The sequence below is a fragment of the Lactuca virosa genome, chromosome 6 (assembly GCF_052849685.1).
Source record: "Lactuca virosa cultivar CGN04683 chromosome 6, Lactuca_virosa_CGN04683_v6, whole genome shotgun sequence".
Lineage (NCBI taxonomy): Eukaryota > Viridiplantae > Streptophyta > Magnoliopsida > Asterales > Asteraceae > Lactuca > Lactuca virosa.
The window spans coordinates 147,330,877-147,402,965 of NC_136431.1; the positions used below are offsets into that span (position 1 = coordinate 147,330,877).

General features: G+C 36.6%; 1 protein-coding gene across 1 annotated transcript; it reads right to left on the reverse strand.

The window, feature by feature from the left end:
• Positions 1 to 20,412: 20,412 nt before the first annotated feature.
• Positions 20,413 to 22,593, reverse strand: LOC145122644 (uncharacterized). The gene is made up of 2 exons (XM_079058207.1): positions 22,133 to 22,593; positions 20,413 to 21,004 (listed from the first exon to the last, which is right to left on the reverse strand). Exons 1-2 carry the CDS (start codon positions 22,385 to 22,387, stop codon positions 20,765 to 20,767), a joined length of 495 nt encoding a protein of 164 aa, XP_078914333.1. The 5' UTR covers positions 22,388 to 22,593; the 3' UTR covers positions 20,413 to 20,764.
• Positions 22,594 to 72,089: the final 49,496 nt, after the last annotated feature.

Genomic DNA, 72,089 nt, shown 5'->3' on the forward strand with positions numbered 1-72,089 from the left:
GGTTATTCGATGAACCAGAGAAAGCGGCACACTCAGAGGCGAAAGCAGCAGATAACAAAATTGATAATCTCAAAAAGATTATAGATGAAGCTACCAAAGGAATGGAAAGTGAACCTCTTAAAACTACAGATGGTCAATCCTCAACTGACTCTCCAATTAACGGCCCAATATTCAAGGGGGAGAGTTCATCAGCACCAAAGACAACTGGAGTATCTTTCGAGGGGGAGAATCCAATTTCATCCCCGATTCGTATAGGTCCAGGTGTAGGGGACAACTCTGCCACAAACCCACTCAATAGCAGTTCAATCGAGGGGGAGAATCCATCACCAACAGAGGATGCAAATTCTGATACTGCGACAGGTTTCACTTCGCCAGTCGAGGGGGAGAAAGAGAATACAACTGACGAAGGCGAGGGTGATCAATCAGAATTGGAAGAGGAGGTGGATGCCGAATTGGATCCTGCATATGACCCAAATTATCCTCCATTGGTCAAATGGACCAAGGACCATCCCAAAGCTCAAATTTTTGGAAAATCATCTGAAAAAGTGCTCACTCGTTCACAGTTGAAAGCGAAACAAACTGCATTATTCTCTAAAGTTGAATTTTGTATGTTTAATTCATTCATCTCCAAGGTTGAGCCAAAAACAATTAATGTTGCACTTGATCATTCTGATTGGGTTCAAGCAATGCAAGATCAGCTCCATGAGTTTGAATGCAACCGAGTTTGGAGGCTGATTCCTACACCAAAGGATGCTTCAGTGGTTGGCTTAAAATGGGTCTTCAGAAATAAATTGGATAAAGAGGGTAATGTCATTCGCAACAAGGCTCGGTTGGTGGTTAAAGGTTATTGTCAAGAGGAAGGGATAGATTATGAGGAAACCTTTGCTCCAGTAGCTAGGTTGGAATCAGTAAGAATCTTCCTTGCATATGCTGCTCACAAAAACTTCGAAGTTTTCCAGATGGATGTCAAATGCGCTTTCTTGAATGGAGAATTAGAAGAAACAGTGTATGTTGAACAACCTCCCGGGTTCTTAAATGAGAAATTTCCTGATCATTGCTATGTACTGGATAAAGCGGTATATGGCTTGAAGCAATCACCAAGGGCCTGGTATGAAACTTTAACTCGCTTTCTGAAAATGTCGAAATTTAAGCAAGGTTCGGTTGACCCAACCTTCTTTCGAAAGAAAGAAGGCGAACATCTAATGATTGTTCAAATCTATGTCGATGACATCATCTTCGGCTCTACGAATCCCAGTTTAACAGCTGAATTCAGAAAGTTGATGGAGACTAAATTTGAAATGAGCGCAATGGGTCCGATTAATTTTTTCCTTGGTTTGAATATTAGACAGGGACCAGAAGGTATCTTTATCAACCAGGAGGCGTATACAAAGACCTTACTAACAAAATTTGGCATGACAGAAGACTCTAAAGTGAAGGTTCCTATGGCATTTGGCACTAAGTTAACACCATCTCTGGAAAAACCTGTTGTTGACGTAACACTATATTGTCAAAATGATAGGGTCCCTTATGTATCTAACAGCTAGTAGACCGGACATTATGTTTTCTATTTGTTATTGTGCCAGGTTTCAAGCTAATCCAAGAGAATCTTACATGGTGGCAGTGAAGAATATATTTCGTTACCTGAAGCGAACCTCATCTCTCGGTCTCTGGTATCCTGCAAGATCTGGATTCTTCATTCAAGCCTTTTCTGATGTTGATCTTGGAGGATATGGTCTAGACCGAAAGAGCACTACAGGTGGATGCCAATTTCTTGATGGAAAACTTGTTAGTTGGCAGTCCAAAAAGCAAACCTGCGTGTCACTTTCAACAGCCGAAGCTGAGTATATAGCTGTTGCATCTTGTACTTCTCAAGTCATATGGATTCAAAGTCAACTGAGAGATTACAGGCTAAATATGAAGAAGATTCCTCTCTATCGTGACTCAGAAAGTGCAATAAGGATTTGTCATAATCCTGTGCAACACTCAAAGACTAAGCACATTGCACTTAGATATCATTTCATCAAGGATCATGTAGAAGATGGGAACATGGAAGTGCATTTTGTTCGATCCTCTGATCAACTGGCTGACATATTCACTAAGGCCTTACCTGAAGCAAGTTTCAATAAAATTTTACAAGGCCTGGGAATGATGGAAGCAGAGTCGGTACCGAATCCTCAAATCTTACACTAAAATTAGACAAGCGAAATGGAGCGACCGCTCGGTCTATTTCGGCTCCAAAATTTTCGGGAACCGAAATGAACCGAACGCTCGGTCTATTTCGGCTCTGGAATTTTAAGGAACCGAAATGAACCGAACGCTCGGTATATTTCGGCTCCATAATTTTCGGGAACCGAAATGAACCGAACGCTCGGTCTATTTCGCTTCATTCAATAAAGATAAGGTTTCGGTTGTATATTCTGTGTTTTCTCTAAATCTCTATTCTTTTAACAGTTTTATTTTTATTTTTTTTGAAAACTTCAAAACTCCAAACATATTTTCTCTTTCTGTTTTTTATTTTTTTTTAGAAAACTTCAAAACTCCGAAAATATTTTATCTTTCTGTTTTTTTTTATTATTATTTTTCAGAAATCTTCAAATCTCAAAAATATTTTTTGTTTGTTTTGTTTGTGTGGTGTGTTTGTTTGCTCTTTCTTTTTATTAGATCATAAGTGAACCAGTCCGACAGAATTTGACGCTAAGGCAGGTACAATCATTTCCATAAGAACTAGTTAAGGGTCCCTAGAAGCATGCTGCTGCATGTTGACCAAAGCCTCTTTGACTAAGAGCAAAGCCTTAATGAATCGATCTCTACCTATCGTTTCTTCCTAATCAGGCTATTAAAATTAACTTAGTCTAGAGCTACCTTACTCTTCTCATATGAGTTAAGAGTTTTTCTGCATTGTCCCACCTATATAGCAGAAGGTACCTTCGGTTCTTTAAACCACCTTCCTTATATTCTCCATCTACTTTCGGTTCATCACTGCAACCCTTGAGACTCTCGGTCCTTACCACTGAGGTTTATGGTTGCACAAAATCTGTGTTTATGATCTTAGATGCGTATACCACGTGCTGAGTGAAACCCAAAATTCAACACCTATAATGAATTGACGGTGAATTCTTACATTCAAGATCTTACTGATTACCGATTGAAATCTTATTTTTATTTTTGAGTGATCTTTTATGAATTCGTCTAACACCAAGGCTTTTCTTCCCATAAAGATCTAGTTTATTTTTGTTTTTAAGATCTCTATATCTTCTTTAGTCATCATAAAATATCCTACCTACTTGTTCAACAGACCACATCGGTCTCACAAGTACTTCTTCCAACGTTCGGTCTTATGTTAAGACTCGAAGTTCGGTTGAAGATAAGCTACCCAAAGCCTAACAATTAAAAGAAGCCTTTCAATGTTTCTCTATAAACACTTGATCGTATTTTTCGGGAAACCACACAAGCACTTCAAGTCTCTCTTGACTTTGAAGGAAGCAATTCTTGCCCGGAATCCCATGCTTTCTGTCTTATAATGAGAAATCACTCACATCCAATACACATTTACTTTATTTCTTTATCTTTTGTCACTCTATTGCACGAAAATTTTATTTTCCAACTTTCTAGTTGTTGTTGGTTCGAGTTTTGTTTATCTTTTGGCTAAACAGGGGTTATCCTGAATTTTGGAACGACGCAGAATTTCAAACGACGATTGAAGATAAGAATTTGGGAGCGTGAATTTGAACGGTCTCTACACCCACGCGTGCTGACGTATTCCTGGGAGTAACCACACTGTCACATCGCACTTTTTCAAGCGACGTTTTAGTGATCACGTCATTATCGTCATGATTTTTCTCTCTCTTGGCAACGGTATATAAAGGGGTTCTCCTTTTGTTGGTCTTTTACCAGCAACAAATTCTCTCAAATTACAAGGCAAGTTCAAACTGTTCATCTTCCTTCTTCGATCAACAATGGCGGCTTCTTCATCAGTTCACGATCAGACTGCTTCGTCCACATTGCTTTCGATAAAGCCAAATCAAAATATGATCATCGAACTCAATCCGTTTTTGTATGATTCATATATGCTGCACGTAGTTGAATGTTTGAAGTATTCACCGTTGGTTCTAGCCCAAACGCAGGTGGAATCCGTTCCGATGTCGCTCTTATCGCAGGTCTACTCTACTGTCATGTATGACAAGAACAAAGAACACATCTACTTTCAAATACATAATAAAAAGGCTTCTATTTCAAAGGGGAGATTTTGTTCGTTGATGCATCTTGCCGTGGATTCCTCTGTCATCTCGCCAGACTTTATCACGACTACTCAATTAGTTTCGATGCTTTACGAGATGGGGTATACGGATGTGCTCACCACAGTTACAAAGGTTAAGAAGTCTTGTTTACCATCACAGTGTGTGACAACCGTCAAAATTCGAGTCGGTTCTAGATTTGACTAAACTTAGTTGCACGTACAGGCACGACACATACTAGACTTAGTAACTAGAAGCTAAGTTATAACCTACTAGGAACTTGGAAACAATTAGAAACAATGGATAATGTACTTAGATTTCATATTGATATGTGAATTCTATAACTACTTAACTGTAGAGACTATCCATATTCGGGTCACTCTTTGACTCGAACACCTTTTCATGAATCATATACACACATTATGCACTTGACCTAGTGGTAAAAATTAGGTCGGAGTCTCGTGGAACTTAAGTCAAAGTTGAAACTATGACGTATACTTGGTTCTTCAAGTTCACTTGAATCTCGGAACCACTACATATAAATGCCAATAAACCGACAAAAAGGAATTAAAAACATTATTTATAACTATAAAAGAGTTATAAGACTCAAAAATAATTTGATGCCTCCAAAATTCAATCTACCTTGATATCTAAAGTTTAGCAAAATCCGAAAAACCCTAAAAACCCTAAAAGCCCAAAAAACTCATATTTATAAACTTTAACCTTAAAAATCCTATAAAAACAATTATGAACCTTATAATATTATCTTATCATAATAATTATTATGAAATACAATCATTGAAAAATAAAGATTTAGTTATTAACATTTACCCTTGATTTATAAGTCAAAAATCAAGAGTTTTATGCAAAAAAAATTAGAGAGAAGGTAGAGAGAGTTTTCTAGAGAGAGAAAGAAGAGAGATGTGTGTATGTTGGAGAATGAGAGTGTGAGAGAGAGAGATATGGGGAGGGAGAGAACGAATTTTAGGGGAGGAGAGGCTCCCTCTCTCTTGTTTCTTTTATAAAAATTCAAATCTTTTATAAAAATATCCAACTTTTTATAAAATGTGCACCTTAACCTAGTTTTTATGCATAAAACTCTTGATTTTTGACTTATAAATCAAGGGTAAATGTTAATAACTAAATCTTTATTTTTCAATGATTGTATTTCATAATAATTATTATGATAAGATAATATTATAAGGTTCATAATTGTTTTTATAGGATTTTTAAGGTTAAAGTTTATAAATATGAGTTTTTAGGGCTTTTAGGGTTTTTAGGGTTTTTCGGATTTTGCTAAACTTTAGATATCAAGGTAGATTGAATTTTGGAGGCATCAAATTAATTTTGAGTCTTATAACTCTTTTATAGCTATAAATAATGTTTTTAATTCCTTTTTGTCGGTTTATTGGCATTTATATGTAGTGGTTCCGAGATTCAAGTGAACTTGAAGAACCAAGTAGACTAGTCATAGTTTCAACTTTGACTTAAGTTCCACGAGACTCCGACCTAATTTTTACCACTAGGTCAAGTGCATAATGTGTGTATATGATTCATGAAAAGGTGTTCGAGTCAAAGAGTGACCCGAATATGGATAGCCTCTACAGTTAAGTAGTTGTAGAATTCACATATCAATATGAAATCTAAGTACATTATCCATTGTTTCTAATTGTTTCCAAGTTCCTAGTAGGTTATAACTTAGCTTCTAGTTACTAAGTCTAGTATGTGTCGTGCCTGTACGTGCAACTAAGTTTAGTCAAATCTAGAACCGACTCGAATTTTGACGGTTGTCACAGTCTCCCCCGGTTGAAAGAATTTCGTCCCGAAATTCAATTCGTGACGTATTCTATTAGAACTCAGCCGAATACAATTGTATAGCTGGAGAGGTGGTGACTTGAAGAGCTCTTTGATTATTTTAGGTTAATTCCTCAAGGGAAGAGTGCAGCTCTTTAGCTAGAATTAAATTAATGTCTCCTTAATTCGAGTTCTTTCGTCTAGATTATGGAAAATTTGGGTCATGGAATCATGATCCAACCATGGCGACCTAGTCGAAAAAGATCATCTAGTTAGATATTATCTGAATTAAGAGAGCGCTATAAGTTTGGCTGAAGCACTAACTACATTGAGTGTTTGATCCGCATTGATTCCTAAGTCGCATTCTAAATCAGCACTAAGTGTAAATTCGTCATCTAATAAAGAAGGGATTAAGAACAATTTGTTCACTTCCGGGCTGGCTACTAAATTTGGAAAATACATATTCCGAAATAAGAAGGGGTAGCACGAATGAAAATAAATGATCAAGGGTAAGTTCCTAAAGATACGTACTAAGGGTAGGCAACGAAGTTTTGGTACCTCTCGAATGTAAAGGCTATTTAAGTGTCGTCTACAAAATAAGTTACGAAATGATTGAGGATCTCTGAGGCTATAATTACTACTACGGTTACTCTTACAATAATAGAACTATATTCGAAGAATATATATATTTAGAGAGTCAATGTTGCAAATGGAGGCGATGAAATCACATTGTGTAGATAGCATTTTAAGTGTTTAGAAGTGATAAAAATCTCATTGTTATCAAAATGTGTGTTTAGAAATGATAATTAATCTCACTATTATCAAAATATGTAATAATTCCAAGATAATGAAAATACATTTTTGGCGATCAAACGAAGTAGTAAAATAATATAAAGATTAATTAATGTTAAATGTTTAAGTCGTCATTAAGGGAATTTTTTTATAGAAATATTGATATTACGCTTTTTGTAAAATTGAATAATTGTCTAAGTCAAGACAAATACAAGTTTAAAAGGAGTCAAAATATTTATGAAAACAAGTTTGAGAGTTTAGGAACTCACTGAAAATTGCAAAGTAGAATGCTATTTTTAAGAAATGTGTAAAAATATCAATCATTGAAAATAGTGGATTCTTGATTTAGTGTTTCTACAAAACAATCATTTAGAGAATATATAATAGTAAAATCCAAGATTTTTGATGTATTTAAAGGAAAGAAGAAACATAAGGAAACATATCATTCACATATATTTTCCGGATATAGAAAAATTATAAGCATAAGGGTCTTCATCTTGTGTATTAATTATAAGGAAAAATATAATGAAACTTGCATTTTAAATCAAGTTTCCGAATTTAGAACGAAAGAGCAAATGTAAATAAGGATCACTTGTTTATACTATATTTCAAAATAAAAACAAGATGTATATGATAAAAGGAGTAATTGAATATATCAAAGTTGACTAAATCAAAATTATGTCTCACGACTATACACGTATTAATCGCTCAAAACGACAGGGTAGACTTCTAGTCTGTATGTGTACGAACATGATACCATGAGAAGCAAAATAGACAGAAAGTCAATGTATTATGTTATTATCGTGGGTGTGCAATATCTAAAATTAGAAGGAGAGCAAGAAATCAAGTGCGGGGGATAGAAAAGGAAGGTACCGGCGACAATGATTGCTATCGTTAAAATTTTAAGAATAATATGTATAGGTAGATTTAAAGCCAAGTCGAGATATTTTTCAAACTTCAATATTTGATGTATGTTGATGATTAAATAGACATGTGGAACTTTTAAAGTGTTTGCTAAAAATCATGAGTGATCTATTAAGTTAAACTCCATTTGTGAAAAAGAAGAAGCACTACAATGGTAGTTGAAAATCTGACAATTTGACTTTTTAGAATGGAGTTCAATAATAGTTAAAACATATAAGGTAAAGACTCAATAGATTTAGAAGAGTAATTATACATTGTTGAAGGTGCGTCACTGGAAATTTAAAAGTGAACACTAAGTTTTGCAATGCTTTATATTTTAGAAGTTTTACAGATTATTTAACTAATTTGTAATAAAATATACAAATAAGGTGTGTTTTGAAATGTACGCATTAGTGATGCTTTGTAATCACGCTTGGAGTAGAAAGTTGTAAAAAAAAAATATCATGTTCGGTTTCAAGAAAACACATTTAAGTAAAGTACAATGCCTAAATAAGAAAGTGGTCAAAAGAGTCAAAACAAAAGTGGTTTGAAAGATCCGATGAAGCTTTTACACGTAATATGAACTTCAATGTCATATGTCTAAGTTTTATAGAATAGAATTTAAACACTTTTATAAAAGAAAATGTTTCTAAGTTTTTCGAAAACGTGTCAAATTGGTAAGCAAAGTTTAAAATGGTTTATATGCCCTTAAAAGCATATCTATCCATTGAAATGGATTTGAATTGAAATTGAAATAGCAATGTTAAAACCAATATTGGTTAAATTGAGTTTAGAAGAAAATTGTTAAGTTAAAGCAAGTTGTCAAAAGATTTTAGCGAGAATATGGCTTACATTGTTTGGAATGGTCTACTAAGTTGTATAAAGTGGTTATAAAATATTTTATCGATGATAAACAAAACCCATGAAGCAAAATAACTTTTCGATGGAAGATTAAAAGTAAGGGATAGGTAGATTAGTGTAGATGATCGTACCTAAATACTAAGGCGAGTATAAGGCAAGTATAAGGCGAGTACTGATGTCTTTTCCTCAAGATAAAGGACAAGAAAAGAAATTATTTATGAAAATTGTTTGAAAAACGTTTTACGGTGTCAATGTAGTTTATGACCTTTTATAGAGGTCAAAGGGACATCCTATGTTAAGTTTTAAGCTCAAGGTGGAAACAACCTAGAGCTAAGTCGTAACGTAGTAATAAGGTCTCACGTATGGGTTAAACCTCCTTACGCGATGCTCCAATTTTCATCCGTGTCGGTATCGGAACGCTTTCCTAGTTGTAACTCTAGTACGAAGACGATGAAGAGGTATTGAGGAATAATTGGAATAGGTTTCGACTTAAGATTATTACTTGTGTATATCTAACTACTAACCTTACATCTAAAGTCAACAGCTACCGAGGAATACTCATTCCCAGTACTAATTGCATTGCTCCTAGAGTGACTAGTGATATAACCTAAGTGGTTAACCTAGCACTTGATAAGGGGTAAGAATATTTCTAAATAAAGGCATTGTTATAAAAGTGCACTTAGTTTCTAAGTGTATCTAGATGAATGCCTATAATATGCAATGCCCGTACGCACACCGAAAAAATTTTGTTTTTCAAAAGTTTAAGTTGAAAATTGTTTGGAACATAATTCTAGTATAACCGTTTCCAGCCTCACATTAACCTTCCTTAATTAAGCATAGTTGGCCAGGCTATACTTAATTAAAGTCCAATAATGCGTACTCGAATTAGTTATACCAGTAGTATGTTCTATATTTTAAAAACTTTTAGAAAATTTTTGGCTATAGTTGTGGTTCTCCAAAGGAAAATCGGTATTCTCTATAACCTTCGACTCTGATACCATTTCTGTCACACCCCGCTAAAGCGGAAACACGAGGCGTGGCAGTATAAAAGGTTTCATAGCAAAAGTTAAAAGACAACACCAACCATAGTTTAAAAATCATTACAAATTTACAATGGGTTTGAACAAATTTTTAAAAGAAATTACAATGTAAACTGAAATACAACGCATGTGAATGCTCCTAAAAGTGATGTATCCCTAAGTGCCACTTACTCGATGATTCCTGAAAAAGCATGTAAAACGAGCGTCAACTATAAAAATAGTTGGTGAGTACTCACAGGTTAAAAATAATATTGGTTTCATGAATCATAATCAAAGTTTTAATAGAAGTTTCCATAAATAAGGTATATTGTTAAAATGAGTAAATAAGTTTGTATAAACAAAGTTCATTGTCATCATGAGAGATAAAGTATGTTGCCCAAATGAGATGCAACGTTCATATTCTTATTTACTCATTTGGGCAACATACTTTATCTCTCATGATGACAATGAACTTTGTTTATACAAACTTATTTACTCATTTTAACAATATACCTTATTTATGGAAACTTCTATTAAAACTTTGATTACGATTCATGAAACCAATATTATTTTTAACCTGTGAGTACTCACCAACTATTTTTATAGTTGACGCTCGTTTTACATGCTTTTTCAGGAATCATCGAGTAAGTGGCACTTAGGGATACATCACTTTTAGGAGCATTCGCATGTGTTGTATTTCAGTTTACATTGTAATTTCTTTTAAAAATTTGTTCAAACCCATTGTAAATTTGAAATGATTTTTAAACTATGGTTGGTGTTGTATTTTAACTTTTGTTATGAAACCCTTTATACTGCCACGCCTCGTGTTTCCGCTTTAGCGGGGTGTGACACAGTGGAATGGATTGCTTACTCTTCTCATCAAGAGTTTAGCAGAAAGGAGCGGTGGATCTGATGGCACCAGCAAAGCTTTTCTGACCCTTCTCTATGGACTTTACAATGGTCTAAATCTTGATTATGGGACGATTATATGGTCTCAAGTGGTGCAGAGCCTCAACACTTCTACGAGGCATTCAGAAATTTCATGTGGTCGCTTCTGGACTCTTATCACACGCAGGGCGATTGATACTTTGGACATTCCTGTAATGAAGGATGCCCTAGTCGCATCAATTGCCACATTTCACACCAAGAAGATCATTATTGCTGATCCAATCAAGTTCCCTCACAATGGCTCTATTCCTGAGTCTATGTATCGATGTGTCACAGTCCAGAGTACGGTAATGGCTGATTATCACAAACTTACTCCTACAGGACCGAGAGTCCTTTCTCCAGAACAACAGGCTGCCCTGGAAGCTGTGGACAAGCCAGGAAACCGAGGGAAAAGGGCTACAACAAAGAAGGAGACAACAGAGGAGGACAAGTCTAAGGCTCCTAAGTCAAAGAAGCGAAAGTCTGATAAAGGAGATTCTTCCAAGCCCAAGAAGATTAAAAAGATGGCCAGAAGGTCCAAGAGTCTCACTCCTCCTACCTCAGAAAATGAAAAAGAAGATGAAGAAGAGGAAAGTCATCATGAATCACCGAGAGGTAATACTCCTCCCCGCTCCCCAACTCCAACCGAACCTATTCATGACAAAATTCCTACCCCACCTTCATCACCGAAACCGACAGTTCCAGTTTCTGTTCCACCTATTCCTCCACCTACCACATCACCAACTACAACTTCTTTACCACCACCACCACGAGTTACTTCTACTCCTATTTCTACAACTCCCTTACCACCTCCAATCATTTCCCAGTCTACCACCACCACTATTCCTGAACCGACAGTAGTGGTCAACGTATCTGATACGGGGGCAACTACTGAAACCAAACCTCCTGTCATCACTAAACCTCTTTCCCCCACTAACTCAACCGACTCTGGTGCCACTCTCGGTGGTGCTAATGATGAGTATGACTCTACATACTTCATCCCTATCGGCTTCCTACTGATGAGGATGATGATGCTCCTATTACCCGCCAACACTTGCAGAGTATTCATGAAAAGTTGGATAAGTTGCTTGAAGACAGCAAGTCCTATAGTGGAGTGGTGCTCAAAGCCTTTATGGATACTGCTCTAGAGCAATACATAGAGTCAACTGAAAAATCCACAAAAGCCATTGATGTGTCTACCTCCTCTTGCAAAAAGGCCACCAATGATGTTACTAACATTGTTCATACCACTCAGATTTTCCTTGAGTCGCTGAAAGGGCATGCCGACACAAATACAGCCAAGGTTCAAGCCTCTGTGGATTCCTTTTCTAAGTCTCTTCAAGAAGAGCAAATCAAGTTTGAAGCTGTACGTTCATCTATTCAAACCAAGAATTCATCCCTTATCAGCTCAGTGACTTCTCGCCTTGAATCTCTTCACGCTAATCTAGCAACAGAAAGTGCTCTGAAGGAAGAACTGGCCCGACAATCCTCTACTATTGAAGTACAGAAAGTGCAGCTAGCCCAAGCAGAAAAAGAGATTTCTTTGTTAAAAACCGAAAGGGCTGTATTCCGTAGCTATGCAGGAGATGTGAAGGACATGTTGACCAATCTTCTTGATGCTCATGATCCTATTCTTACTTTGACAATCAGAAATCATCTCACTACAAAACTTCTACATGCCCTTGCCATGTTACACGAATTGAAAGGTGTTTTGGAGCCATTCACTTCTCCAAAACAAGGGGAGAAGGTGTTCAACAGAAGGTGATTGTGAAAACAGAAACTACCCCACCGAGAGTCAAAGTCACAACCGAACTGAAGGATAATGTAGCTTTAGGTTCTGGTTCTCAAGCTAAGCGAAAGGAGATCAATGATGACAGTGATAGTGATGTGGAAGAAACAATTGCTGAGGCTCTCCAAAGAAAGAAGAGAGACCGAGAGTTGGATGAGAATTTAAAGGTTGCAAAGGAAGCAGAGGAGAGGGAAAGGAGAAACAAGGAAGAAGAAGAAGCCTTGATCTGCAAGAAGGCCTTGTTTCCCTTATGGACTAAAGAGGCACTTATTAATCAAGCTATAGAGTTTCCAAGTGTTTATTGGTTGGAACCTGTTGCTTCGTTTGACTGTGATAACTCTAAGGACTTGCAGTTCGACATGCCAATCACAAGAAAAGCATTCACGTTTCACTGCTTTGACTCGACTGCTGAGGTTCCTTTTCCTCATCCAAAAGTTGACCGAGAGCTGATTGATTTCTATTTGAAGTATGGACAACCTCAGTACTTGACATGGAGCCCACAGAAAATAATCACTGTCAAGGTACTCAAACCAACACCTATTGGGAAGTTTGTGAATGTTAATTTCAAAATCACACGAGGATCTGTAAACTCGGTGTCGATTATTTCTTTAGCAGATCTTCCAAATCTAAACCCTCATGATTGGATTTTGCTATTCAACATTCTGCTCACAAATCCGAGGGAATATGAGCCGATTTTGGAACACTTGAAGAGGATGTTGGCTTCTTACATCCATGAGGTTGCGGCTATGGATCAAGAAATAGCAAAAGTGATGAACAAGAAACCGACCATCAAGCCAACACCGAAACCAGGAGATGTGAACAAGATGAGAATGGGTCAAATAGATTCAACACATCTTACTGTGATGTTTACCAAAGGCGAATCTCACAGATTTTTATTCGCTCTTGTGGATAAACACTTGTTTTCAACCGACTGCTTAGAGCACATCATCAACATTATACATCGGTGCAAGCAGAACTCGGATGCTAATAAGAAGAACTTCACTGAAATGCTTCGGTGGTACATAACTTTTCGTCATCATCTTTTGGCTATCATTCCGAAGGTGTTCAAAACAATAAAGAAGACTTTTGCAGCTCAACCGAAGTGAGCTTTCGGTTCCAATGACGCAAAGGGGGAGATTGTAGAGTTTAATTGTGTTGCGTCTTGGGCTTTATGTTTTGTATCCGGATTGGGCCTGTCCATCCATGATTATCTAGTAGGGTATACTATAAATATGCATGCATGTATGCATAATACGTTGTTGATCATTACGTTTATTGTTTTGTAACCCTAAACACCTCTACCGTCGAAGTTCTTAATCGAGCTCTTCTGAGGTGTTAAAGCATTAATCATACGACATATTCAAAGCCATACTCGTGTTCTTATTGACGTTCATAATTGTTTGCTTGCATAGAATCTAACGATCCTAATAGAACATTGTTCTAACAACATATATGGTTCAGATCTGAAGAAAAAAAAGCTCTAGATCTGAAAAACAAAGTTTAAATCTTTCATCCAGCACAGACCTCAAGTACACAGATAATATGCACACATAGCACGTAATTTATATAAAATAATTCATATCTATGTGTAAAATGAAAGTAACTATGCACTCACTTGATAAGGTGGTGATTCCAACTTGGACAGCGCTTCGCTTCGACGAAACCGGGAGGTTTGCTTGAAAGCCGGGCTCTGCGGGGGCAAAGTTTCCGGACCTAAAAACTCTTTTTCTCGGAGCCTTTTGGTGCTCCGGGGCTTTCTTCAAGTGCTAGGTAAGTTTCCTAGGATTTTGGGGGTGTTTTGGGAGGTTTAGAGAGTGAGTAGAGAGAAGAGGAAGTGGATTTTAGTATGAAAAATGAAGGAACTCTTAGGTGGTATTTATAGGCTGGAAAATGGGTGAACTCGTCGAGTTTCTGGCCCAACTCGTCGAGTTTTTGGCCCCCAACTCGTCGGAGTTGCTGGTCCAACTCGTCGAGTTGGTGCCACATTTCGTCATCTGGTGGGGAGAAAGCAATGGCTCAGATTGCACCACGTCACCCACTTCGTTGCAGCACCCTTCCGACTTCTAAACCCCGTAACTTTCGCATACGAGCTCTGTTTTCGATGTTCTTTTTATCCACATGTAGGTATTGACAAGATCTACAACTCTCGTTTTGACTCCATCGGCTAATTCTCGACATATTTTAAATTAAACAGTATGAGAAGATTACACTGTTTAACGACCGTGTAAAATTCATAACTTCTACATACGGGCCCCGTTTTCGACTATCTTTTTATCGTTGAACTCCTATTAATGAGATCTTCAATTCTCATTTAGGTTGTTTCGGCTAAAAATCACTCGATATAAAATTCGAACTCCGGGCTGCACATTGCTATGCCAAATCTTACAAAAATCATAACATCCTCATACGAAGTCAGATTTGGACGTTCTTTTTATGCACACTCTCGGTTTAACATATACTACGACTTTCGTTTAGATTGGTAAGGCTAAAAAGCACTTTATCGTAAACTCACTTTTTACGTCACACAGCGTCGTGCCGGTTTTGTCGCGAAACTTCGACGGGTCATAACTTCTTCGTTATAACTCGGATTTCGGCGTTCTTTATATCTTCAGAATCTTTTTCACGACCACTATAACTTTCTTCATAGATATAGGGTTTATCTATATTTTTATTTTTGGGGCTTATTTTCATTCTTAATTTATTATATCTTATAATTAAGTATAATGCACATAAAATCACATAATTCACATAATATTCAATTAATTCCTCTTTATTAATTCAAAATGAGTTACAATTATTGACCCTAACTACTACATCATCAGATTAATGCTTAGCAGATCTGCAGTCGGAGATTATTCATAGGATCAGCTGTTGATGGGGGGTGTTGTCCTGATATTGACAGTTCATAGATCTGTCAGCCAGCAGCCAGGGATCGTCTGTATGATTCGGCAGTGCGAGGTGAGTTTTTCTCACTGTACTTTCGGGTTGAAGGCACCAAGGCCGGCTTATTGGATTGATATCCTGCTAGACACTGATATGTTGAGTATGGAATAGGTATGCATGATTATGCTAGTTGCCGATATGTTTGTCTGGTAGATCTATAGGACTACCTGTGATCCAGTTTCCCTGATTATCAATATATGTTTGTTATATTATATATTTGAACATGTTGTGTTGGCTTGAGGTTGTATTGCTTCGTGTTGTAGCCAACAAACCCTGGAGCATTCCAGGTATGAGCTGAGGACCGAGTGGTTTGCCAGACTCATACTGAGGGCTCAGTAGCATTCCAGATACGAGCTGCGGACCGGTTGGTATGCCAGACTCGTACTACGGGCTTAAGGGTATTGGAGCATTCCCGATGTGACCTGAGGGTCGGGTAGGGCATGCCAGACTCATACTGAGGGCTCAGTAGCATTCCAAATATGAGTTGAGGATCGGTTGGTATGCCAGACTCGTACTGAGGGTTGAACATTGATAATTCGGTCCGATGACTGATTGGGTCAGGGAGCAAGCCAGATATAAGGTGTGGGCCTCGAGGGCAAGCCAGGCTTATGTTGTGGGCTCAGGAGAAAGTTAGATATGTGTTGTGGGCCAGATAGGCAAGCCATACTCATACTGTGGGCTAACGGGTAATCCATTCTTTTAGTTGTGGACCCAGTACATGTTGTTAGTTTGTATATGTTATCTGTTTTGTGTTGGTACTTTGGGGGAACTCACTAAGCTTTGTGCTTATAGTTTTGTTTATGGTTTCAGGTTTTTTAGATGTTTCGTGGCTAGGCGAAGACGTGACCTTACACATCCTTGGTTTACAACAGACTGGTCTTGGGAGACTCTGATTTTAAATCATGTTTTCGAGACAATGTTTTTAGAGACAATATTTTTGTAAACACTTTTGTTAATAAATGGGTTGTTTTGAAAAGTTTAGATTTGTTGAAATTTTTGGGATGTATTAGATTCCTGAAATATGTGTAGTCATTTCCCAACAGTAAAATTCATAGATTCCTGACAGTATGTGTAGTCATCCCGAACAGTAAATGTCATAGATTCCTGACAGTATTTCGGACCCTTATTCTGGAACCCCATTCCGGATCCGGAGCCACTTTCTGGAATGGCTATTTCGGACACTTGTTTTTTGACCTTAAAATGCACCTAGCATGAATCCCCAACGTTTGAAATAAAATTGGAATGAGTTCATCTCACGATGGTGTTTGGCATTGTGAAGAAGAAGATTGTTATGTTTGTTCACATAATAACCCGTTTCCGGAAGGCCCAGATTTCCCACTCCCGGATAAAATGTCTGATGCTGTTTTCCAAGCTATGAAGGCTACTGAAGAAGCAAATGAAAGGGACTCTGAAAGAAGTCACACACTAAATCAATGTGCAGACAATCTAGCGGAACAAGTAAACGAAAAAGAAAAATGTGTTGCTAAAGAGATGAAAGAAGTGAAACAAGTTAAGAACTAGATTAAAAATGCAAATAAGGAGATCAATAAGTTGCGTTTAGAACGGGACCGTATAACAGATGTTGTTAGAATTAGAGGATATTTTATTGACCGGGAACAAAATATGTATCCCTTACAATTTCATAATTTGTGGAAACCAATCTAAGTATGTATTAGGGTTTATAACGCACTTTGCAATAATGTTAATGAAAAAGGATAATTGTCCTTTTAGATAATCATACCGTTTCTTTTATAAAATTCGGTTTGAAAAGACATTACAATATCCATATTTAAAATTAGATAACATTTCTGGCCGATAACTGGGAACTTGCATCCGATGCAAACTAGTTGTGTCTACATGATTTTCAAACAATTTCATGTAAGTCTCAATTATTCGAAACCATTATCATTCAATTCTCGATCTTCTATTGTTGGAGTTGTCCTATGTGTTTCTTCGATAATGTCCATTGTGTTCACAAATTGTCGTATATCTACAGACATGGTAATGAGGAGCATTTGCATGTTATATAATGCTACTTTTCTCCGGTCCTCGGCCGATGAAGGCGGTAATGGGATTTCAAGTATTACCATTCGTTGTTTAGCACGTTAATAATCACGAATCATTTCTAATGAAGTCGTATCAATAAGACGCCGTTGCTCGTCTTCAATACGTGGTATATCATACTCTATAGGCAACTCATCATCATCGTTCGAGTTAGGACTGAGCATGGGCCGGATTGGGTCGGTTTTGACCTAAAACCAAACCCAAAACCAATAGCCTCAATTTCAAAAACTTAAAACTAAACCCAAACCAAAACCAATGGGTTAGGTTTTCGGCTTTCACCGGTTAGGTTTCGGGTTCATCGATTTTAAACCAAAACTCAAAATGTTTAAATAACAAACTAGACCATAACCCATCTAAAACAAGTTAAACCTTGTCGAAGAGGGCTAAGTCAATGAACTAAACCAACTTGTGGTGTAGGCTCAGTAGGCTTGTGTGATCCTCTATTTATAAGAGGAATGGATTCACAATTTTCTTTCCAATGGGCAATGTGGGATCAGCTCCTATCCTCCACCAAATGAAAACATAAGAGTTTTTTTATAAGAGGAATGGATTCACAATTTTCTTTCCAATGGGCAATGTGGGATCACCTCCTATCCTCCACCAAATGAAAACATAAGAGTTTTTTTATATAGGACTGAGATTGGCAAGAGTTTCATCCCACAGCCGATGTGGGATGAGATGGAATGTATATATAAAATTAAAATTCAAAGTATTTGAATAAAATGATGGTAACAAGAATCGAACTCAAGACATGAAGTTGTAAAGCGTAAGCGTTGCACCAAGTCAGCAAAGTTGTTTGTGATATTACTTTGCTATATACATATATATATATATATATCCATATAATATATACATAAAAACGTATATTTTTAAAAATTCGGTTCGGTTTCGGTTTTTATCGGATTTTTTATTTCCTAAAACCGAAAACGAACCCATAATTTCAAATCACTGGATGTTAGAGACTGAAAATAGAATATACCTAAATTATATTAATATACTATTTAAAAACCAATGTCCATAAACGTATTTAATAATAATAAAAACACTTCCTGAAACATATGCGTAACAAAAACAAACATAATTGCAACTAGTCTATCATAACAGGTTTGTCAGCACTTGTTCCGGTACCATCTTTTGAAGTCTTATCTGCTTTCAATTTAAGTTTTGATACCCTTTCTGATTTCTTTCTTAATTTTATGAATGTCTTTGCTGGTTTATTTTTTATCTTATTTTGAAACTCAGCATCGTCATTTTTTATCTGTAAAAACAAAATTCCAAGAACATTTTAATACATTACCGTAAAAATAAATTATAATTATAAAATTATTGTTTTTCGAATTTACCTTTATCGGACACAATTCCGAAAGCTCCTGTAAATGGAATACAACTTCGTCGTCCGTAAAACTCACTTTTTTTAACAACATCCACGCTAACTCGTCTTTGGAATAACATGAGTTATTAAACAATACTTAGAATATATATATATATATATATATATATATATATATATATATATATATATATATATATATATATATACATAGTAGTTATTCCGGGTCATCATTTCGGAATAGATCGGGTTTCGGGCCACGTTTATCGTGTTCTGGACCTACATTACCATTCCGGAACCCCTACAATACCTTATTCCGGACTAAAACAATCGATCAGAAACACAATACAAGGTACTTACATAACATTCATACACGTACAACAAGAAAAATATTCAAAAAAAAAAAAAAGATGATCCAGATATTCCGGAGTTGTTCCGGACTTATTCTTTGTGTTCCGGACCATTCCAAACAATTCTGGAATACGTAAATTGTTTCAGAAAATCAAGGGCAAAGTAACTTAAAGTGTAGAACTTACTTGGTTTGACGAATCCATGCTTAAAATTTGGTCCGAAATGTGGGTAGATCGTGCTTCGGATTTGCTAATTTCGGAATGCGTATTCCAGATTTTTTGTGTGTGGGACCTATATATATATATATATATATATATATATATATATATATATATATATATATATATATATATATATATATATATATATATATATATATATATATATATATATATATATATATACCATTGGGCTTGGGCCGATATTCGGGTCCGGAATGATCCATTCCGGACCAAAAGGTTAGTTTTCAAAAAAAAAAACTTGATTATATTTTTTAAAAAACCTAAAAAAATGGTTAGATTACTCAATATCTCAGAAAATTAACAAAAAGCAACAAACTTTTATTTGATTACTAGAAAAAAAATTTGTTCTTTTTGAATTTATTTCACTTTATCTAATTTGACTCACCACACTTAGAGGGTGTTTGAGAGTTTGAGATTTCATTTTAAAATAACTTATTGACTTATTAATTTTTTGAAAAGTCAATACTCAAAAAAAATGTTTGACAAAAAGAAAAGAACATTTAAGAAGTTAGAATTTGTAACTTTTCTAAACTTCTTATAACTTTTTGAATTGTAAAAGTCAATATTACCTTAAAATACTCTATCTAAAGCTAAGACAAATATTTTTTTAAAAAACAACTTAGTGACTTTTTCCCACCACAAAGATCAATCCAAACACATTTTTAAAATTCCATTTTACTACCATCATAAATCAATAAGTATTTTTATCTAAAAGTCCTTTTTAGGATCAAAATGAAACATCAACACCCTCTTATAACATAATGCGAGGTATTTGCCATTTTATGGAATTATTTTTGTAATTTTAGTTATAAATAGATGGTGTTATACTGTTATTTATTGTGAAGTATTATAACATGTCCTTTGTTTAAGTTGTATCTCATTTTCTCTTAACCGGTCTCTAATAGTATACGAATATGGTAAAAAGGAGATACCAAGTAGTTAACATGTTCACAAGATAGGCCAACTATATTCATAGATGAACTCTAGTATATAAAAAGAGTAAGCTAGTGTATATAAATATATCATTTTCAAAAGGCGACACCTAGATTTAAACCTCATACCTAACTTAAAGATTTTCACCTTGCATATATATGGTAGGTCACAATCGTAATTTAACCAAATATATTAACTACCAAACAAATTTCTAAAATACCCTCGAGAATGATAAAATCCCAAAGCACAAGTATATAGATTTTCACATTCTAAACAAACATACAAATACCAAACATCCATACTTTAACCAAAAATATAAACCATTAATCAAACGTCTAAAATACCCTCAAGAAAAAAAGACTATTGTCTTCCGAAACCAATCCATCCAGGGGTAAACATGTAAAAAAACAAGCAAGCATATGGGATAAATGTTTGTTGATTATATAAACCACAAAGCCAATCACATTCAAAACCACAACACACAGCAATAGAGAATTCTTCTTTTAAACCGATATACAATTCTTCTAAGAGTTGCAAAAAGCAGGTGGAGTGGGGTAGGTAGGTTGGGGGGGGGGGGGGGTTCAGGCCAGTAGTAACCGACCTCGGTATTCCACATAGTGTTGGATTGTTCCTTCACGTGATAAAATCGGGTTTCTTGCTTTTGCAGATTTCATGTTTAATTTCACTTCAAATTTAGGAACAAATTGTTGCTTTTGTTGTTGATGTATTTCTTCTGTTTCTAGAATGTTCTCCACAAGAAACTCGTCTGCAACATCTCCATCTTCATCTATCTTTAAACGACGTGCATACCATCCTAAACCCTAAATCCATTACAACAAACACAGAAGAAAGTCAAATGTCTAAAATACCCTTTAATGATTAAAGGGTTAAATGCAAGAAGTAACAATATACATTTATAACATGTAAATATAGGCAAATAGGTAACTTAGATTCTTTCTGAAAAAGGGAATAATTCTACTTTTATTGAACATCCATCCATAAAGAACGAAAAGATAAAATGTGTTACAGTTTTTGTGAGATAGATGCAGATATAAATATACCTTATTCATCTTCAAATTTTTGCATTTAGTCAACCATAAAAGTCGTCTTTCCATTTTTAGAAAAGAACATTTTTTGTTACAATTGAAAGTGAATCCAAGAATATGATCCCTAAAAGGAAATGAACAAACTTTCTAGGGCTATTTTTGATGATTAGGATGAGAAGGGCATTCATGTCTTTTGCACAGACGAGAGTTTCTTCTGTCAGCATATCCTCCTTGTAAATACCCTTTTAACCCTAGAATTTCACTACTAAACGCCTCATCTCTTAGAGTCATATGATATTCCTTTTATGCCCACCTGGGAATCCTATTATTCACTTTCAATAATGGTCCATTTCATTCCACCAGACCAAACAAACAGTTTTTTTTTTTTTTTTTTTACAATTCAATGGAATGAACCATTCCATTCCATTCTTGATTCCATCATACCAACCACAGAAACACTTAGGCTTATGGCCTTATGGGACAAAAACATTCGTACTTTGTATCTCATGTTAATTCTAGCTTAACCTAAAACTTCTAGATGCCAATGTATTTCTCCGAACCTCCAACTGACAAATTGATACATACGGTAGTCCTTTGGCACTAAATACACACACATCTCAGAGTCGCGGTTTCAGAATTCTGATATCGGACAGAAGAAGCAATTCATTATATCTAGGATCTATCAACCAGAATCAGGTCATTTGGTAAACTGATAGCCAGACTAACCAAATTGATCATCGAAAGCAATCATAGATTATCAGACACGAGCAAATCTACCGAAGTTACAATCTAACTGACGAAAAATTGGTAATAAGTTAAGAGGTTGCAATAGATTTGACATTAAACAATGTTCATGATTTATAAAACGGAAATTCAGACAATGAAACAAATGGAGAGAATTACCTGAACACCGCCATCGCCGGCTACACAGGGCACTAAAACTGGGCCGATTTGCTGACCTCTATCTATAGGAACTTTAACGGGAACACTAAATCCTTTACGGGGGAGATTACTATAATTATGATGATGAATTTCTTCAGTTGAGTTCAGATGATTGTTCCCACTAATATCTTTGTCATCGTCATACTCCTTGTTGACTTCGTGCAAGTCGTGATTTCCTAACCCTAGATATCCCGCGATCTTCTTAAAAAGCCCCATTAAATCGTACGAAATTAAACTACGGCGACAGACTACGACTATGCATATATGCGCACAGATTGGTAGATTTAATGTAATCGGGAATTTGGTTTTAGCTGTGCAAAGTTGAGAGTTTTGGCTTTGGCTTTGGGGGAGTCTGAAGAGTCTTTCTACGGTGAGTGTGATTTGAATGCTGGTAAGTTGTAAGATGAAGTTGAGTATCACTAATACCGTCGCTATGAATCAAACCATGAACCACATATTTTCTCCTAATTTTTTAATTAAAATTTAATATTTATTTGGTTTGGTTGCATCGAAAATAAATCAAACAAATGAAATAAACACGGTATGAATGTATGATTACACAATTTTATTTTTCTTGCACTGCACTATACCAAAAAAAATAATAACAATAAATAGAAAAAGAAAAAATCAATTTTTTTTATGTTTAAAAGAAAATTAATGCATATAAACTAGAAGGTTGTAAAGAAATCCATATCATTCAATTGGGATAACAACAAGTCTCTTATCTTTATCTTATGTGGTTTTTATCTATTATCTTATTAGATAATCGTTTCTTCATATCCTTGTATATAAGGATCGATAATCTTTGCATTGTAAACATTGAGAACTTAATCAATAAAGAAATGTTTCCTGTTATCAAATTTTTTATGGTATCAGAACGATTGATCCATTAAGGAAATACCAAGGTGGGAGCGATCATGACAGGTGAGAAGGGAGAAGGAAGCAAGAAGACAGCAGATACCATCAATGTCAACTCACCCTATTACATCTATCTGTCTGATTACCCTAAGCAGATGCAGGTGAACAATGTATTGAGTGACAACAACTTTAATGAATGGAAACAAGAGATGTGAATTTTATGTTTGCAAAGAACAAAGTAGGATTGATCGATTGATCAATTAAGAAACAAGAATCTACGTCTCCCATGTACATGGCATGGATGCGGGCTGATGCCATGATTAAGGGATGGCTGATGACAGCCATGTAAAGAGATATTTGAACAAATGTGAGGTATGCAAACACCTCAGCCGAGATCTGGAAAGACTTGGACAAACGATTGAGAAATAGGGAGTTCCTCGTGCTTACGAGCTAAAACAATCGTTGAATGCCACAATACAAGATAAAGCTTCAGTTTCCTCTTACTACACGAAACTAAGAACTATATGGGACGAACTGCAACTGGTCCTTCCCACACCACGATGCACCTGTGATGTGTGTGATTGTGTTATGGGAAAGAGGTTGAACAAACTAAAAGAAAAGGAAAGAATTTATGAGTTCCTTATGGGACTCGATGAAGACTTCTCAATTATCTAGACCCAAATCCTAGCCATGAAATATGCACCATCTTTGGGATCAACCTATCACCTGGTGGCTGAAGATAAGCTGCAATGAGCCATCACTGGGCGTTCTAGGAGAGCGAGTGGTGAAGCAACAACTTTTGCAGGTAAATCTTACGAGTAGAAAAGTACCACGCCAGACACAAAGAGGACAAGTTGTTGCACAAACGATCAGCAAGGGAGCACAAAGAACCTTAAAGCAAGGTAGCGAAAAGGCAGAAAAATGCACTTTCTGTGGGAAAGAATGTCATAAAAAAGATGGTTGCTTCAAGAAAATAGGGTACCTAGATTGGTGGTCAGGGAAGAAATACAAACCAAAACCAAAGGTAGCTTGTGTGGAGGTTGGACCCAACCCTATACCTGGGTTAACGGATGAATAGTATCGTTTATTTGTTGAGCACTTTAAGGAGGAAGCCAACGATACAAATCCAAAGGCTAACTTGGCAGGTAGAAACAACACATACGATGGATGGGTGGTTGACTCGGGTGCAACCGAGCATATCACGCATAGAAGTGATTTTCTTGATAATAAAATCACAAACCCAAAGAAGCACCTGTGATTATTCCAGATGGTGATAAAGTGCCCGTCATGGGTGAGAGTGAACATACCTTACCCGAAGGTATTAAAGTAAATAGAGTCCTACACGTCCCTAATTTCAATTACAACCTCTTATCTATTAATAAGTTCGCAAAGAATCTTAGTTGTGTTATAACCTTTTTCCCTTATTTCTTTGTAATGTAGAAGTTGGTGACAAGGGGATTGATTGTGCGGGTAATTGCATAGGAGGATTGTATCGAATGGGGGAAATACAGAGGAAGGCTCTCATGACAACTTTCGAGGTTTAGCACAAAAGACTTAGTCATCCATCATCCAAGAAGATTTCAAACTTAAGTTTTACTAAGAACATTTCTAGGAATAGTCAAGTTGAAGTGTGTGATGTCTGTTTTAAGGCTAAGAACACTAGGCTTCCCTTTCCTGTTAGTGAAATAAAAACTACTACTTGTTTTGATCTAATACATTATGATATATGGGGAAAGTACATAACCCCTTCGTTTTCAAAAGCTTATTATTTATTAACAATAGTAGATGACTTTAGTCAACCTGTATGGACTTTTCTTCTTAAGCATAAACATGAAACAAACACACATCTCATGAATTTTCACAAAATTATCAAAACCCGGTTTTGGTAAGAAATCAAACGGATAAGGTGTGATAATAGGGGAGAAGTCGTTTCCAACACAATGCATGACTTCTATGCAAAAGAAGGGATAATTTTAGAAACTTCTTTCCCATACACCCCACAACAAAATGGGGTTGTAGAACGCAAACACAGACACTTACTTGAAAGGCATGTGTTGTACTTTTCCAAGCAAACATTCCAAAGACCTTTTGGGGTGAGTGTATCTTAACTGCTACTTACGTTGTTATAAATCGACTTCCATCCAAAGTGCTTCATGGTGTCACCCCCTATGAAGTTCTTTTCAACCAATAACCAAGTTATGATCACATGTGTGGGCTTGGCTGTTTATCTTACTATCGAAGTACAAAATCTGGGGGGGGGGGACAAATTTGAGCCACAAGGTAGACCCGAGATTTTTTTTTAGGTATCTCCAAGGCACAAAGGGCTACAAGATTTATGACATAGAACACAAGAAATTGGTGATCTCAAGGGATGTGATATTCCTGAAAAATGAGTTTCCAATGAAGCAAATAGATGGCAATAAGGAGATACAGGAAGAAAATGAAGATTTGTTTTACTTTACTGATAAGGAAGTCACAACACGTCATGCGGTCACACCTCCTGTTTGTGATTCCTCCACATTCGAAACTCATGTTCATAGTGAGGAGACAAATGATGAAGAGGAAGAGCATGAATCAAGCCAAAGTGATCACGAACCACCCACATTGGATGGTCTTTTTATGGAGGTTAAAGACAACTCAATACAAGCCAGTCACGATATGAACCATAAAACCAATCGTGCTGATCAGCAAAGAGAGACACGAACCAAAACATAACACACTCGGTACAAGGATTATGAAGTAAAGTTGTCCCCTTCGATAAATCATCCACAACCTATCATCAGTCGAGTCGCCTCAACGGTACACCCTCTTAATAATTATGTCTCATATGATAATTTTTCTGAAGCTCACAAATCCTTTTTAGTTGCCATCGCCACACATGATGAGCCAAAAAATTTTGCACAGGCTGTTCGAGATTAACGATGGAAGGAAGCAATATGCAAAGGGAAATTAATGCCCTTGAACAAAATAAAACTTGGTAACTAGCGAGTTTATCGGCAGAAAGTGAGCCATTGACTCTAAATGGGTATACAATGTAAACTACAAACTAAATGGAGATATGGAGCGATACGAGGCTCGTCTTGTCGCGAAGGGTTATACTCAAATTGAAGGAGTGGATTTTCATGACACATTTGCCCCGGTTGCCAAACTCGTAATAATTCATGTGTTGTTGGCAATAGCAGTCAATCAAGATTGGATCATACGTCAATTATATGTAAATAATGTGTTCCTGCATGCAGATCGAGAATAATATATATATATATATATATATATATATATATATATATATATATATATATATATATATATATATATATATATATATGAAAATACTACAAGGGTACAGAAAAGAAAACGAGACACGAGTCTGCAAGATCAAAAAGTCCTTGTACGGTTTAAAACAAGCTTCAAGGAACTGGTATTATAAGTTCACGACGACTCTTCAAAATCTCGAATTCCAACAGTCACATGCAGATCATTCCCTCTTCATTCACAAAAAATGGAACATTCGTGGCAGCCCTCATTTCTGTCGATGATGTCATGATCGTTGGAAATAACTTGGAAAAGATTGAAGATACTAAATCAAGCCTTAAAAACAGCTTCAACATCAAAGACCTTTGGAATTTGAAGCACTTCTTTGGAATTGAGGTAGCTCGAACAGAAGAAGGGTTGTTCCTCAGTCAGCGAAAGTATATGATTGATGTCTTGGAGGTGTAACACCCGATTCAAGGTATTTTCCATCTTGGACCCTTGGTGTGTAATTAGTTTTACAATTTTGGTCCTTAGGGGAATTATTGTAATTTTTGGGAGGAGAGTGTGTATGCTAGGAATACCTCCTGTACGTTGGGCGTACGTAATCAGGGGACAAACCGTAATTTTAGGGTTTGGAACCTATTTAAGCAACCTTATGTCCCAATGTTCTCTTATTTCCCAACCTCCATTGCCCTTTTGAGCCTCATTTTGAAACCCTAGATCATCTAGAGATATTTGACCCTCTTTATGTGTGTTTTAGTGGGTGTTTGGTGAACCTTGAAGAAGAAGAAGCTTGGAGAAGGAGCATTAATCAAGGAGGAGCTTATAGATCCAGATTCCACTCATCATTTTCAACTTTATAAAGGTATAAAGATTGGACCTTGCTCATTATATGCTTAGATCTAGTTGTTGTGGAGTTTTGGACACTTTTTGGTCCCATGAATGAGATCTAGTGGGATTCTTCCATTCCAGAAGTTAGGAGTTGCTCTTCTTGATGTTTTTGAGATCCTTAGTTCATAAAGTTAGCATCTTGATGGTTAAGGATCAACCATGCATGAGTATATGTCCATTTAAGCCATGAAAAGGCACCAAGTTAGTGACTTTATGGATTAAGACGTTCCCCAAGGCTTGGATCTGAAATTTGGACATTTGGTCTTAAGGAATAAGGACTTAATGGATGAAGTGACTAAAGGGGGCGTATGCCGGGCGTACAAATGTGTACGTTGCACGTACGTATCTGGATCCCTGACTCTATGTAGCGACCTAGTATGTCGGGCGTACTAGGGGAATGCTTAGCGTATGCGGCCTGGTCGTGGGCTTTGATGTTGGGCCGCCTTTGGACTGTAGGGTTTTTGGCCATTGTGGGGCTACAAGTCTTTCTGATTATAGTCCACTGTTAGGGCTTGGGCCTTCTTGGATTTGGGCCCATATTGGGCTTTAAGTGTCATTTAGGAATTGGGTCATTATTTGGGCTTTTGTGCCTTTAAGTTTGGGCCTCAGCTGTTGGTCCAATTGAGGGAAGGGTAAAATGGTCTTTTATCCTAGGGCTTGAGATTAGTTGTTTAAAGTCCCGATTATGGTTTATGACTCAACTATTAAGTTGGGTTTTATTTGATTGGTTAGTGCGGGGATTCTCCGGTTCAGCAGCCCGAGCGTCTATTTGATTGACAACAGACTGAGGTGAGTTTGCTCACTATACTATAGTACACTAGGGATTGTATGTGATTGTATTCTTTGTGACTCCTTTTGTATGTGTGGTATGCTTGTGTGCATGTGTGCCTGTTCTCTATATGTATGTGGGGTGAAAAAGACCAAGGGTGAAATAGACCCGGTACAGCCTTGTTGTAACATCCCAAAATTCATGACCAAAAATTTTATTTTTAATTAAGTAATTATAAAACCAATGATCTAAAACATCAATGGTACCAACCCATGTCATCATCAAAACCAGTATATCAAAAAACCAAGTTATGTCATAACAAATAAAATCAGAGTACAAATCCCAAAGATCTCATGTGCGGAAAACCATAGTGTGATGCGCTGCAATCATGCCGACCCCTTTCCTCCCGAAGAACAAGTACCTGAAACCAAAACTGTAAACTGTAAGCACGAAGCTTAGTGAGTTCCCCCATCATACCACATAATCACATACTTCCAGCATGTCTGGGTGCCCGACCTACCCTGTTAGGCATATCTGGGGTGCCTGACCTACCCATGTCAAGCATATCTGAGTGCTTGACCTACCCTGTCAGGTATATCTGGGGTGTCCGACCTACCCATGTCAAGCATATCTGGGTGCTCGACCTACCCTGTCTGGCATATCTGGGGTGCCGGACCTACCCTTCGGTTTATTTCAACCGATTACGGGGTCTATCTCACCCCCTACTACTACCACATAATAACATATTATAACATACTGTCAGGTATACCTGGGTACCCGACCTACCCTCCGGTTTGTCTCGACCGGCTACAGGGTCTATGCCACCCCTCCTACCACTACCACATAACACATAACATACCAGCACATAAATCTCTACAAATAGTGGCATACCAGACAATTATCACAGAGGCAATCATCTCTATTATAAACAACTACTAGTGGGCTGGCCTTGGTGCCTTAGACCCACTGCTACCGGGAAGGTTACTCACCTCGAACGCTGTAAAGTAGCTGAAAGATCCCCGACTCTGAAATCAACCCAACTCAGTCCCTATATATAAAAGATTTCCTTAATTCCCCTTTTATACTCATAATCCCTTAAGGGTCAACTTTGGTCAACGTCAACACTCTAGTCAAAGTTAACATTCTGAGTGACTCAACTCGCCGAGTTGGCCCCTCAACTCGCTGAGTTTTATAATCATAAAACCCTGAAATTGCGATCCAACTCGTCGAGTTCTTCCTTATCAACAGAATCAGGACTTTTCAAATCAACTCGTCGAGTCCATCCTTGAACTCGTCGAGTCTTTCCTTTTAACAGAATCGGGACACTTCGATCCAACTCGTCGAGTTCCTCTATGAACTCGTCGAGTTCTTCAGTCTGTTAAGCCTTCTTAATGCATTAAACCATTATTCTTCAAGTCTAAGTCCCATATTCCAGATCTGGGTCGAAAACACACCTATGAGGGTAAAGTTTCCAACTTTACCCATTAAAACCCATCCTAGAAGAAATAAACTCTAACCCTAACTCAAAATGGCTTAGATCCAACTCCAAAAGTCATCAAAACCTCAAGATAGACCATAAGGTCATAGATCTGGACTCCAAGGACAATTTGGTCACGTAAAGTTCATATCTTTACTTGCATGCATGACCTACTTGGCTCAAAAGACAAAAAAGACGGTCTAAAAGTTGCATGGGGCTTCCATGGCCTAAATTTGGCACCTTTATGCCATGAATGTTGGGTTTTAAGCACTATAACACTGTCACAACTAGCCTTTTTAGCTAGGAAATTTTGTTCTTATGTAGAACATCAACTATTGTAAGGCTTGTTCTAACGCATTAAAGTTTACATTATGATTCCAAATGAACCATGTATTGTTATAATGCAAAGCATTTATGTATCTCAAATCTCTCCTAAATCTCTCTATGTACCTCATATCTCCCTCATATCTCTCTCTACTTTTATAAACATCCGTACCATCCCAACCCTTTCCTTTGCTGAAAACAGCTCAAAACCGAAGGAGAAAACCCAAAAGCACCCTCTTGGTCCAGAGCCTTCTGAGTCCGGAGCATGTTGATTTCAGACCTCCTAAGTTGAACCGGAAGATTTCGCATACTCTGGACCTTGCTCACTCCAGAACACCTTCACTCCAGAAGGTTTTCGCTCCGGAATCATTTTCGTACGCCTCGGAAGACTCCGCCCCGGAATGCCTCACATACTTCGGAACTTATTGAATCCACTCCGGAATTCGACTTCGCACCTCCGGTCCGGATGAGCTGACTTTGCAACCCGTGTTTGGAAGTTCTTGTGCAACTCCGGAACCAGAAAAATGGGCTTCGAAACAATGGTTTGACTCCGGAATTTGGAGGATTTTCTCCGGAACATGAGATGAGCTTCGGAACTCACCAAGTGACTCCGGAAACTCACCATTTGACTCCAGATTTTTTTCCATTTCAGAACTTTTCCTCATTTTAAGATATTTTGACGTCGGGAATCCCACTAAACTCGTATTTTTCATAACTTAGACCCCTTAAACCTCTATTTTATGCCAAATTTGAATATTTAAAACATATTCACATAAAATAATAATTAAGGTTTATAAAAGTGTTATATTAAATTATAAAGTGATAAGGGGGTTTGACTTTATGATTTGATGTGATTCCCCATTTCCCCATGCAAATCCCAGTAAAACACAAAATAACCATAGATAACAAGGCTTTGTCCACCAGTACTCCAAGCAAGTGTCTAGTCACTCCTCATCCTCTCTATTTAGAAACGTGAACTACTCTTCCTCATATCCTACTTCTCATATCCATATTCTGTGAACTCCAAAGTGTGCTCTCAAACTTATTCAAGCTTCAAGTCATATTCCTTCAAAGCAATTCGTAGATTCTTGTAACTATCTCATCTTCTTGACTAATGATTCTCCACATTATTCTATAATTTCATTATATTTACACATAAAATTTATGGGTACATATTCTTAGGATATCCTAAAGTTCAAGAATTATCAAATCCTTCAAGTGTTAGAACTTGGAAACTCCTTAACACCTCTTCAAATCATCCAACAAGCTAAACCAAGGTGAGCTTCATACCCCTACTTTTTTGATTTTTTATTGTTTTTGGGGGAGAATACAAGTCAAAACCTTGTTTTTAAACCTTGATTTATTTGCTTGTTATGCTTGTATGCTAAACTATATGTGCTAAAGTTATGAAAACTCCAAGAACTCGAAATCTTGGGCAAGTCTCAAGTGTTTGAATCATATTTCAAAATTATACAAAGAAGCAAGAACTAGTATGTTACAAAATATAAATTACAAGTTTTTATGACAAAAACCATAAGTATTTACGTCAAATATTGCTTAAACAAGTATTTTGGAGGAAATGGACCACTTTCAATAAGTCACATAGCTTCGAGCCACCTTTTGACAAATATGAGTCTTATTTGATAAATTATAAAATGAAGGACCATTTTGCCATCACCAAGAATATTGAGTCATGTTGACAAATCTGATTTAAAAAGGAATATTTTCTACAAACGAGAAGGAAATATCTAGTCAACGAGTACACCGTTGTTATTTATGTAATAAATGATGGATTACAACGATTTTGATACAAACACCTGTTAGTATTCTAGTCAGATGCATCTTCACAGTACCTATATATATATATATATATATATATATATATATATATATATATATATATATATATATATATATAATAGTGTACGCTTTAAGTCCTGTAATATTTATAACCAGAGTCTCCTGGAGGGGGAGCGGGAATTTTTGTATAGATCTATACGGGGTTGACACCCCGCACCTTCGCTGTTCGCTACAGCTAGACCGACTAGTCCAGGGTGACAAATGTCTTAAACAAAACCGACGCCTGAAGAACGTCAGAACAGGCACTCCGTCATACTAGTATGGTTATAACGACCCACTAAGAATATAACAGTTATTATTATTATTATTATTTACAACATTACACAAGTCACACCTTTCGATTATAAACAACTATTGTTTAGATACGATAAACGAAGCTTTTGCCACACAAAGTTTTAGGGTTTCAAAACTACTATTATATACATCAGAAAATATAGGATTTTCTGGAGAGAACGATTTTATACAAATTCAAAAACGATAACAAAGACACACAGGTAACTATACAAGATTGGAAACAAGACTTACAACTATTTTAATAAGAAAATATGGGATTTTTTGGTTTTCTAACTATCACAGATTTATATACAAAATGCTTATGAACTCACCAACATATTTTATGTTGATGCTTTTCAAACGACTTGTATTCTCAGGAAATCAACAAGCAGGGTAATGGAACGGGGAACCAAGTTTATTTTGATGTAGTTGATATGTACTCGATGTTGTCTCTTTTGTGTAATTCATGAACATGAACAAGATGTAAAACAATGTAAGTTTGTTATATTGATGTATGATGTTTGGATTTGCTATGTTTTAATTATATTCAATTGTTATGATACTGCACAATGAAGTCACCCGCCTCCGGACATTTCCGCCGCCTGGTCTGGGGGTGTGACAAACACTCCTATGGTGCACATGCAACCAACCCTAAATGCTTTGGATCTATGTTTTCTCTAATTATACATGCATTTTCAATTTTCTAAAGCATTCTCCCTAGCTAGCATACAGTTGAAGCTATACAATATAAACTTAGTTTAGATGCTTACCTCTTGAGTATGGTAGAGTTCTTGACCTTTGAAAGCTTGAGCACCTCAAGTGTGATGCCTCTATTGGTTCACAAACACCAAAATGCAAGAGGGGGTTTTAAGAGAATAAGATACTTGACTCCAAAGAGTGTGTAGCCAATTTTGGCTTATGGGGTCACTATTTATAATGTGGCAAATACTAGGGTTACACTTTGTAAACCCTAATGCTCCATGATTTTTCACATTCTTATGCTCCATGGGTTAACCTCCATGGACTATCCATGGATTATCTTATTGGTTTAGCCCATCCATATAGTCATGGATCATTAGTCCACATTACAAGAATCATTGATTTACATAATCAATCCCCATATATTTAGTTAGTCTCTTTTGATCATAAAATTAATTCCAGATTAATTCTTGATCAATACTAATTAAATAATATTAATATATTATACTTGTAATATATTAATAAATCACAAATAACCTTATTCTTAAAAATCCATCCTATCAAATTGCACTGGTGAAGGCAACCGAAAAAGGATCATGCTACAATCGGGTCAAGTACATACCAGTTATAATTATGGGCTTAGACACCAAATCCAACAGTCTCCCACTTGGATAAGTCTAATAACTATTACTGCTAATGCACTTCAGGATCTGACTTAGCAATCGTAAGCTTTCAAAAGCCGTTGTCAACTCTGACCCAGTCAGTGACACATCCTTTAGATAAGTGATCATATAATCCTCTGTTCTCAAGATATTAGCTAGACAAATACATGGAACAATGTCATACTTATTGTCCAACAGTTTGTTTCCTAATTTCCGATTCGTCTGACATAGAACATAACTGAACACATCAATTTAGTTCTGACCGGGACCGACACATAAGTCAAAACAGAATCATCGAGGGGCCCAAGATATCGCTTTTAATCCTATTAGGATAAAAGGAACAGATAAACTTCGACATTATATGCTTGTACTAACTACTCATCAAATCATGCACAACGATACGTTTTATAACATCAAGTTACTGATGCGTTTTCATGCCATCAATGCACAACCGACTCGTAGTCAACAACTCATATATCTTGGTTTGAATACTATAAGATATTATCGTCTCACAATTACTCGTGATAAATTCCATGAAGTAATTCAGGTGAGCGCGGGTTGAATCCAATACTCAAATCTTATTTCAGAAGTACTCATGAATGGTGTAGCAAACTTTTGCTATGCCTAACTCCTTAGACAATCTACAAGCCAACTCATGACAGTCTTCTTTCATACTTACTTCCAACGTATGATCAACTGTGCATAGTTTAAATAATAATACTAATCATAATTTTATTATTCTGGAAGTTAAAACATGCAAAGTGAAACAATAGTAAATAATTGGCACAAGACAGTAACTTTACTTATAAATAAAACTCCTTTTATTTAATCATCAAATGTCAATTACAATTTAGCTATTACAAGTTTCTATTTATCTAACCACTAAAACTAATATCGTCCGTTAGCCCAATGCCCCTTGCATACTGCAAGTGCTTAACCCAAGTCCGTCCCTTTGTAAGAGGATCTGATGGGTTGTCCTCCGACGATATCCCCTTTACGACGATGTGTCCTTCTTCTACTTGATGTCTTATGAATTGATATTTTCTGTCGATATGCCTGGATCTACCATGATCTCTTGGTTCCTTGGTTAAGGCAACCGCCCCTTCATTATCGCAGAAAATCTCCATAGGCTACTTTATGGATGGAATGACTCCAAGGTCTCCAATGAAGTTTTTCAACCATATTGCCTGCTTCGATGCTTCACTTGCTGCTATGTACTCCGATTCACACGTTGAGTCAACTACAATCTCCTGCTTGGAACTTTTCCATGGCACTGCTCATCCATTCAGGGTAAACACCCAGCCCGACTGAGAGCGGAAATTATATATGTCGGTTTGAAAGTTGGCGTCGCTATACCCTGTCACTCTCAAGTCATCACTCCCACCGAGGGTAAGGATCCAGTCCTTAGTCCTCCACAGGTACTTAAGAATGTTCTTAACTACAGTCTAATGAGCTTTACCAGGATTCCCTTGATATCTGCTGACCATGCTCAAAGCAAAGGCCACATCAGGGCAAGTACAAGTCATAACATACATGATCGAGCCAACTGCAGAAGCATATGGTATTCAAATCATCTCTGCTATCTCAGCCTCTGTACTCGGACTCTGATTCTTAACCGGGTACCCGCCTATTTTAGCTGGAACCGGAACCGCTCCCGGAACAGGCGGTTCCAAAATTATTGGTATTGGAACCGGAACCGCTTACACCGGTTCCTAGAAATTTGGAACCGCTCCCGGAACCGCCAAGACCGGTTCCGGTTCCGGGTACCCGGTTTTTTGAATATATTTTTTTGTATTTTATACATGCCATTGAAATTAACTTTTATAAGTAATAGGAATTCAAGATGTAAACTAAAACAATTAAAAAAAACTTGATCTCAAAACAGCAAAACAGCAACAAATGGAATTTAACAAGTCCACAACAAACTACAAAACATAAACAGTCACAAAACAACAAAAAAGAAAGCAAAACAACACAAAACAGCAAAACAACAACAGCAACATCATCGAACTTTGCAATCGGAAAACCAGTCACATTCCCAACTCGAATCAACTTTACTGCAATCATAAAAAAAATATTGCCAAAATAAATCAAAATCATATAACAGGAGGGGTGGTAATGGCTTCTTCAGGGAAAGAAGCAGAGCCCTAAACAGTAACAGATGCAATAATCGAAACACGAATGACACTATCAACATCACTTCCCACGATACAAATGCAAGAACACCATCTACATCTTCCATGTTGTCATCTAGAAAACAAGCCACAACAGCGACATTTATAGATGGATCACACAATTTTTCTACAACTCTTAATAGGGAATCAAGATGTTTTATCCTCCCTGTTGCCTGTTCGTTCTTTGGATTGATCCACTTTTCCACCTACAGGTTCTTAAAAGCAATATATCCATGGAAACTTGATTCGTATACTCAAGAACTGGTAAACCAAGTGATTTTCTTGTTGCATCAGCTACTTGGAGATGATGAATGTGTAGCTGTTCCTCAATTCCTGCATCAAGAACCAATCCCACCTGATTACACGAACAAAATCATGATAATGTAACCATATATTATGTAATGGCGTGTGTATTAACTCAAATCAATCTAGGGCATAACCTTCTACGTACATGACATTTGGCATTGGCCAGTAGAGCATTGGTGCATTATGAACCTGTGAATTTTCAACTATTACAGGAAATCTAGGTTTTGGAGGGAAGGGATAACTTAAATTCTAGCTGCTGTGAACAGAATCATCACACCACAACATTATCACGATTTGAAAAAGAAATACAGAGAAGCAGACAACATACGTTGGGATGAGAAATGACGCAGTTGGCTACTGAAGCTAGGGTTCGAGCAACAGGTAAAGCATCACCGGCGTAACCTCCAATCGAAGCACCAACTCCTGTTGGTACAATCAAAACGCCAATGTATTATCTCTTCCACTGCAACAAAATACAATATCTGAATATCAATCACAAACACAAATGAAAATTCACACACATACTACAACGACATATAAGAGGAAAAAGTGAGTATCCGGTGAAAGCTTCTACATACCTTGTTAGCCAAATAAGAATTCGAACACGAGACTCGAAGAACAGAGGAGTTTACCGCCAGTGGTGTTGAAGAACATATGAGTGTGGTGTAGGGTGTTGTCGGAGCTTTCTTCGGAGCCGGCACTGCTTTATTCTTCACGACAACCCTAATCACAGATCGGAAAAACATAATTAATCAAAACTATCAACAGATTATGTTACATAAAACGAAAACAACATAAAAATTCAGATCGCGAACACATATGAAGCTTCGATTGATCCGACTGACTAAGAAAGTAGTTGCAATTGAGCCTTCGACATTGATGAGAGTGACAACGAGAAGAAGAGAGTGTAGTGTGGGGTGTCAGCGTTTTTTTGGTAAGAATGAATCACTAAAACCCTAAAAACGACTAAGTTGTAATCAAGTATAAGTTCTTTTTCTATTTTTTAAAAACAAAATCACAAAAATATAAAAATTAAATATATTTTTTTTTAGAATAGGCGGGTACCCGTCGGTTCCGGTTCCGGTTAACCGCCGGTTCCGGGTACCCGGTATTGGAACCGGATCGGCGGGTATCCAGCAGGTATCGGTTTTGTAAAAATGAGAATTGGAACTGGAACTACTTAAGGCGGTTCCGCAACTTTAAGAACCGGAACCGCTTAAGGCAGTTCCAGTTCCAGAACCGGCAGTTCTGAGGCGCTTCCGGTTTCGAAAGCAGGTACCCGCTTCTGCTGCTCATCCCTAGGCAGGTTACCTTTCTTAGAGTTATCCATGCTGAAACGCTTCAACACCTTGTCCAAGTACGTACTTTGAGAAAGTCCTATTAGCCTTTTACTCCTGTCTCATAGGATATAAGCAGCTTTTTCGAGGTTCTTCATAGCGAAACACTTCCCAAGCCAGGACTTGACCTCCTGCAAGGTTGGGATGTCGTTTCCTATGAGCAGTATGTCATCTACATACAATACCAGAAAGCTCACTATACTCCCACTAGCTTTGACATATATACATGACTCATCCTCGCTTCTCGAAAATCCAAACTGTTTGACTTTCTCATCAAAACAAAGATTCCATCTACGAGATGCTTGTTTCAATCCATATATAGATTTCTCAAGCTTACACACTCTATGAGGGTACTTTGCATTGACAAAACCCTCTGGCTGACTCATGTAAACATCTTCAGCTAACTTTCCATTAAGGAAAGCGGTTTTGGCATCCATTTTCCTTATTTCATAATCATGAAATGCAACTATGGCCAACATTGTTGGATTAGGTGTCTAAGTTCATAACTATTTTTGGAATGTACTTGACCCGGTTGGCATGGTCCATTTGGGTTGCATGGCATTGCAACACTTGGATAGACTAAATGAGAGAAAGGACACTTATGGTTTATTAATATATTATAAGTTCTAATATATTAATAATATTATTTAATTAGTATTGATCAATAATTAATTTGGTGATCAAAAGGAGACTAATTAAATATATGGGGTTGATTGTGTAAATCCTTCATTCTTATATAGTGGGCTAATGATCCATGGTTTATTAAGTTGGGCTAAAACCCATAAGGTGCTCCATGGATAGTCCATGGAGGTTATAAACCCATGCATCATGGAATATGAAAAGCCATGCACATTAGGGTTTACATGGAGTAACCCTACATGTGGCACACTATATAATAAGCTCCATGGCTAGCAAAATCGGCAACTAAGAAAGAACAAGAGGGCAAGCCGATTTTGAGTGAGTGTGGACTTCTCTCAAAGTTATTCCAAGAGTTGTGGTGCTGTGTGAAACATTTGAGGCATCACACTTGAGGTGCTAGGCTCACAAGGTTCTCAAGGAATCCAAGCAACAAGAAAGGTATGTTCTCCTACTAGCTTTTATGTTTCAAAGTTCCCCATGCCATGCTAGTTAGGTTAAGAACCTTGGAAAATCAAATTTTCATGTATCTTAGTAAAACATAGATCCAAGGTTTCTAGGGTTGCATGTACACCTTAGGAGTGTTAGAATGCTCAAAACCCCTCAATGGTATCAGAGCCTAGGCTTGTTTTCTTGATACTTGATGCAAATTGTTGAAAAAACTCAAGATTTCTGCATTCTGCTGAGTGAACGTGCCGAGTCCATGGGGGGACTCGACGAGTCCATTTGTTATTTCATCCTACTCGTCGAGTAGGTTCTTACACTCGACGAGTAGGAGGCCCTTAATGCAGATTTTCGAGTTTTGCTGCTGGAAATGGACTAGAATCATTACCCTAAACTGTTTTGGACTTATAAATCATGTTTTTGATGTGGTAATGATTATGCTAATCCATTTACAATGGTTATTATCAAAATTTCAAGTTTTATATGTGTTTATATGATTCTTGAAATTGTTGATATGGATGTTCATATGCTTATGAGTTTTGTTAGATCATAGGAATTATTTGCAAATTGTTTGTTAGTTAATTCTTGATCATTATGTGTTTTAATGGAATCCATAATTTTTCCTCAAGTTATGGATTACCAAGAGTCACTTCTTTTAAAGTCCATTTAAGAAAACATAAGTTACATAAAATGAAAAGTCTTCCTTTTATGAACCATTAACTCATAAGTTATGAAGTTGAAAAGTTTTGAATAGTTACAAAACTTGCCCTCAAGTTTTGGAACATGTAAAGTCACTTTAGAAAACTTTAGTTCCAACCCCTAGAATTTTAAAAGTTAAAATTCAACCCTTATACTTTATAATATTATAAGTTAATAATATATATCTGTATAAGATCAAGTCGTTTTACCGTTAGTAGGCCTCATTCACGAAGCCGGTCTATAAGGGGGTATAAGGTTGTTGCCTATCAAATGACAGCTTAATAGGTGTCCACTCTCACCCACCGCTTCCTTGACTGGTGGAGGGTCGTTAGCCGAACGGGTAGGACAATGACTTTAAATCCTCATTAAAAGTATGATGGTTATAAAGTAACTAAATGTTTTTATAAATTCCCAATCTTAGTTACTTTAGGAAAAATGTGAATATAGTGCTAACCCATGAAATTACACTTTGCAATTTGCTTAAGTCGTTAGTGGAGCGTGTGTGGTTAACCGACACACTAACCTGGACTTAACAAGGTAGGAAAAAGGTGGCTTAAGGTTTATCATAGATCGGTGGAGCGCGTGTGGTTAACCGGCACATCGATTAGGTGATAAACATTAAGAGTACCAAGTAATTTGCATGGTTAATTCACACCTTGTTCTGTGATCCTCGGCATCCCAGTCACAAAACGTGAAGGGCACATTCGAGATTGAAACATGCCATTGAAAAGTTCAATGAATCTCAAAAGAATCTAGGAGTTTCAAAATGAATTAAAACCTAATAATTTATTTCGTTTTTCATGGTGGAAATTGGTGAATCGTCATTCACCTACCTTCAAATATTTTATAGCTTGGATTACGGCATCCCTCTTTTAAGTTATAAAATATTGTGTTGGGTCCTAGCCTTAATATTACATTTGGGTATCTTATTAAGGACTATCTTTATATCTAATATAAACTTGTCCTTCTTTCTTTTCAGATGTCTTCCAACAATGCTGCTTCTGGCTCAAACCCTATCGGCTCCTTCTCTCTCATGAACCTTTATGGGAGAGTCATCTTCGATGCTTCCAACTTTATGGATTGGATCCGGAACATCAGGATGGTCACTCATTACGAGGACAATTAATATGTCCTCGACAAGGAGCTTAAGGAACTTGATGATTCGTTTGCTACTCCTGAGCAGATGGCTGAATATCAGACTCATGAGAGAGATGCCACCAAAGTGGCATGTATCATGTTGGCCACGATGACAGCCGAGCTCCAAAAGTCCTATGAGGACTATTAACCTTTTGAGATGCACCAGGACTTGATGGACCGCTACCATCAAAGTGCTCGTCAAGAGAGGTATGACATCATCTCCTCCATGATAACAACCCGGATGAAGGATGGTGAACCCATCACGGGCCACATGCAGAAAATGAAAAGGTATGTGGACCGTTTGCTGAATTTGAATGTGAACTTCCCCGAGGAGTTGGCAATTGACATCATTTTACACTCCTTACCTTCGTGTTATGATCAATTCCGAACGACATATCACATGAACAAGGAGGAAGTTACACTCATCAAACTTCAAGGACTTTTGAAGACCCCCGAAAGTGGTCTTAAAGGTAAATCGGTTGTTACCACTCCTACTCCACCGCGGCCCCTGTCTTGGCAATCGAGCAAGGTAAAGGGAAGAAGAGGAAGAGCCCTTCGAAGGGTACCAAGGGAAAGTCCCTTGATAGCTCCTCTTCGAGTGGAACCAAAAGAGGTTATGTCACTCTTTCTGCCAACCCTAAAGAGGCTGAATGCTTCTATTGCCATGAAAAGTCGCACTAAAAGCGAAACTGCCCAAAGTACCTGCAAGATGTTAAGGATGGGAAAGTGAAACCCAACCATGCAGGTATTTACACTATATTGTCTAATAAATCACCCTATTCTAATTCTTGGGTCCTTGATACAGGTTGTGGTATTCACAGATGTTCTGATTTGTAGGGACTAAGAAGAAGTGAGAATGTGGAGCATGGGAAGATAAACTTAATCATGGGGAATAGGAAAGCTTCACCTGTCACCAAGATTGGAGTTTATTCTTTGTTGCTAAGTAGTGGGTAAACATTAGATTTGAATAAATATTGTTACTCGTTTAAAATGGCGAGAAATATTATTTCCTTTCATGGTTTGTACAAACAAGGGTTTACCTTTTCATTTGATAATGAATGTGGTGGTATTAATGCTTTCTTTAATAATGTTCTTTATTTTAAAGCATTACCTTGTGATGGTGTATATGAAACTGTGTCGGTTGTAGATAACCTAGGAAATAATGTGTTGTGTATTGATTCTTCCACTAGCTTGGATAAAGCATCATTATGGCATTGTCATCTTAGACATGTAAGCAAGAAACGAATAGGCCAACTCCAAAAGTATGGAGTCTTGGAGTCACTTGACCTAAAGTCGTATGATAGTTGTGAATCTTGTTTGCTTGGGAAAATGGCAAAGTCACCCTTTACTGGTACTTGTGCTAGGGGTGAGGGTTTGTTGGATCTCTTACATACTGATGTGTGTGGACCCTTTAGAACCGCCACAAGGGATGCTAACCGCTTCTATGTGACTTTTACTGATGATTATAGTAGATATGGATATGTCTACTTAATCAAGCATAAGTCAGAAACCTTTGAAAAGTTCAAAGAGTTTAAACAGGAAGTGGAGAATCAGTTGGGCAGGAACATTAAGATGCTTCGATCCGATCGAGGTGGTGAGTATCTTAGTATAGAGTTCATTGACTATCTTAAGGAATGTGGGATTGTCTCAATATTGACACCTCCCAGAACACCACAGCTTAATGGTGTGGCTGAGAGGCGTAATCGAACCTTGTTGAACATGGTTCATTCCATGATGAGTCGAGCTTCGCTACCAATCTCATTTTGGGGGTATGCCTTAGAGACTGTCACCCATATCCTTAATCTAGTCTGTGACAACCTGAAATTTCTATTCTATACAACCATTCACTTCAATAGAAGTCAATCTTGTTTCCGCTAACTTTTGAGCTGTTTAGAGTCCATTTGAGTGTTCTACAGCCTAGACCATCAAAAAAGGAAATTTTAGGACGTGTACTCTAGAGTTTATTGTGCATCAATAAAGTCTCAAAACTCCAAGAGTTTGGAGTTTATGGCCCAAACAATGAGTTTACGGCTGTAAACTCTAAGGGGGATAAATACGACACTTAGTCATTTTATACACTTTTTTACCATTTCAAGCCTAGAAACTCATTCTCTCTCAAGTAGCATCCGATTTTCCTTCTTGATCTTCAACTTTGTAAGTATTTCTTGCCTTAATTAGTTGATATCCTTCATCATCTAGTGATCTTACATGTTTTCATCCATGAAATCTCTTCATTTTGATAGATCTTCAAGTGTTCTTCATTTCACCAAGAACACCAAGAACACACACTAGTGTTCTTGGACTTTAAACACCCTTACAAGCTTCTATATTGTAAGTACTCCTACTTTAGCTTGTTATAGGCTTGATACACTTGTTAAGTAACTAGAAAACATCAAGAAACATAAGATCATAAGTGTTTACGGCCAAGGCAATCTCCTTGGGCCGTAAACTCTAATGAAAGGGCCATTGTGAGCCCTAGTCCCTTACTAAGCCTTGGATACAAGTCTAGATCACCTCCTTGTGGAGTATAGGACCTTAAACAAACAAACGAACCAAGCACACATGAGTTTACGGCCGTAAACTCATGAGGAATGGTCTATGGGCCGTAAACTCTAAAAAATGGTGCAATGGTGCCACTATCACTTCCTAAGGCTTGGACTTGATCATAGTATGCTTAACCTTGACTTGTAAGACCTTAAAACACCAAATGGTAGAAGTTACCATGGGTTTACGGCCGTAAACCCATTAGGACCATAAACCCTAAACCGTAAACTCATGAAGAGTTTACCCTTGGACCGTAAACTCAAAAGCAAAGCCCTACAACCCTTAGATGCAATCCTTGGTACTTATAGCACTTGAATCAAAGTGTTATACATGTTTTAGGGTGTCTTAACTTGATTAATTAGTTGTTAGTTGACTAATTGGATACATATATGTGTCATTATATGTTAAATAGGATCCGTGTGTGTGTCCAAGTCTTCACTTGACACTTAGCATCCTATACGATCCGTTCATCCAAACCACTCACTACAGGTGAGTTCATACCCCTTAATCAACCTATTAAATGATTTTAAATGCTTTTATGGGGGGGGGGGAATACAAGTTGAACTATTATAGTTATTATATCAATCACATGTGATTAATAACTACCAAACAAGTGGATTTCTTACTTTTCAAACTGTGTTATCAAACAAACTACTTCAAACTGTTTTACAAACTCTTTTACATGTTAAATACTTTTATTAAACTCTTTTAAACTTATATTTTGTTAAATGTGTATCTACATAGATATAGTTATATAAGTAGGATTGGAAGGACTTAGGACTGATTGCTCACCTTACCTCTTGTTCCTTGTTTGGTTGTGGACTTAGGGTATCAGTTGTTTGTCCGAATGTCGTTCGAATTCTAGTTATATATTATGTATATGTATATAGATATAAAAGTTCCTTCTTTCTATTCAATACCTTTGGGTAGCAAAGGTATACAAGCATGTTCATACATGCAAACAACATTTCTAGTAAACTATAATAGGTATAGTTTAGGAAGTTACTAATACTATTACTAGAACAATGAAACATACAATGAGTCAGTTCATACATGAGTCAACACATACTATTATGAGAAACAGAGAGAACATACATACATACTAGACAGAGAGAGAACATACAATACAGCTAGTACATACTATACATTATACAAGAGAACATACTATTATGAGAAACAGAGAGAACATACATACATACTAGATAGAGAGAGAACATACAATACAGCTAGTACACACAATACATATACAAGAACACTACTACAGTTATGTGAGCCACGTAACGGGGCATGACATCACCTGTCATGGCTCGTTTTGTATCCAGAATCTTCTTAAGTGGAGAGCGTTGAGTTTGTGTATAGATCTATACTGGATTGACTATCCTACACCTTGCTGCTCGCTACAGTGGGACTTGCAAGTCTACGGGTGCCAAACGTCATTTCTTCCGATGTCTTACATGTTGGATTAATGTCTAAGTTCATAACTATATTTGGTATGTACTTGACCCGACCCGGCATGGTCCATTTGGGTTGCACTTCACCGGCACAATTTATATGGATAGTCTTTTGAGAATAGTATATTTATGATTTATATTAATATATTATAAGTTCTAATATATTAATATGGAATCATATTATTTAATTAGTATTGATCAAGAATTAATTTAGAATTAATTAAGTGATCAAAAAGAACTAATTAAATATGGACTCTTATATATATGGAATGGGCCAAGTTCATTTAGGTTGGGCTAAGCTTTCATGGATGGTCCATGGAGCTTTTAACCCATGTATCCTATGTAAATGAAAGGTCATGGGTAGTAGGGTTTACATGGATGTAACCCTAATCCTCCATAATATATAAAGGGGTCCTTGGCTCACAAAATTGGCACAAGTGTGTGAAAATAAGAGTGGGACGATTTTAGTGTGCATACATATTCTCTCAAGTTCTTCCAAGGTGTTTTGGTGATTTGTGATTCCATTTGAGGCTTCCACACTATTGGGGCGAAGCTCTTAAAGCTTGAAGACATCAAGCTACATCAAAAGGTATGTTATCTAACTAGAACTTTGTAGTATAGGTGCTTCATAATATGCTAGTTAGGATGAAACCTTGGAATAGTTAATATTTGCATGTATAATAGAGAAAACATAGATCCAAGGTTTATAGGGTTGCATGTACACCATATGAGTGTTAGAATGCTCAAAACCCAACAGTGGTATCAGAGCCATGGGTTGTTTTCTGTTATATTGATGCAAATGTTTTATTTTCAAGTTGAAAAAAAAGGAAAAAAAAACATGACGTTTGTCAAATTTTAAGATAATTACTTGTTTTTGTGAAAAACTAATTATTTGTAAAATTTGAATCATTTGCTATATGAGTTGAATTAGGTCAAATTTAGTAAAAGATAAAATGATATGATTATTTTATTAGTTTTAAAAGTTTGATCTAAAGAGTTTTTTGAAACCTCCATAAGTTATGGATATGAAAAGGTTTTTAAAAAAAAATTGATTCAAAGTTTTTTATGGAGTTACAAAACTTGGTCTTAATGTTTTAAAGAATTCCATAACTTGTTCTTAAGTTATGGAACATGAAAAGTTTCATCATAAAACAAGTATTTAACTCCATAAGTTATGGAATCCAAAAGTTTTCAAGAGTTACAAAACTTGCCCTCAAGTTTTGGAATTTGGAAAAAGTTTTTCTATGATAAAAAAAAAGAATTGAATTCTAAAACTCTTGGGTTCATAACTTAAACAATTAATTAAATGATTTTAATTTTGAATTTAGTAATTGGAATTATGATGTTTTTATTGAATAATTCAATTAACTCTTATGGACTTTATTAATAGATAATTAAAGTGTTTAATTAAAAGAGAATTAATAATTCCATAATGACATGGTTTAAATTTAATTAAATTAAGAGTATAGTTTAATTAATAGATTAAACCACCAAGTATTTTAAATGTCTAAAATACACCCTTATACTATTATAATATTAAAAGTTTAATATATTATATGTATAAGAGCAAGTCGTCTTACCATTAGTAGGCCTCATTCACGAAGCCGGTCTATAAGGGGGGTATAAGGTTACTGCCTATAAAATGGCAGTTTAATGGGTGTCCACTCTCACCCACCGCTTCCTTGACTGGTGGAGGGTCGTTAGCCGAACAGGTAGGACAAGGACTATAATTCTCCCTTCATTATAAGTATAATGATAAATAATAAGTAACTAAACACTTATAAATTCCCAATCTTAGTTACTTAGGAAAATGTGAATAAGGTGCTAATCCATGAAATTACACTTTGCACTTTGTTTAAGCTGTTAGTGGAGCGTGTGTGGTTAACCGGCACACTAACCTGGACTTAACAAGGTTGGCAAAGGGTAACTTAATGTTTATCATAGTATCGTTGGAGCGTGTGTGGTTAACCGGCACATCGATTGAGGGGTAAATATTAAGGGTACCAAGTATATTTGCATGGTTACTTCACACCTTGTTTTGTGATCCTCGGCATCCCAGTCACAAAACCTGAAGGGCACACTCGAGATTGAAACATGCCATTGAAAAGTTCAATGAATCTTACAAGAATCTAGGAGTTTCAAAACCAATTAAAACCTAATAATACATTTCGTTTATCTTGGTGGAAATTGGTGAATCGTCATTCACCTACCTTCAAATATTTTATAGCTTGGATTACGACATCCCTCTTCCAAGTTATAAAATAGTTTGTTGGGTCCTAGCCTTAATATATCATATTGGGTGTTATATTAAGGACTTAAATCAACTTTACGTGAATTTCTCCCATTGTTGATGTCTGGTTTAGACAACAATGATCTTGCCAAACCAAGCTTTCCTAATGAATATGACTTCCTGAGTTTGGCTCATGGAAGTCATACTTCTCTTCCTCCACCTCCTCCAATTATTCTCCCTGACCCACAAGTTCAAGGTCACTCAAGCCCTAATGGCAAGCAAGGTCTATGTGTGATCACATCTTAGAGATGAAGTCACTTATTGACAAGCCGGGAGAGTTGGGTGTCAAAGTCTTGAGAAAGTTGGATGTTCAATCACTTTCTAAGTCACATAGTGAGTTCCTTTGGGACTACTATGAAACATACTATGACATGAACCTTAATGATCATATCTATTTGCTTGGTGCTGCTGAATCAACAATGATTTGGAACGATAGTAAATCAAATTTGATTAGAAGATCAACTTCCCAAAAACTTTATGGACAGTGACAATGGTGACACTGGAAATCCAGAAAAAGCATTCTCTTCCCAATGGAAAGGGATTGGCCATAGTCAACCCGGTTGACCAAATGGTAAAGAGAAAGGCTAAGTCTGAGATAATCCCATTACCAAAGGGTCCATATGTTTATTTTGCCAAAGGAAGGGGCGTTGATTGCAAAGCTGCCAAATTTACCTAAGGATGTTAAAGTCAATAAGTTTGACTCTACATCAGGTAGAGCCCATTATCTAACTCTGTTAAGTTCTATTCTGAGATCCTCATTACATGATGTGACTGGGTCACATGTTGATGTTTTAAGAATCAAAGAATAGAGAGAAATCTTAAAGGAAGTATATGCTGATTCTGATCGCGAAGGTGGATTTCGATCGCATCAGAATTTTGAGCAGTTGCTTAAGAAGTTATGATATATTGCTAAGGAATAGATAACAACAATTTTCCATGTAGATTGTAAGGATAAGTTTTTCCGCAAAGTTTTAAAATAAAAGAAAATTGTTTAATTTTATTTATTTGAAGTATCCTTACAATGGCATTTGTGGAGAATTGTTGCTTATATGATTCCATTGACAGCAATATTGGAAAATGGATTTGATTCTTTCATTTGTGGTAGTGTCTAAATTTACCAAATCAGGAAAGTTCCTCATCGCCGAAGTTTCAATTGGACCGAAACTTGGAATCATGCAAGTTGAATAGTATGATGAATGAGAAGTTTCAAGCATTGGAAAATCAAGACTAATTACTTGTTCACATGGATGTGTGAGTCAAGTGAAGGAGTAAAGGGATCGAGTACATATTCTTATACACTGGTCATGTCCACCACAAAGCTCGTTAAGACTATTTGATTTACTAAAGTTTAGTAAATATGGTTATACTTACAAGTTTAAGTATAATTCTGAAACATTGGAAAAGTCTCAATGTATGGTAGAACGAATGGGAAGAATCAAATTAGGCAGAAAGATAAAAGTTTCTCAAATCTGAAAAGATGGGAGAGTACTTTAGTATCATGTTTGTGATCATCTTAATGATTTAGAAATCATATCACAATTAGTCCTCTAAAGGTCATCTTATTGCATTCTTATGACTAAGAAGAGGAGTCATGAATTGTTGAAATGGTTAGATCAGGAAGATGAGTCATACTTCGTTCCAAAACAATTCTTAGAGTCATACTCCAAGATTGTAACTTGAGTGACATATCTTAAAGAAAGGTTTAAAACACTTGTCAAATGTAAGAGTAAAAGTGTCCTACTCTTGTACATTTGAAATTGGTAAGTTGTGATGTTTTGGATAAAACAAAGACCAACTAAGGCCAATTGTGTGAAGTGTTTGTCTTGATAAAGAATCTGCACTATCTCTTGAATATTTGGCAAGATAGTCTTATATGTCAAGAGGATAGTGGGAGTCTTAAAGATCCTAAAAAGAATTTCAAGAACTAATCAAGAATAAAACCTGAGGTTCTTCACTAGCACACGACTTGAGGTTTATAACCTATCGTGTTGACATATTCGGTGCCCATTCCAGTTAAAGTTGGCTTTGCATAGGAGTTCTGAAAGTTCTCAATTGGTTGCATAACAACTTGGAAGCAATGGCAGGCCCTATACTGCCAGGTGGCAAGAAGTTAAGATTGCATAAGTTCAGTCCATATGAGTTTGGATTTGTCATTATCCTTGTCTTGTGACTATGGTTTTGACGATTCACATGGATAAGAACACATACACCATAAAATCTAAGGGTCATAAGGTTTCTCTCCGATTCATGAAAATGATGGTGAGGAAACACTTCCACCAAGTAGATTTGAAGCAGATGGCAAAAGGTCTAAACAATTGAGACTATGATTACGGCATCCCTTTTCATAGTTCTGAAATTGTTTAGACACACATGCATGCTATCTAAGGAAAGGTGTATGATTTTGATAAAGTTTTATCAAAGTATCTCGTATAAGAAATCTGAACTTTGGTAAGAAAGTCAATAAAGTATTGATTTCTAGAAGTCCAGCTGATTTCTGAGTACATGTCAAAGCTAGTGGGAGCATAAGTGTTATGCTAATAATCATCATGTTAGTGGGAGCATGATAATTATTGTTAGTGTTGCAAGTTAGCAATGTTAATTATAGAAAACAAAAGTTTCAATTCGTGAGGCTGCAGGGATTGAAAAAGTTGTTTTGCTATAATTAAGGGAGAGGATATACTTCATTTCAGTTCTAAAGGCTTAGATTGAGACCTTAATCATCTTTAGTCAAGAATATATATATGAATTTCATGTTGGATTGGTTCAACTTAAGGAAATTCTATATATTGCGTTCTCAAAATTTGATTATGATTACGGCATCCCTCTTCATAGTCAAATTTTGAAAACATGGCAAATAAAAATATTGTAGCAAAAGACTGGTCTAGAATCATGTCTTTATGTGAGACATCATGAATCGTGTACCATTTGCTTTGGGTACAGGATCGATTGCATGTGCTATAATATTTGTCATTTCTAAATTTTTCCAAATGCCCAGAGGCATTAAGAAGGGAAAAGGTCTAGAATTGGATATGACTAAAATGATTAAGCAATTGTCGAAGACAATCTGAGGTTTACCAAAGATTGGTTGCTCAGGGACAGTTGGAAGTATAGTGCTAATTTTGGAAGGACCATATTGACATATTCTGAAAAGAGGCATCTCTTATTCAGAAGTGATAGTCAAAATGAGAATATGGAGTTGTCTCCATAGGTGGAAGTTATCTGTGTAAGATTAGAAAACTTAATGCAAGAAGCATGTCCAAAGCAATGTACTTTGAATATCAGTCTTAGTTTCCATGGAGTTGATCTCCATTGGAATACCTTATAATGACTGTTGACAAGTCTTTGTGACATTGTACATATTCATTACAGGAGGGTCAGTGCATATAAGTTTAAAATCTAAACAGATTTCGATAAATGATAGGAATTTGAAATTCTCACATTTTTCGATAAGGATTTGGGAGTGTGAAATTAGAATCATTGAAATTATGTTTAATTGGTTTATTTCACAAAGTAAGGATCATAGACAAACATAGAGTGCATACTTGGTGTATGGCAAAGCTATTGTTTAAGAAAAACATAATGTACATGCTTGGAGCATGGGACAACTAGTGTTTTTAATTCAAGTATAAAGTTGATAAAACCGAAACATTGAATAATGAGTAATCAGTATGGTGATAAATAAAAGTGTTTATTTATATTCATAGGGTTTGATACCATATTTGATTCATTTATTCTTGTGTTTCACTTTGCATGTTTTGACTTCCAGAATAACTAAGTCGCTCTTCCTGAATGATTAAGTTATTCAAACCATCCACAGTCGGTCATATGTTGGAAGTAGATATGAATCAAGACTGTCATGGGTTGGTTTGTAGAGGTCCAAGTTGGTGGACAAAGTGGTGCTACAACACTCATGAGTGCTCATAAGTTCTGAGTATTGGATTCAACCCGCGCTCATTTGAATCACTTCATGGATTTTATCACGAGTGATCATGAGACGATAATATCTTATATTCTTCAAACCTAGAGAAATGAGTTGTTACTATGAGTTGGTTATACATTGATTGCACGAAAACGCATTTGGTAACTCAATGTTATAAAACGTGCCTTTGTGTATGATTCAACAAGTAGTAGAACAAGCCATATGAGTCGAAGTTTGTCCATTCCTTTTACCTTCGGGATAAAAGCGATATCTGTGGGCCCCTCGATGATTTAGCGATGACACATGTGAGTGCTTGGCCAAGCCAGGACTGATTTGATTTGTTCAATCAGTCAGTCATCATAAATCGAAAATCGGGAAACAACAAATGGATAGAGAGAATGATTATAATCCATGTCTCAGTCCATATGATATCTAGAATGGAGGAATATATGATCCCTTATCTAATGGACAAGTCATTGACAAGGTCAGAGTTCGACAGCGGCTTTAAGAGCTACGATTGCCAGTTAGGTTTTGAAGTCATACTCAATAATAGTTTTAGACTTATCCAAGTGGGAGACTGTTGGATTAATGTCTAAGTCCATAACTATATTTGGTATGTACTTGACCCGACCCGGCATGGTCCATTTGGGTTGCACTTCACCGGCACAATTTATATGGATAGTCTTTTGAGAATAGTATATTTATGATTTATATTAATATATTATAAGTTCTAATATATTAATATGGAATCATATTATTTAATTAGTATTGATCAAGAATTAATTAAGTGATCAAAAAGAACTAATTAAATATGGACTCTTATATATATGGAATGGGCCAAGTTCATTTAGGTTGGGCTAAGCTTTCATGGATGGTCCATGGAGCTTTTAACCCATGGATCATATGTAAATGAAAGACCATGGGTATTAGGGTTTACATGGATGTAACCCTAATCCTCTATAATATATAAAGGGGTCCTTGGCTCACAAAATTGGCACAAGTGTGTGAAAATAAGAGTGGGCCGATTTTAGTGTGCATACATATTCTCTCAAGTTCTTCCAAGGTGTTTTGGTGATTTGTGATTCCATTTGAGGCTTCCACACTATTGGGGCTAAGCTCTTAAAGCTTGAAGACATCAAGCTACATCAAAAGGTATGTCATCTAACTAGAACTTTGTAGTATAGGTGCTTCATAATATGCTAGTTAGGATGAAACCTTGGAATAGTTAATATTTGCATGTATAATAGAGAAAACATAGATCCAAGGTTTATAGGGTTGCATGTACACCATATGAGTGTTAGAATGCTCAAAACCTAACATTACATCGTCGTGTTTCTAGTCGGTAGTATCGTACAGGCAGATCACATGGTACTTTAAATAACAATTGGTTTAAGGTAGTTAGTACAGCAGTAGTTACTTAATACAACACTACAGTACTATTTTATTTCCCCATTGCATTCACTTTGTGATCTTCACACAATGAACAGTAATGTAAAAACTATATTTTTGGTTAATGATAGTCAGATTTGGGAAAATACATACTCTTACAAGAGACTTACATACAAACATTTGATGCCTTGGTAGAAGGCTGCTTTTAGTAGAAAACATAGGGTTTTCAAGGAGAGTTCAAACAATTACAAACATTCATAAAAGATTTACAAATGTATACACCAAGTACTTACAAACACTTTCATACAAACTGACCGTCAAAAGAAATAGTTGCCCTCTGCCTCGTATTGACGATTTATTTGATCAACTGCAAGGGGCGAACTTCTTTTCAAAAATCGACTTAAGATCCGGATATCACCAGCTACGAGTACTAGGGGAGGATGTCCCAAAGACAGCCTTCCGAACTCGTTATGGGCACTACGAATTCGTAGTAATGTCGTTCGGGTTAACAAACACACCCGCTGTATTCAGGGATTTAATGAATAGGGTGTGTCGTCCTTACTTGGATCAGTTCGTCATCGTCTTCATCGATGACATACTTATCTACTCTCGTAGTAAGGAGGAGCATAGTCAACATCTACGACAGGTCTTAGAAACACTACGTTCAGAGAAGCTTACAAGAACCTACATACGGGAGATTATACGACTGCACGGTGTTCCCATATCCATTATCTCGGGCAGAGATAATAGATTCACTTTGAGGTTCTGGCAGTCGCTACAAAGTTCCCTAGGAACTAGGCTGGACATGAGTACAGCCTACCATCCACAGACCGACGGACAAAGTGAGAGGACTATCCAAACCTTGGAAGATATGTTGCGAGCCTGTGTGATCGACTTTAGAAAAGCATGGGATATTCATTTACCCCTTGTTGGATTTTCCTACAACAATAGTTATCATACGAGCATAGAGGCTGCTCCATTCGAGGCCTTCTATGGCCGAAAGTGCAGATCCCCTCTGTACTAGGCTGAGGTGGGTGATACCCAGTTAGCTAAAGGACGAGTTCCTGAGAGCACTCTCCCGGGTCCGGAAATCATTCAGGAAACGACAGAGAAGATCGTTCAGATTCGTGAACGATTGAAAGCCTCTAGAGACTGACAGAAAAGCTACGCAGATAAACGAAGGAAACCGTTGGAATTCCAGGTGAGCGACCGTGTTCTATTGAAGGTCTCACCCTGGAAGGGCTTAATACACTTTGGAAATCGTGGAAAGCTAAATCCAAGATACTAAGGGCCTATAGAGATTCTCGCTAGAATCGGCCCTGTAGCTTACAAACTTAACTTACCACGCGAACTCAGTAACGTATATTTTACTTTCCACGTCTCGAATTTGAAAAAGTGTCTGTCCGACGAGATTCTTGTAATCCCACTCAACGAGATCGAGATCAACGAGAGCCTCAACTTCGTGGAAGAACCTGTAGAGATCATGGACTGAGAGGTCAAGCAAACGAAACAAAGCCGTATCCCAATAGTGAAGGTTCGCTGGGATGCCAAGCGAGGACCTGATTTCACTTGGGAGCGAGAGGATCAGATGAAACTGAAATATCCTCGTCTTTTCACTTAGTTATTTGTAACTACTTATTTGCTTAAATTCTAATTTCGGGACGAAATTCCTTCTAACGGGGGGATGATGTGACAACCCGAAATTTCTATTCTGTACAACCATTCACTTCAATAGAAGTCAGAACAGTTTTTGCTAACTTTTGAGCTGTGTAGAGTCAGTTTGAGTGTTCTAAAGCCTAGTACTTCAGGAGATAACAGGAGAGAGGATGCCCTAGGGTTTATTGTGCAACAATAAAGTCCTAAAACTCCAAGAATTTGGAGTTTACGGCCTAAACAAGGTGTTTACGACCGTAAACCCTAAGAGGTATAAATATGACACTTAGTTATTTTTACCACTTTTTCACACTTTCAAGAACTAGAACTCAAATCCTCTCAAGTAGCATCCGATTTTCCTTCTTGATCTTCAACTTTGTAAGTATTTCTAGCCCTAATAAGTTGATATCTTACTTAATCTAGTGATCTTACATGATTCCATCCGTGAAATCATTTCGTATGTGTAGATCTTCAAGTTTCACCAAGAACACACACTAGTGTTCTTGGACTTCTAACACCTTTTCAAGCTTCTACATAGTAAGTAATCTTACCGTAGTATGTTATAAGACTTGCTACACTTCTTAATCATCTAGAAAACATAAGGAAACACAAGATCAAAGGTGTTTACGGTCCAAGATGTTCTTGGACCGTAAACCCTAATGAAGGGGCCAAAGTGTGCCCTAGTCCCTTACCAAGCCTTGGATAATAGTCTAGATACCATCCTTGATGTGCTTAGAACTTAAAACATCAAAAAGACCATAAACCATATGGGTTTACGGCCGTAAACACATGGAGAAATGGTCCATGGGCGGTAAACTCCATAAAGGGGTGAAATGTTGCCCTAATCACTTCCGAAGGCTTAGACTTGAAGTAGGAATGCTTCTTATGACCTTACAAGCTTCAAATCACAAAATGGTAAAAGTACCATGAGTTTACGGCCGTAAACTCATGGGTTTATGACCGTAAACTCCAATGGAGTTGGTCCCAAAACCGTAAACTCATAAAGAGTTTACTCTTGGACCCTAAACTCAACAGCCAAGTCCTACAACCCTTAGATGCAATCCTTAGTACTTATAGCACTTAAATCAAGTGTTTTACATGTCTTAGGATGTCTTGACTTGGTTAATTAGTTGTTTAATGACTAATTGGATACATATATGTGTTATTATATGTTAACTAGGATCCTTGTGTGTGTTCAAGTCTTCACTTGACACTTAGCATCCTATACTATCCGTTCATCCAAACCACTCACTACAGGTGAGTTCATACCCCTTAATCAATCTTTTTAAATGCTTTGATGGGGGGGGATACAAGTTGATCTTTTATAGTTATTATATCAATCAAATGTGATTAATAACTACCAAACAAGTGGATTTCTTACTTTCAAACTGTGTTAACAAACAAACTACTTTTCAAACTGTTTTGTCAAACTCTTTTACATGTCCAATACTTTTATCAAACTCTTTTACAAGTCCAATACTTTTATCAAACTCTTTTACATGTCCAATACTTTTATCAAACTCTTTTACATGTCCAATACTTTTATCAAACTCTTTTACATGTCCAATACTTTTATCAAACTCTTTTACATGTCAAATACTTTTATTTAATTTCCTTTACACTTATATTCTGTTAAATGTATATCTTTATAGATATAGTTATATAAGTAGGATTGAAAGGACTTAGGACTGATAACTCACCTTACCTCATGTTCCTCGTTTGGTTGTGGACTTAGGGTATCAGTTATTTGTCTGAAGGTCGTTTGAATCCTAATTATATATTATGTATATGTATAAAGATATAAAAGTTCCTTCTTTCCATTCCATACCTTTGGGTAGCAAAGGTATACAGATATGTTCATACATACAAATCACATTACTAGTAAGCTACAATAGGCGTAGTTTAGGAAGTTACTAATACTATTACTAGAACAATGGAACATACAATGAGTCAGTTCATACATGAGTCTATACATTACAATACAACTAGTACATACTATACATTTTACAAGAAAACATACATGCTAGACAGAGAGAGAACATACAATACCATACAGAGAGAACATACAATAGCATACAGAGAGAACATACATACATACTAGACAGAGAGAGAACACAATATAGCTAGTACATTCAATACATATACAAGAATACTATTACAGTTATGTGAGCCACGTAATGGGGCATGGCACTACCTGTCATGACCGTTTTGTATCCAGAATCTCCTTAAGTGGGGAGCGTATGAGTTTGCGTATAGATCTATACTGGATTGACTATCCTACACGTCGCTGCTCGCTACAATGGGACTTACAAGTCTACGGGTGTCAAACGTCATTTCTTCCGACATCTTACATTGTCGCGTTCTATAGTTGGTAGCAGGGTACATGCCGATCACATGGTACTTTAAATTACAATTGGTTTAAGGTAGTTAGTACAGCAGTAGTTACTTAATACAATACTACAGTACTATTTCATTTTCCCATTGCATTCACTTTGTGATCTTCACACAATAAACAGTAATGTAGAAACTATATTTTTGGTAAATAATAGTCAGATTGGGAAAATACATACTCTTACAAGAGACACACACAGATACTTGATGCCTTGGTAGAAGGATACTTTTAGTAGGAAACATAGGGTTTTCTAGGAGATTCAAACCTTTTTACAAATTCACACATCACTTACTTACAAATACTTTCATACAAATACAAACACTAATATATTTATGATCTCACCAGCTTTAAAGCTGATACTCTCTTTCAAAATAACTTGTATCCTCAGGTCGCCAGTAGATAGGTACCGATGCCAGGTTTTGAGAAGATGGAGCTCGTTCAAAACTCATCTTTTATTTTGATTCATATTTTGGTGTCTATTTAACTTGACAGAACACACTTGTATTAGAATTATATTATTAATGCAATAGATGATGTTGTTGCTTGTTTACTACTTTGCATTGTTGTGATACTGTATATGACGTCCTCCACCCCCGAACGATTCCGCCGTTCTTGGTTTTGGGGTGTGACAGTTATTATATCAATCACATGTGATTAATAACTACCAAACAAGTGGATTTCTTACTTTTCAAACTGTGTTATCAAACAAACTACTTCAAACTGTTTTCCAAACTCTTTTACATGTTAAATACTTTTATTAAACTCTTTTAAACTTATATTTTGTTAAATGTGTATCTACATAGATATAGTTATATACGTAGGATTGGAAGGACTTAGGACTGATAGCTCACCTTACCTCCTGTTCCTTGTTTGGTTGTGGACTTAGGGTATCAGTTGTTTGTCCGAAGGTCGTTCGAATTCTAGTTATATATTATGTATATGTATATAGATATAAAAGTTCCTTCTTTCTGTTCAATACCTTTGGGTAGCAAAGGTATACAAGCATGTTTATACATGCAAACAACATTTCTAGTAAACTATAATAGGTATAGTTTAGGAAGTTACTAATACTATTACTAGAACAATGAAACATACAATGAGTCAGTTCATACATGAGTCAACACATACTATTATGAGAAACAGAGAGAACATATATACATACTAGACAGAGAGAGAACATACAATACAGCTAGTACATATTATACATTATACAAGAGAACATACTATTATGAGAAACAGAGAGAACATACATACATACTAGACAGAGAGAGAACATACAATACAGCTAGTACACACAATACATATACAAGAACACTACTACAGTTATGTGAGCCACATAACGGGGCATGGCATCACCTGTCATGGCTCGTTTTGTATCCAGAATCTTCTTAAGTGGAGAGCGTTGAGTTTGTATATAGATCTATACTGGATTGACTATCCTACACCTTGCTGCTCGCTACAGTGGGACTTGCAAGTCTACGGGTGCCAAACGTCATTTCTTCCGACGTCTTACATCGTCGTGTTTCTAGTCGGTAGTATGGTACAGGCAGATCACATGGTACTTTAAATAACAATTGGTTTAAGGTAGTTAGTACAGCAGTAGTTACTTAATACAACACTACAGTACTATTTTATTTCCCCATTGCATTCACTTTGTGATCTTCACACAATGAACAGTAATGTAAAAACTATATTTTTGGTTAATGATAGTCAGATTTGGGAAAATACATACTCTTACAAGAGACTTACATACAAACATTTGATGCCTTGGTAGAAGGCTGCTTTTAGTAGAAAACATAGGGTTTTCTAGGAGAGTTCAAACAATTACAAACATTCATAAAAGATTTACAAACGTATACACCAAGTACTTACAAACACTTTCATACAAACACAGACACTAAAATACTTATGATCTCACCAGCTTTAAAGCTGATAAACTCTTTCGAAGTAACTTGTATTCTCAGGTCATCAGTAGACAGGTACCGATGCCAGGCTTTTGAGAAGATGGAGTTCGTTCAAGACTCGTCTCATATTTTGATTTACATTTTTGGTGTCTTATAACTTTACATAACACACTTGTATGAAATTATATTATTAATGCAATGGATGATGTTGTTGCTTGTTTACTAATATGCATTGTTGTGATACTGTACATGACGTCCTCCACCCCTGAATGATTCCGCCGTTACGGTTTTGGGGTGTGACATAGTCCCTACAAATAAGGTTGCCAAAACACCTCACGAGATGTGGACTGGAAAAGTTCCCAATCTAGATCACATCAAGATTTAGGGTTGCGAGGCTTTCGTGAGGCGTGAGTCTTACCATAAGCTCGAACCTCGGAGTGAGCGGTGTATTTTCATCGGCTACCCACAAAAATCCTTTGGTTACCTCTTCTACAGACCCAGTGATAATGTGGTCTTTGTAGCAAGGAGAGGAGTCTTTCGCGAGAGAGAGAGTTCATAAGCCAAGGAAACTGTCACACCCCCGAACCGGAACGGCGGAAACATTCGGGGGTGGAGGACGTCATGTTTAGTATCACAAGACATGCATCATAGTAATCAAAGTAATAAACAACCATTCCTTTAGAAAGAAAGTATTTACAAAGTATGTAATTCACATAAGATAGATTACACAAGTAAATGACACAACAAGACATGAAGCTACTATGCTCCATCTTCTGAATCCCAGCATGTGTACCTGTCTACTAGTTACCTGAGAATACAAGTTATTTTGAAAGAGTAGATCAACATTTAAGCTGGTGAGTTCATAAGTATTTAAGTGGTGTATTAGTAAGTTGAAAGCTCTTTTAGAAAAGTTCTCCTGATCCTCGGAAGATCCTATACCTTCTGATATGATGAAAGATAAGTATAAATGACTCTACAATCCTTTATATGAGTACTAAATGAATATAAGTTATATAGAATACAGATCAAACAAACAATCGATTGTGTGAATCTGCCCTAAGCCCACAACCAAACAAGGAACAGGGAATGAGGCGGAAGTCACACATCCCATTGTTTGTTAGATCTTCATTGTATATAACTCTTGTGCATTCATTTGGTACTCACGGAGTTAACTGTAATGGTTCCTTTAGTAAAAATAGTAACCACAATAGTTCCTTCTATAATCACTTAGTTTACACTAGTTATATATGATCTAATATCGAACAGATAGTTAACTGTATGAATCTGCCCTAAGCCCACAACCAAACAAGGAACAGGGAATGAGGCGGAAGTCACACATCTAACTATCTGTCGGATATTACATATATATAACCCTGATGTATAAACTAAGGTATTATAGAATTAACCACTTAAGGTCCTTTGAGTTGTACTGGTTTAATAAAATGGATTAAACCTTTTAAGTTTCTAGTCTAGTTTACTCAACATTCTATCTGAGAGTATGTTTTTGTACTAGAAAATGATGTATTGAATATATATATACTGTGACCTGACCAATACTTGGTACTCCTTATGATTAACTGGTGTATACGAAATATATATATATAGTCAGGATCGAATAGATAATAGACTGGGTGCATCTACTTTTACTGAATATTCATATTACGAGTAAGTTATGTGTTTTATTTATTATTGTACGGTACTTTGTAGATGTACCTTTATAAATAATTTATGTATCATACTCGTGTTTGCTAACCCTGGTACGTTGTATTTGTACCTTTGTTAGTGTAAACCCGGTATAATGTATTACCTCGTGTTTTGCTAACCCTGGTACGTTGTATTTGTACCTTTGTTAGTATTTCTGTATTTGTACCTTGTACTAGTTATAGTATGTTCCTCCTGAATATGTTCTCTATGCTATCGTGTATTGTTCTATATGTTATCGTGTATTGTATATTCTTTCCTGAGTATGTTCTATATGTTATTGTATTGTATCTTCCTTCCTGAGTTTGTTCTATATGTTATTGTATTGTATCTTCCTTCCTGAGTATGTTATATATGTTATTGTATTGTATCTTCCTTCCTGAGTATGTTCTATATGTTATTGTATTGTACCTTCCTTCCTGAGTATGTTCTCAATGTAGTATGTTCTAGTATCTAGTATGAACTGAACTTCTAAACCATAACTGTTATACTTTACTATTATGTTTACTTGAACTGTTACTGACTTGAATAAAAGTCTCATTTGTCTACTAAGTTATGATTGTACTTTAATAACGGAGTTTTATAAACTATAAAGTAACATAACTTATAAAGGGTTTTTGAAATGTTTTGATTACTCCTTATACATAAGTAATCCTCTAAAATGGTGTTTATAACAAAACATTTACACAATTATCATCGTGTTCAACTTGTATTCCCCCCTCCCCCTCCCCCCTTAAATGTATTTAAAACAATTGAAAGATTGATTATAGGGGTATGAACTCACCTTAAGTGGGTGATTCAAACGAATATGCGCGTAAGGATAAGAAGTTCCACAAATGAAGTCACGAGACTTAACGAGTCCTAAATGACATATAATGGCATAAATATAGTGTTTAGAAGCAACCAAATGCAAGGAAACACCTTACGGGACTAGGAAACACTTGGAACGAAGTGTTGAATCACATGTGATTGATCAAAGGAGTGTTCACGGCCACCATTAGGTGTTTACGACCATGGGTTTACGGCCATGGAGCTTATGGCCGTAAACTCATGGTAAAAGATGTAAAAGAGGGTATTTGAAGGCTTGGGAAGCTTGAGGGACCATTGCTCTACACAAGGATGAGAAAAACCAACTTTATGGAAGGTGTTGAGGTGTTTACGGCCACACCATAAAGTGTATGGCCGTAAATTCACCCAATGGTCTTATTTTGGGTCTTAAAGCATGGAGGAAGGGTTCTAGGTTCATGTCCAAGCCTTAGGAAGTGTTTAAGGTCCAAGTGCACTACAAACTAGGGTTTACGGCCAAGGGAGATGCTCTTGGCGGTAAACACCTCATGTTCTTAGGAAAAGCTTGATTTCAAGGCTAGAATTAAGAGCTTCTAGCATACAACATGTTAAGGAAGGAGTACTCACGATATTGAAGCTTGAAAGGTTTGATTTTGGCCCAAAAACACTAGGGTGTTCTTGGTGTTCTTGAGGATCTTGAAGATCTAGACCCAAAAGATTGAATTTATGGGTGAATTCAAATGAGATTCAAGAATAAGAGATGTATTAACACATAGATGGAAGGAATCACTTACATATGTGAAAATCTAGATGAAGAAAATGATGATACTTGAGAGAATTTGAAGAGTTTTCGGCCAAGGAAGGAAAAGAATGAGAAAAATGGCTAAGTGTTACTTATATAGGGGTGAGTTTATGGCCACCTTGAGTTTACAGCCGTAAACTCTTGGTGTTTTGGCCGTAAACTCCTCTTGAATGAGTTTATGGCTTGATCTTTGTACAGTGGCTCTAGCAGATACTTCCTAACACTCATTCCTTGAATGTATTGGGCTCAGAACACTCAAACAGACTCTAAACAGTGCTAAATGATAGCAGGAGTGAGTCTGACTTAAGGTTGATTGACTTGACTTTACAAGGCAAAAAATTTTGGGTTGTCACATCATCCCCCCGTTAGATGGAATTTCGTCCCGAAATTAGCAGAATACCCACTCATAGACCTGGCAACTTTGTCCTATTGTCCTTGATAAGATCCATACTTGGTCCATCTATCATTACCTCGTGTATACAAGTCATATATAATTAAGATTAGTTAGACGGTCGGATGTGCGACTCTGCCCCCGGTCCACAACCAGACAAGGAACAGGAGATAGGGCGGAAACACACATACTAAATATGCATAATCTTAATTATATACCACCTTCGCATATACACTTATTAGTGATAGGTGGGCTGTATTCGTCCTTAGCCTCTGTGCTTGAACTTGGTCTGCTGAATGAGTGGTATCTCGGAAAGGTCTGCGGACATATGACGACAAAGCTTCAGAGGACAAAGTACTCTTCGCACGAGTACTTCGGAGTTTAGAATACGAAAGACAAAACTAAGCTTTAGGGCGGACTGTCGTTACGAATGATGAAGGTTTCGTGAACTTGACGGTCGAGGTGATAGAAACATATGAACTTAGTATGGTGAGGACCACGCCAATTCATGACGAACGATGATATCGAACTCTTTACAGAAATAACTGTTAGGCCAATTTAACAGAACCGCTGATTATACGACGGTGTATTTCGAATGTATTTGACAATGTACTCTGTGTAAACGTTCTAGTGCTTTCTGTTTTCTCCTTGATATTACCACTGCCACAAATCGTACCGCGATGAGCAAGTACTAATAGTGCAAGTGTTTTGATAACTAGTGTTAGTACTTTAGGTTTCGATCCTCTTTGGTACTTCTATGATCGCCTGGCATGTACAAGTTATGTATAATTAAGATGAATAAGACGGTCGACTGAGTAACTCTGCTCTAAATCCATAACCAGACAAGGAACAGGAATTAAGGCGGAATCACTCACTCTAAATCTGTAAAATCTTAATTATGCACAACTCTAATGTACATACTAAGCTTTCACAGCTTCCCTGAACAGATCTTTAGTTCTCTTGTGAATACTGTGACTTGAACAAGTTATTATAATTACTTTTAATTGTTTTCCCCAAGTTTTAATCTTATATAAATATAAATTAAAATTTTAAAGTAATTTAATTTAGAAAATGTACCAAAATTTCAAAAGAGGGGTCCTTCGTTACTCCTTTATGTCAAGTTGTTAGATTCCTCCTTCTCCTCCGTCACCTCTCTCTGTTGGACAATCTTTCTTGGCATGTCCCATTTCACCACATGCATAGCATACCTGAATTATACTAGCATCGGTGGTTGAAGTGATATGCTGAGTCGAAGTTTTGCAGAAGCGAACTCCTTCGTCATTTCTCTCCATTGGACATTCTTTCCTGAAGTGTCCAAATTCACCGCACGTGAAACATACTTGTTTTACTTGGGGGATTGGCTGTGCCGACGCCCTGCAGAAATGGGCAGTATGCCCCTTTCTGTTACAATTTCTACATTGTAACTCTCGGCAGGCTCCGTTGTGGTGGTAGTTGCATTTGTTGCACTTTGGGAGATTTCCAACATATCGCTTGACGGGGGTTGTAGTGGCAGATGAAGTACCAGATGTTGTGACCACAGGGGTAGTCAGAAGATGTCGTCTCTTGTTAGAACCTTGAATCGACTTTTTCCCCTTTTTCTTTTGTTTCTTGTTCTTAGGTTTATGGTCTGGAGTGTCCTTGTCAACATACACTCGTTGGTTCTCGTGATTGTTACTACGATTAGCATAACCGGCACCACTTCTGCTTCCTCTGGCGTTAATAGCATCTAAATGTGCCATGACGGCTATCACAGCAGCTGTGACTGCAGCCTGAAAAGTAGCGGAGTCTATCTGCAGAATTAGTGCCTCGCCTGTTGGTTGGTTTCCTTCTTGTGAAGATATGATTCTGTTGCATAGCGAAGAATGATTTCGTGAATAATGATGGTCATCACTAGATGTATTCCATCAACTTAAATGTACTAAACAATTTCACGTTTTACTGGACTACTCTCAATGTTTCTGCCAACATTTCTGAGATATGTCCATACTAGTAAGTAGAAGTGGGTTTTGTACTAGTGATATTTGAACTAAGTTATCATTGTTTCCTAGTGTATCTGGTTCTGACTTTCATAGGGTTCTGGAAAAATAATTCATAATGGAAGTCTATATATAAAATAAACTTCATGAATTATAATTGGTTATCCTCGAATGAATTTCGGTGAACTGAATATCTGTTACTGGCTGCAAGAAAAATAATAATCTTAACACATAGTGTGAGTAGTGTATTCACTAACTTACTAAGTCAATTAAGGTTATTATTTATTAGTGTGACGCATATAATGTTTTAGTTTCTCTTGCTGATCCTTCTCAGAAAACTTCTCATAAACCTGCTCTTGTTTCTCCTTGACTCTTCTGCTGACTGTTTATGAAGAAGTGGTTACTTCTTTCTGGGTTCGTCGTGCGAGAATGGAATGTCTAAAGAACTATGAGTTTAAGTGTAACATCATGGGGTGATCCTTTCCAGGTCTTCCTATAATTGCGCAATGTATACAAGTTGTATATAATTTAAGATTAAATAGACCTTCGAATAAGTGATCTTACTCCAAAACCACAACCAAAAAAGGAACAGGAAGTGGAGCATAGATCACAAATTCTAAGTCTATAAAATCTCAATTATATAAAACTTTGGAAGTATATACTCCGGAATCATAGACTTACCAGAAGGGTCTTTTATGTTCTCACACAAGTTGTTTATAGTGCCTAAAATACTCCTATAGTATCTTAATGTATTGAACTTGATATGTTTTATACTTGTTGTTGTCTTATAGTATCATAAAATACTCCCATAGTATTTTAACTTTATGTTATGATCTAGAAATCTCTTGAATAGAGTTAGGTAAGTTTTAAGGCTGTTGCAACACCACATCACTCCCAAACACATGCTGGTCACACCTCAAATGAATATAGTTGATCAGGCTATATTGATTTGCAGATGTGATTACATAACTGTCCAGGTTTGACTGCAGTGTTCAACCTTTAAATACTTTTGTTCTGTTCTTCTTGTGATACTTGTTCTAGTATGTATAAGCATGTATGTATACTTTTATAAGGTATTGCTATACCTTTAAAATATATTATTGTCCAGAGCACTTCAGCCCCATTGTATTTATAGTTGTATATCTTTTATAGGTTGATCTACTTAGTTCACTATAAACAATGCTCTGATACCAATCTGTCACACCCCCAAACCGGAACGGCGGAAACGTTCGAGGGTGGAGGACGTCATGTTTAGTATCACAAGACATGCATCATAGTAATCAAAGTAATAAACAACCATTTCTTTAGAAAGAAAGTATTTACAAAGTATGTAATTCACATAAGATAGATTACACAAGTAAATGACACAACAAGACATGAAGCTACTATGCTCCATCTTCTGAATCCCAGCATGTGTACCTGTCTACTAGTTACCTGAGAATACAAGTTATTTTGAAAGAGTAGATCAGCATTTAAGCTGGTGAGTTCATAAGTATTTAAGTGGTGTATTAGTAAGTTGAAAGCTCTTTTAGAAAAGTTCGCCTGTTCCTCGGAAGATCCTATACCTTCTGATATGATGAAAGATAAGTATAAATGACTCTACAATCCTTTCTATGAGTACTAAATGAATATAAGTTATATAGAATACAGATCAAACAAACAATCGATTGTGTGAATCTGCCCTAAGCCCACAACCAAACAAGGAACAGGGAATGAGGCGGAAGTCACACATCCCATTGTTTGTTAGATCTTCATTGTATAACTCTTGTGCATTCATTTGGTACTCACGGAGTTAACTGTAATGGTTCCTTTAGTAAAAATAGTAACCACAATAGTTCCTTATATAATCACTTAGTTTACACTAGTTATATATGATCTAATATCAAACAGATAGTTAACTGTGTGAATCTGCCCTAAGCCCACAACCAAACAAGGAACAGGGAATGAGTCGGAAGTCACACATCTAACTATATGTCGGATATTACATATATATAACCCTGATGTATAAACTATGGTATTATAGAATTAACCACTTAAGGTCCTTTGAGTTGTACTGGTTTAATAAAATGGATTAAACCTTTTAAGTTTCTAGTCTAGTTTACTCAACATTCTATCTGAGAGTATGTTTTTGTACTAGAAAACGATGTATTGAATATATATACTGTGACCTGACCTATACTTGGTACTCCTTATGATTAACTGGTGTATACGAAATATATATATATAGTCAGGATCGAATAGATAATAGACTGGGTGCATCTACTCTAACTGAATATTCATATTACGAGTAAGTTATGTGTTTTATTTATTATTGTCCGGTACTTTGTAGATGTACCTTTATAAATAATTTATGTATCATACTCGTGTTTGCTAACCCTGGTACGTTGTATTTGTACCTTTGTTAGTGTAAACCTGGTATGATGTATTACTTCGTGTTTGCTAACCCTGGTACGTTGTATTTGTACCTTTGTTAGTATTTCTGTATCATACTTCGTGTTTGCTAACCCTGGTACGTTGTATTTGTACCCTTGTTAGTGTAAACTGGTATGATGTATTACCTCGTGTTTGCTAACCCTGGTACGTTGTATTTGTACCTTTGTTAGTATTTCTGTATCATACTTCGTGTTTGCTAACCCTGGTACGTTGTATTTGTACCTTTGTTAGTGTAAACCCGGTATGATGTATTACCTTAATTTGTTAAAAGTAATGAGTTAAAGATACAATCTCTTCTTAGTATAAATGTGTAATTCATGGTTTGTTCTTCTGTTATAGTTATAGTATGTTCCTCCTTGTACTAGTTATAGTATGTTCCTCCTGAATATGTTCTCTAAGCTATCGTGTATTGTTCTATATGTTATCGTGTATTGTATATTCTTTCCTGAGTATGTTCTATATGTTATTGTATTGTATCTTCCTTCCTGAGTATGTTCTGTATGTTATTGTATTGTATCTTCCTTCCTGAGTATGTTCTATATGTTATTGTATTGTATCTTCCTTCCTGAGTATGTTCTATATGTTATTGTATTGTATCTTCCTTCCTGAGTATGTTCTATATGTTATTGTATTGTATCTTCCTTCCTGAGTATGTTCTATATGTTATTGTATTGTACCTTCCTTCCTGAGTATGTTCTAGTATCTAGTATGAACTGAACTTCTAAACCATAACTGTTATAGTTTACTATTATGTTTACTTGAACTGTTACTGACTTGAATAAAAGTCTCATTTATCTACTACGTTATGATTGTACTTTAATAACGGAGTTTTATAAACTATAAAGTAACATAAGTTATAAAGAGTTTTTGAAATGTTTTGATTACTCCTTATACATAAGTAATCCTATAAAATGGTGTTTATAACAAAACATTTACACAATTATCATTGTGTTCAACTTGTATTCCCCCCCTAAAAGTATTTAAAACAATTGAAAGATTGATTATAGGGGTATGAACTCACCTTAAGTGGGTGATTCAAACGAATATGCGCGTAAGGATAAGAAGTTCCACGAATGAAGTCACGAGACTTAACGAGTCCTAAATGACATATAATGGCATAAATATAGTGTTTAGAAGCAACCAAATGCAAGGAAACACCTTACGGGACTAGGAAACACTTGGAACGAAGTGTTGAATCACATGTGATTGATCAAAGGAGTGTTCACGGCCACCATTAGGTGTTTACGGCCATGGGTTTACGCCCATGGAGCTTATGGCCGTAAACCCATGGTAAAAGAAGTAAAAGAGGGTATTTGAAGGCTTCGGAAGATTGAGGGACCATTGCTCTACACAAGGATGAGAAATACCAACTTTATGGAAGGTGTTGAGGTGTTTACGGCCACACCATAAAGTGTATGGCCGTAAACTCACCAATGGTCTTATTTTGGGTCTTAAAGCATTGAGGAAGGGTTCTAGGTTCATGTCCAAGCCTTAGGAAGTGTTTAAGGTCCAAGTGCACTACAAACTAGGGTTTACGGCCAAGGGAGATGCTCTTGGCCGTAAACACCTCATGCTTTTGGGAAAAGCTTGATTTCAAGGCTAGAATTAAGAGCTTCTAGCATACAACATGTTAAGGTAGGAGTACTCATGATATTGAAGCTTGAAAGGGTTGATTTCGGCCCAAAAACACTAGGGTGTTCTTGCTGTTCTTGAGGATCTTGAAGATCTAGACCCAAAAGATTGAATTCATGAGTGAATTCAAAGGAGATTCAAGAATAAGAGATGTATTAACACATAGATGGAGGGAATCACTTACATATGTGAAAATCTAGATGAAGAAATCGATGATACTTGAGAGAATTTGAAGAGTTTTCGGCCAAGGAAGGAAAATAATGAGAAAAATGGCTAAGTGTTACTTATATAGGGGTGAGTTTACGGCCACCTTGAGTTTACAGCCGTAAACTCTTGGTGTCTTGGCCGTAAACTCCTCTTGAATGAGTTTATGGCTTGATCTTTGTACAGTGGCTCTAGCAGATACTTCCTAACACTCATTCCTTGAATGTATTGGGCTCAAAACACTCAAACAGACTCTAAACAGTGCTAAATGATAGCAGGAGTGAGTCTGACTTAAGGTTGATTGACTTGACTTTACAATGCAAAAATTTTTGGGTTGTCACAGAAACAGTGGGAGGCAAATTGACCTTGAAGAAATTCAAGAGTCAAGTGGTGAAGGAACCTCAAACCCTATCAATAAACCTAAGGAGGAAACTCCTGTTGATCCTGCTGGACAATAAGTACGACATTGTTCCATGTATTTGTCTGGCTAATATCTAGAACAGAGGATTATATGATCACTTATCTAAAATGGCGCTTCATAGTTCAACAAAGTTTTAAGAGCTACGATTGCCGGTCGGTTCCTGAAGTCATGCTTGCAGTTATAGTTATTAGACTTGTCCAAGTGGGAGACTGTTTGATTAGGTGTCTAAGTCCATAACTATATTTGAGATGTACTTCACCCGACCCGCCATGGTCCATTTGGGTTACACTTCACCCTAACAATTTATATGGATAACCTTTTGAGAATGGTATAAAGTTATGATTTATTAATATATTATAAGTTCTAATATATTAATAGGAAATCATATTATTTAACTAGTATTGATCTAGAATTAATTTAGAATTAATTGGGTGATCAAAAAGGTGACTAATTAAATATGGACTCTTGTATTTATATAGTGTGGGATATTGCTTATTTAGAATAGGCTAGGCTTGCATGGAAAGTCCATGGAGATTTAACCCATGGATCTCATGGAATCGAAAGGTCATGGGTATTAGGGTTTACATGAATGTAACCCTAATCCACCACACTATATAAAGGAGTCCTTGGCACTTGAAATGGCACTGGAGTGTGTGTGGGCAAAGCTGGCCGATTTCTACAAGTGTTCATACTCTCTCTAAAGGTCTCCAAAGTTTGTGGTGATTTGTGACTTCCATTTGAGGCATTCACATTATTGGTGCTAGGCTGTAAAACTACAAGGAATCAACCACTACTAAAAGGTATGTAATTCTTCTAGCATTTTATGATTCAAGTTCCCCATGCCATGCTAGTTAGAATGTAAACCTTGGAAATTTATTATTTGCATGTATCTTAGAGAAAACATAGATCCAAGGTTTCTAGGGTTGCATGTATACCTTAGGAGTGTTAGAATGCTCAAAACCCTTCAGTGGTATCCGAGCCTAGGCTTGTTTTCTTGATACTTGATGCAAATTGTTGAAAAAACTCAAGTTTTCTGCATTCTATGACATGAAATCGCCGAGTCCATTGCGGGACTCGACGAGTCCATGTGATAATTCATCCTACTCGTCGAGTAGGTTCTTGCACTTGACGAGTAGGAGCCCCTGGATGCATATTTTTGAGTTTTGCTGCTGGAAATGGACTAGAAACATTACCCTAAACTGTTTTGGTCTTATAAAACTTGTTTTAGATGGTGTAATGGATATGCTAATCCATTTACAATGGCTATTATCAAAATTTCAAGTTTTATATGTGTTGTTTATGATTCTTGAAATTGTTGATACGCATGTTCATGAACTTATGAGTTTGGTAGATCATAGGAATTATAGTTGTTAGTTTAATTCTTGATCTTGATGTGTTTTAATGGAATCCATAATTTGTCCTCAAGTTATGGATTACCAAAAGTCTTTCTTTTAAAGTCCATTAAATGAACACATAGGTTACATAAAATGAAAAGCCTCTCATTTTAATAAACCATTAACTCATAAGTTATGAAAGATGAAATGTTTTGAAAGTTACAAAACTTGCCCTCAAGTTTTGGAACATGTAAAGTCACTTTAAAAACTTTAGTTCCAACCCCTAGAATTTTAAAAGTTAAAATTCAACCCTTATACTTTATAATATTATAAGCTAATAATATATATATATATATATATATATATATATATATATATATATATATATGTATATATAAGAACAAGTCGTTTTACCGTTAGTAGGCCTCATTCACGAAGCCGATCTATAAGGGGGGTATAAGGTTGTTGCCTATAAAATGGCAGCTTAATGGGTGTCCACTCTCACCCATCGCTTCCTTGACTGCTGGAGGGTCGTTAGCCGAACGGGTAGGACAATGACTTTAATCATCATTAAAAGTATGATGATTGTAAAGTAACTAAATGTTTTATAAATTCCCAATCTTAGTTACTTTAGAAAAATGTGAAAAAGGTGCTAACCCATGAAATTACACTTTTCACTTTGCTTAAGTCGTTAGTGGAGCGTGTGTGGTTAACCGGAACACTAACCTGGACTTAACAAGGTAGGCAAAGGGTGGCTTAAGGTTTATCATAGATCGGTGGAGCGTGTGTGGTTAATCTGCACATCGGTTAGGTGATAAACATTAAGAGTACCAAGTAATTTTCATGGTTAATTCACACCTTGTTTTGTGATCCTCGGCATCCCAGTCACAAAACCTGAACGGCACAATCGAGATTGAAACATGTCATTGAAAAGTTCAATGAATCTCAAAGAATCTAGGGGTTTCAAAACCAATTAAAACCTAATAATTTATTTCGTTTTTCATGGTGGAAATTGGTGAATCGTCATTCACCTACCTTCAAATATTTTATAGCTTGGATTACGGCATCCCTCTTCCAAGTTATAAAATATTGTGTTGGGTCCTAGCCTTAATATTACATTTGGGTGTCTTATTAAGGATTATCTTTATATCTAATCTAAACTTATCCTTCTTCTTTTTTAGATGTCTTCCAATAATGTTGCTTCTGGCTCAAACCCTACCGGCTCCTTCTCTCTCATGAACCTTTGTGGGAGAGTCATCTTCGATGGATCCAACTTTACGTATTGGATCAGGAACATCAGGATGGTCACTCGGTATGAGGACAAGGAATATGTCCTCGACAAGGAGCTGAAGGAACTTGATGATTCGTCTGCTACTCCAGAGGAGATCGCTGAATTCCAAGCACATGAGAGAGATGCTACTAAGGTGGCATGTATCATGTTGGCTTCGATGACAGCCGAGCTCCAAAAGTCCTATGAGGACTTTTATCCTTTTGAGATGCACCAGGATTTGATGGACAGATACCATCAGAGTGCTTGTTAAGAGAGATATGAAATCATCTCCTCCATGATAACAACCCGGATGAAGGATGGTGAACCCATCACGGGCCACATGTAGAAAATGCAAAGATTCGTGGACCGTTTGCTGAAATTGAATGTGAACTTCCCCTAGGAGTTGGAAATTGACATCATTTTGCACTCCTTACCTTCGTGATATGATCAATTTCGGATGACATATCACATGAACAAGGAGGAAGTTACACTCAGAAAGCTTCAAGGACTTTTGAAGACCGCGGAAAGTGGTCTTAAAGGTAAATCGGTCGTTACTACTTCTACTCCTACCAATGCCCCTGTTCTAGCTATCGGGAAAGGTAAAGGGAAGAAGAGGAAGAGCCCTTCAAAGGGTACCAAGGGAAAGTCCCTTGATGGCTCCTCTTCAAGTGGAACCAAGAAAGGTTTTGTCACTCCTTCTGCCAACCCTAATGAGGCTGAATGCTTCTATTTCCATGCAAAGGCGCACTGGAAGCGAAATTACCCAAAGTACTTGCAAGATGTTAAGGATGGGAAAGTGAAACCCAACCATGCAGGTATTTACACTATATTGTCTAATAACTCACCCTATTCTAATTATTGGGTCCTTGATACAGGTTGTGGTATTCACATATGTTCTGATTTGTAGGGACTAAGAAGAAGTGAGAATGTGGAGCATAAGAAGATAAACCTGATCATAGGGAATAGGAAAGTTACTCCTGTCACCAAGATTGGAGTTTATTCTTTGTTGCTAAGTAGTGGGTTAACATTAGATTTGAATAAATGTTGTTACTCGTCTAAAATGGCGAGAAATATTATTTCCTTTCATGGTTTGTACAAACAAGGTTTTACCTTTTCGTTTGATAATGAATGTGGTGGTATTAATGCTTTCTTTAATAATGTTCTTTATTTTAAAGCATTACCTTGTGATGGTGTGTATGAAACTGTGTCGGTTGTAGATAACCTAGGAAATAATGTGTTGTGTATCGATTGTTCCACTAGCTTGGATAAAGCATTATTATGGCATTGTCGTCTTGGACATGTAAGCAAGAAACGCCATAGGCCAACTCCAAAAGGATGGAGTCTTGGAGTCATTTGACCTAAAGTCGGATGATAGTTGTGAATCTTGTTTGCTTGGGAAAATAACAAAGTCACCCTTCACTGGTACTTGTGCTAGGGGTGAGGGTTTGTTGGATCTCATACATACTGATGTTTGTGGACCCTTCAGAACCGCCACAAGGGATGCTAACCGCTTCTATGTGACTTTTACTAATGATTATAGTAGATATGGATATGTCTACTTAATCAAGCATAAGTCAGAAACCTTTGAAAAGTTCAAAGAGTTTAAACAGGAAGTGGAGAATCAGTTG

What these genes read in the sequence shown, in the direction of transcription:
- LOC145122644 (XM_079058207.1), bottom strand. Translation starts at nt 22,387, where the DNA reads ATGGGGCTTTTTAAGAAGATCGCGGGATATCTAGGGTTAGGAAATCAC. An exon ending in CCGGCGATGGCGGTGTTCAG is followed by an intron (nt 21,005 to 22,132) that starts GTAATTCTCTCC and finishes TAATGGATTTAG; the next exon opens with GGTTTAGGATGGTATGCACG.